This window comes from Pinus tabuliformis, chromosome 1_1 (assembly GCF_031772625.1).
Source record: "Pinus tabuliformis cultivar Carrire ecotype Pingquan chromosome 1_1, CPIR1, whole genome shotgun sequence".
NCBI classification, from domain to species: Eukaryota; Viridiplantae; Streptophyta; class Pinopsida; order Pinales; family Pinaceae; genus Pinus; species Pinus tabuliformis.
The window spans coordinates 436,691,438-436,763,526 of record NC_142297.1 but is presented as its reverse complement, the minus strand read 5'-3'; the positions used below and the strand labels follow the sequence as shown (position 1 = coordinate 436,763,526).

The 72,089-nt window shown below is 39.3% G+C and overlaps 1 non-coding gene and 1 pseudogene across 1 annotated transcript; one reads left to right on the top strand and one right to left on the bottom strand.

Annotated features, from left to right (window-relative positions):
• Positions 1-21,020: 21,020 nt before the first annotated feature.
• On the bottom strand, positions 21,021-21,123 carry LOC149213596 (U6 spliceosomal RNA). The gene has a single exon (XR_016251518.1). It is a non-coding gene; the product is annotated as a U6 spliceosomal RNA (small nuclear RNA).
• A 24,414-nt stretch (positions 21,124-45,537) lies between these two features.
• Positions 45,538-46,404, top strand: LOC149213595 (cation/calcium exchanger 4 pseudogene; annotated as a pseudogene).
• Positions 46,405-72,089: the final 25,685 nt, after the last annotated feature.

Below are 72,089 nucleotides of genomic sequence, written 5' to 3'. Positions count from 1 at the left end.
GAACACAAGATTAAAATGTACCTTGATGTCAAACTAATATGAAAATGGCTTCGACCTGTTCATCCTAAGAAATTCATTGCCATTAAAGCAGAGGTTGAGAAAATTTTGTGTGCTGGCTTCATTTTCCCTGTACCTCTTATTGAATGGGTATCTAACCTTGTTCCAGTTATGAAAAAACAAGGGACAATTCTAGTGTGCGTCGATTATATGGATGTAAATCAAGCATGTCCAAAAGACAATTATCCTACACCCTTTATTGACCATATTATTGATGAATGTGCTGGATGTGAAATCTTTTCATTCATGGATGGATTTTTTGGCTACAATCAAATCAATATCCGCCCACAGGACCAATCTAAAACAACTTTTATATGTCCCTGGGGCACAGTCGCCTATCGAAAGTTACCTTTTGGTTTGAAGAATGCAGGGGCTACATTTCAGAGGGCAATGAATTATGCCTTCCATGACATCAAGCACATTGTTCAACCTTATCTTGATGATTTACCTACTCATTCACGAAAGCGGTCTGATCACCCGCAACATTTGAGAGCAATATTTTTACGGTGTCGACACTACAAGATAAGACTCAATCCACACAAGTGTGTGTTTTGTGTCAGCTCTAGTCAATTTCTTTGATTCGTAGTCTCAAAAGATGGAATTCAACTCCATCCAATCAAGGTTCAGGCAATCCTTGACTTGCCTCCACCTTCAAACTTGTTACAGTTACAGAGACTTCAAGGGAAGGAAAACTTTCTGAGGAGGTTCATTCCAAACTATGCTAAGTTGGCTAAAGGTTTTACAAGTCTTTTGAAGAAAGAGGTACCCTTCCATTGGGATCAGGTTTTGCAAGCTTCCTTTGATGCTCTTAAAGATTTCCTGATAAGAGCATCATTAATGTATGCCCCAAACTATAAAAAAGACTATTACCTGTATCTCGCCCCTGCAGATACAACCATTGGTATGGTTTTAGTCCAAGAAGAATATGGAATTGAATATCCTATTAATTACTTGAGTCGTAATCTCAACGATACAGAATGTAAATATTCCTATGTTGAAAAGTTAGCTTTGGCAGTCGTTCAAGATGTACAAAGATTTCGTCATTATGTCCTCCTTCGTAAAACTACCATTATATTGGATTGCAACCCTATGACATACATTTTGTCATGTCAATTGCTGGGGGGAAAATATTCAAAATGGATAGTAATTTTGCAGGATTTTTATTTAGAATTCGTCAAGTCTAAATCAAAGAAATCTCTTGTCTTCACCGAGTTACTTTGCGATCTTCCCTCATCCTCCAATGATTTAACATTAGAAGCATCAATCTTGGATGAGTCTTTGTTTCTTATTTTTTCAAGTGATCCATGGTATGGAGATATACTGATCTATCTCCAGACCCAAGCTTTTCAGCCTAATACCTCTCACTCTGAACAACAACGTACTCGATACCAAGCTAAAGATTATCTGATCATTGGTGGTACCCTTTACCTTCGTGGTGTCGATACGATTTTATGTAGGTGTCTCACTCATGAGGAAGCTAAAACTGCTTTGAATGAATGTCATTCAAGTGCTTGTGGTGGACATTTATCTGGTTATGCTACCGCATAGAGAATTCTTTGTTCTGGTTACTTCTGGCCAACTATATTCAAATATTGCATTCTGACTATCAGAAGTTGCCATGCTTGCGAAATATTTGACCGAAAAACCAGATTACCGCCTGCACCACTACATCTAGTCATCAATGTTGGCCCATTCACCAAATGGGGCATTGACTCTATGACATGTAACCCCACCTCGATCGGGGCGCATAGGTATATTATAGTCGTCGTTGACTATTTTACCAAATGGGCCGAGGCGATGCCAACATTGAACAACAATGGCGAAACAACTGCTTTATTTTTCTTCAACCATGTGGTTGCCAGGTTTGGTGTACAACAAGCCATAGTTACAGATCATGGATTGCATTTTCACAATCACATGATGGTTGAATTGATTGCCAAGTTAGTGCTATCACATGATAGTTCTACTACATATTACTCGCAAGCTAATGGACAAGTTGAGGCTATCAACAAAGTCCTTAAGCGCATGTTGCAGAGAATGATTGGAGTTCATAGAATAAATTGGCATTTAATCCTGTACTCGGCTTTGTGGGCATATCAAACCTCGGTGAGAAATGCAACTGGATTTACACCCTTTCAATTGGTGTATGGTTTGGAAGTAGTCTTACCAATCCAATGTGAAATCTTGTTTCTCAAACTTGCGATTGACCTGCTACCTAACACTTCTGAAGAAGAAGCACATTTCTTGGAGTTAATCCATCTAGGTAAAATTTGTCATGATGCCGCATTGGCTAACGAAGTGCACAAGAAACATATTAAGGCACAATATGATAAAAATGTCAAGCCTCGTGTCTTCTCAGAAGGTGCCCTGGTCTTGCTTTACGATCAGGAGTTTGATAAACTTGGTGCAAGAAAATTTGAACTGCTTTGGATGGGCCCTTATATTGTTAAATGCGTTTTGACAAAAGGTGCCTATGAGTTAGTGGACTTTGATGGGATTCCGTTGTCACAGCCTCGAAGTGGGTTGTATCTTAAACGTTACTATGCTTAGTTAAGTGTAGTAAAACTCACTGTATATATGCTTTGATTGCATGTATGTGTGTGTCTCTTTTGGAGTTCTTATTTTGGTTAAGTAATCCACTTTGCATTTAGTGTAGATGTCAAACTTTTCGGAACCATTTGTTGGTTAGCTGATGGGGCTATTAGTAGTATGCAGAATTTATCCTCTGTAGCATGGGATATTTTCTCTCCAAGCAGCGAGTTAGTGAGTTTTAGAGGGATATGTATTGGAAATAGACAAACAATTTCGCTGAGTATAGCGCATTGAATGAACTCCTATTTGATGCCATTTCACTTGGCATACGTCGAATCGTCATTAGGTTAGACTCACAACTTATTGTACTATAACTTACAAGTGTTTATACCGTCCGAAGCCCAGCAATTCATTGCATGTTCCTTAGAGTTCATATTTTGGAAAGGTATTTTGAGTTTATTCAATATCATCATATTTCCAGAAATCTAAACACATTAACTGATTCTCTAGAAAATTATGTGTTAAATAGACATTTGCGACATATGTAAAGTAAATATTTTCAATTCACATCATCAATTGAATATGATTGCATCACTTAACCATAATAAAACTCTAAAAGTAAAATAGATGATTGTTTTAAAAGTTTTTACAAATAGTTTGTGTCCAAGACAAAAATTGGTCATCTGACGCAAAAACTCAACATGTATGAAAAAAACATCTAAGTAGACTAGTGTTCCTCATGATAACAGGTCACATCCTATGCTATCATACGTAAGAGTCTCATCCAATGACTTGGCACACCATTGGTGTGGTGCTGCAGTCGCATAGGCAACTCCTCGATCCGGACATCCAGAATACCTAAGGTCAAACCCTCTATGTGATTCTGTAGCTCAGCCAATGTCTTGGCTAAGTCTAAGTCTCAGAGAACTGCTCTCCCAACAGGTCTCTATGCTGGCCCACCTGCCTCTCATTGGTGCCCCACAGGTCGAACATGTCCAACATCTGCATACATTAAAAAATGTTTTGTTTAGTCTTGGAAATAATAAAAAACACAAAAAATGTAGAAACTTTAAAATCAAAAACACTTTGGTTAAACAATTTACCTATAGCACTCCACTATGCTCCAACTGGTAACATCAAATCTGGATCACCACGGAAATCCATTCTTGAATATGGATATGTTGTGAAGGCCATATCCTGTCAGTCAAACCACTCAAAGAATGCAGGGGTAAATGAAATCAATGACTAACTAGCATGTCTAGCCATAAGATCTACCCATCTCTACATCTGTGGATATTTAGGTCTAGGTACTCCCAGTGAAATAAGTTGTGGCTACATGAGTGGAATTCTCTCCAAGGCAAAAGAGACTAGGATCGACCCATAGCTAAATTTTTTTGTGTTTCCATTCTTTACCTTGGTCAGTTGTTTTTTCATGGATGAAAGCACTGCCTTACACCAGTTGAACACTTTTGGCTCTAAACACTCTAAAGCATATTACATATATGATCTGTTTTCCAAGTGTTGTGTTACACTGCCAGCCAGTTTGGCAAGGGTAAAGAGGATCGTCCTCAATGGTAAGTCACTAACATCCTTGATGTTAATATTTCTGTCTCTGCTAGGTTGAGCTCCTTCCCGGCAGAATTGTCGTATATAGCCTCGCACTGATTCACCTCCTCTGGTAAATCCTGATAGTGAGATGGGGGCACCCTGCCTCGACAGTCCAGTCAGAAAGTATATATCATCAATGGTAAAAGGGGTCACTTTTTCCCTGATGTGAAAGGCCTGGTTCGTAGGATCCTAAGAATGAACAAGGAACTGTAAAAGCTCAATTTATTGCAGCATGCTAGATAATCGAAAATACTTGAGTAACCCACAATTCCTTAGGGCCTCAACTGTACCTTCATTATTTAGGGCAATCATATATTGTTCTTCATGCTCTCATTCTGTCCATATAATCACCATTTTGATCCGATGAATGTCTACAATGCAACCATTAGACAAATTAGGATCCATTTTTTGCAAAAAGCTGTGGAAAATTTGGGAGAAAACAGTTGTCTAAATTTGGTTTTTATGCCCAGTGCACCCCTCACTTAGAGACAGTACGTTGCAATGCATACGGCCTTTTGGGTGTGTGCAATGTAGCGCACCTTTCGATACTAAAAGAGTGTGCTGATCCAAAGTTCAAAAAATGAAACCCTAGGGACCTTAAAAACTCAAAATTTTGCTTAAAATTGAAAATAAATGGAATGAAATGAAGGAGAACAGAGATAGCTCCTACCTAGTTCGGATGGCACAAGGAACAATCCACTAAATCCTCTGCAATCAACTAGTGATCTTGGAGGTAAAAAATTTCTCCATAGCACCAAAATCAAAGGCTAAAAGTGAAATCGTAAAAATGAATGGTAAAACTTGTTTTTATGTTTATTTCTTGCACATTGATCGAGTAAACATTATTTTTATTCATTTTTATCCATGAAACAGGTATTTTTAATCTATTTTGATGGTGTTTTGAGTAGGTTTAACAATTGAAATGTAGAATTTCACATGCTCAAATGTAAATTGGATATCTTTGACCACAAAGCACACTTTTATCTCTTTTTCGAGCTTTGTTAAAAATGAAAAAGGAACCCCCTTGGATTCCTCTTTAAGATCTTTTCAAACTCTTTAAATATGAAAAGATTGTCGAGCACTTGTCCATTCCAACTCGTTAAAGGATTGGAAACGATATCTCTCTTGTATTATTTTACGCTTTTTCATACTTGAGGGATTAATCTATGAAAATGAACTTTTGGAGTTTCCTTTTCATCCCTTTTCAAACTCCCTAAACATGAAAAGGACTGAGTTATCTTTGTCGTTAAACTCATTAAAAACATCAAATAGCGACAAAATTTTCCATCTAGACAAGATCGAGTTTCACCTTCGCTAGACTCGTTAAAACACCAAATAGTGATGGATTGCATGAAGGGTGAAATTATACAACAAGCATACGTTATCCTCCTCAAGTTGGATAAAAATAAAGAGGTACTGGCCAACAATGACTGGGGAAAAATGGGAAAAAGCTAAGAAAACTTTATGGTAGCAAGTCGCTCTTGAACATGACACTTTCACCTCATCACCATGACTATGTGGGTTGGGTCATTCAGCTTGATGGTTATCACATCTTTGGTCTATCATACCATCCATTACTTTGTTTTGGGTCAATGGTACTAATTCATCTTAGTGTCAGTGACATGTTCAAGAGAAGTCATTTAGTTCAAACTTCATCCTGTGCAATACCGTAAACCTTTATTTTCATGAGCACCATTCTTGAACCTTGTGCCATCATTCGATTTTTCATCTCCAAAATAATCTACCTCGTTTCGTGTCGTTGATGTGGGATACATCAAAGCCCTTCTGCGATGAGTCACTTCTTGTCGACATTAGCACATCATCCAAGAAGTTGACTTAGAAACACCCCTTCAATACCTTAAGGCTTGCATACATCAATAGCAGGTTTCTTGCTTCCGGCAATAGGTTGACATCACTAGCCTTCGACCAAAAGACTTTGTATGGTGTTCGACATCAAATCATTTATTCACACCATGCAAAATGTACTATAGTACCTTGAGGGTCATTATCATTATCGGTGATTCCTCTCGCGTCTGTTAACGGCTAACATCATTGGCTGGTAATCAGATGATGTCTTCCCATGTTTGACTTCAGAACATCTATTCACATGGTTGGACTTGTACTTGAGTGAAAGATTGAACAAGATTGAAGACCCCAGATCTAGTTTCATCCATCTGGGCTACGATGTTTTCAGGAGTACTAAATCAAATGTACAATGGCCTTACATTCATGGTCATCCATTCATGGGTCTATATCTATAGACGACTATATTTGTACATGTAATGAAAATTTATAAGCTAAGCATGGGTATGCCTTCCCTCAGCAAGTTCATGAGAAAAAATCAAATTATCATGATATATGTATTGTAATTGATGTAGGTCACCTTCTACTTCGGAACCTCCTCTCCACATGTTAAATCATTTCACTTGACATATATATTTACGACTTCATGCTTTAGGGGGAAACTGTTACAGATCCATTTGGACACATCAACCCCAACTTACAGATTAGTATTATTAGGGCTCATCAATCCCTAATTCAGTTGTTACATGCCCTAAAGAAGTCAACCTTTAGAATTCCTAGCTTCCCAAGAAGTTTCATGACTAAAATCATCCAAAAACTGCCTCTAAGAAGATCAGTGTAGGCAGGCCCTCATTAGGGTGCACTGCAATGCAAACTGATGAGCCCCAAAATGGATAATTATATGGGCTCATTCAGCCTCCTAATTCGACTTAATCCACCATTCTCATTAGTTTATTGCATGTTTTTGATTATATTTGTGCTAATAGAGTGAATTGGGTTAGTCATTATGCCAACAAGTCTAATGTGTGCTTTGTGTAGTCTTTTTGGTCAATTTGGAGACAAAATCAAAGGTTTTAATGAGCATTTGGCAGCCAAATTCATGGGAGAACAAGGGAGATGATTTGTAGGAAGGTGTCCCCTTCATTTATGGGCCCTTACCTCAAATTCTCCACCATCAGCTCAGAGTTCAAGGGCCACCAAATCGATTATCACAAGGGCAGCCGAGCAAGGGATAGTAAAGTCGTTGTTAACTGCAAGTTTTGGCAGCCGAGTCCCTAAAGTTTAGGAGGGTTGTTGGGGTCCTCAATTTGTATAAATAAGAGGGCTTAGGGCCTCATTTCAGTTAGTCATTTTGTTGGCAAAAGTTAGCTAGTTTGTAGTTCAATTTTAGTCATTTTTTAGGCAGTAAGTTAGCTCTGCTTTTCAGCACATTTTCAAGTTTTCCTTGTGGACAGTTTTTGGAATGTAACTATTCTTTTGATAAAAAAAGATGAATCCAGCTTTGCACCAGCTCTAATCTCTCTTAGGAGGCTGTAGCTCTTGGGGTTGAGCCCACCTCAAGTGCCCAGTAACTCCTTTGTTTACCTTTATGTGTTTTTGCTGCATTCTTAGAATAAAATATGCTATTTAGATTTAAATCTTGTTTTGTTATTTAGGTTTCTTTTGATGATTAAAAAAGGCTTTTCATGTTTAGATTGATGTGATAGGTTAATAACAGAGAATATTTTCAGAAAAAGGCTATCAAGCACATCTAATCTCACCTCTCCCTGAGTGGGACCATGAGCTGGGACCAAGGTGTCCTTGCTGCCACCAAAAACACTGTCTTTGCTTCACCATGCAATTATTAGTGTTAGATTTTCATTTGCAAAAGTTAGTTACATGTTCAAGTTCATGATTGCTTAGTTGCATAACTATTTCACATGGTTTTATTGCAAATAAACTTCTTTTCATCCTATTTGCTGTTATCTAGGTCAGATTAGGTTAACGTAACTAGGTCTTTGGTTCTCCAAGTCTTCGTTTGTTTAGTTTGGGAAACAACTTGCAGAGCACCTATACTACTTCTCCATCTACCCATACTCCATCAATCACGCTCCATCCTTTGATTTGGATTCTTGCTTCACGTTCACCACATTCACTCACTTTGCCCTAATTTCCATATTTCAGTGCAACATTGCTCTACCCCTCCTTGAACAAATCCAACCATCCTCACCATTCCTCAGTTCCATCCACCAAGTCTTGGACCTCCTCACACCATTATCTAACCTCCATACCCACTAATTCACCTTTCTTCCTCCATCAACCCTCAAAAATCCCCTTTTTGAACATCCTGTAGAAAATTACAGAACATCTTGTAGAAATTCCAGAACATCCTGTAGAACCCTTGCAGACTTCCTGTAGAAGCTCACGAAAGCGGTTTCTTGATAGCCAAACTCTGTGAAACTCTCTGGAAGGGTGCTAGGGCCCCTTAGGCCCTCTCTAAAACTTCCCGACCTCCTGCAAGCATTTCCTTTCGCCAATCCGCCTCTGCATAGTAAAAAACAGTTAAAACTCATGCACAATAATTCTGCCAACTTACTCAAAAATACAAAAAGATGTTTCTTTTCATATTTCACTTCAGAAGTAGCTTAGTCACATGCATTTTACCTTTCTAAGAGTCAATTTAATTCCTTTCTGTAGCTTTCATCATTTTTCTTTGCACCAGTAGAGTTAGTCGGTAAAACTAGGGTTTGCATTTCCTTTCAGCTTTCCAGTTCCTTTCTGCAAGTAGATTAGCCTTCTTTGAGTTAGATTTCGTCCATCAGTTAAAAAGCTTCTTCTGGCAGCTCATAGAAGTTGGCTTAAGCTCCTAGCGGACTTGTGCCAGCTGACCAAGTGACAGCCGCGGCAAGAGCTAGTACTTGTGCATACAGCACCGTCGCTTCCAAGTTTGTTGCGAACTACCGGGTTTATAAAAGTAAAGAAGGGAGCCCTAGGAGTTACAGCATTATTGCTGCGATACTGGAACCCACCATATTTTTGGCGTTGTTGCTGGGGAAGCGCCAAAGTATTGGTGATTGCTGTTTTTCTTCTATTTTCTACTACAACCTTCTGCTAAGTAGTTTATTTCATTTCCATTCTGCAATTTCATTTCCGCAAAAGTAGATTAGGCATTTCCTGCTTTCATTTCATTTCAGCAAGCGTAGATTAGATATTTCCTGCTTTCATAGATTATCATTTCAATTCTGCAAGCGTAGATTAGCATTTCAATTCCGCGATTTCAATTTTTCAAGCGTAGCCTAGCATTTTATTCCTGCAATTTCGTTTCAGCAAAATAGATTTTTCATTTCCTGCTTTCATTTTGAATTCCGCATTTTCATTTCAGCAAGATAGATTTTAGTTAGTTGTAGTTCAATCTATTTCAGTTTTGCAGGTACAAGCAAAAAGAAAAAAAAACAAAAATCAACCAAAAAGATTTCCTTTCCTGCCTTGTAGGAGTAGAGATAAGTCAGAAAAATGTTTGCACAACACCCCCCACTGCTTCACACAGCCAACCTCCTCTCTTCTTTGATGGATGTGACTAAGAAGAACCCTTAGGCGAAAAACAAGACATATTTGAAGAACCTCTAAGGGAGAAGAAGAATAAAACATTCCTCTGGAGCAAATAGCTACAAATAGAAATGTTGGGAGCAGTACCTTGTCCAAAAATGAATTTGCAAATCAGATGGAAGATTTCAAGAGTGAGATGAGGCAGTTTCTTGCCATGCAACTCGATACCTTGCAGATCCAAAGGAAGCAAGAGGAAGCCAAGAGGGCTTTGGACATCTTTTGTCCTAGGTGCACTAGAAAGCATCCTAGGAACGAATGTCCAATGCACTCCCTAGAAGTGTGTTTCATCTGTGAAGAATACCATCCTACGAATCAATGCCCTTCCTTGCCCAAAATTAAAGCTGCATATCAGAGGGCCAAAGGAGCCACTGAACCACTCTATTATATGAATCAAAGGAGGCCACATGGATCCAGATTTTACCAACAAGAATTGCAAGGGACATCCGAGACCTATTATGACCCCTATCAAGCCACTTCCATGCCTTCTTGGGGTCCCCCTGCTCATCCTTCCTGGTCCACACCCTCTCCTTGGTCATATCCTCCGAAATACCATGCTCCTCCAGTTGCTCATTCGTTTCACTCTTATGCTCAGCCACAACCTCAGTGGAATGCACCTCATTAGGGGTGGAGGCCCCAGTACAACTCTCCTCCCACTCATTTGCCTCCACCACTTGCCCAACCACAACCCCATCCACATCCATCTAAAAAATACACCCCCACTCAACTACCCGTACCACCATCTCCAAACCCGCACATTGGAATAGCTCAACCCAATTGCAAAGCTGAGGCACAACATGTCCAAATGACTCCTCTTGAGCTCAATGATCTTCACCATAGCTTAGGAAGAGCTTTGCAAAACAAAGATTATATTGACAACATTGAAGGACCAAAGGCAAAAGAAGATTCAAAAGAGGAGATCAAAGCACCATGGGCTGCACTTGATGAAGAGAAGACATCAGAAGTAGAAATCAAGAAAGCTCCCTCATGGTTACCATCAAAGCCTCCATGTAGTCAAGAGAAAGATCAGCAAAAAGAGGAAGATGATAAGGTCATGGTAGAAGGTGACATGAAGAATGATCGAGATCAGCAAAACGACCAAGGATATCAGAGCTATATTGAGATATGGTTCCAGACGGTCACTAAGTTGCAGCAATACTCTCTTCCTCAGTTATGCTTGATCCCTTCAAAGTCAAATCATTTGGTCTCTGAAATCCGGATAGCTGTCAAACCATGCATTTCAAGCCGCCACATCATTTTGTCTCTAATCTCGATGTGCAGATGGCTCCATTGGAAGTATTCTTATACTTGAAAATGATTTTGTTTTTCAAGTAGGGTAGGGTAGGAAAAAAGAGAAAAAAGAAAAAGAAAAAGAAAATAAAATAATATGAAAATAAAAATCTAAGGTGAAAACCTCCTCGGAGGTGCCTTAGATTGGCTCATTGATTGAAAACCTCCATGAGGCGGTCAATGGGTTGGAAAAAAAAAAGAAGAAAAGAAAAGAAAAAGAGAATAAGATCCTTGGGTGAAAACCTCCCTTAGAGGAGCCCAAGGTAGGAAATTAGGGTGAAAACCTCCATGAGGCACCCTAGTTGTTTCAAAAAAAAAAAGAGAAAAAAAAAAGAAAAAAAAAGGAAAAAGAAAGCAGGACTAATCTCTGTGAAAAATTGTAGGTTGCAGTGAATACTTTGCAGGAAAAGAGGGGCATGCAAAACGAGGACAAGAGTCCATACCAGGCTCCAGGACATCCCTTCAGACACTCCATCCATGGCCACTCGCCTCTCCTAGGATTTGGTGACGTTCAGGTCAAGATTGGGCTTTCTACAGGAAGCTCTGGGCTTTCTACAGGAAGTTCCAGGCGTTTCTACAGGAAGTTCTGAACTTCTACAGGAAACATCCTGTAGAATCTTCAGAAAAACCAAATTCAAAATTTTAAAAGGGAATCTAATGGTTGGAATCTGTTGGTTAGGCCTGCAAGCACCCCTGTTTCTATCCCTCGCCTTTCTCCATCATTTTTTCCACCTCATTGTACTTCTACAGGAAGCTCCTGTAGAAATTAAAGGAAGCTAGAAATGGATTTCAAAAAGGCAGTTTGGCAAACATGATAGCTTCCTAAAGGGTTCATAAGTCCTCCTGCAATCTTCAAACTCCTCCTCCATCATTTCCATGCCTGCATCACAGCCCAAGCTCATTTTTTTACCATGCAAAAACTTGCAGAATGCTTTGAAGCAAAAATACATAGAACAAAATTTGTTTTTTCCCTAGCTTGAAAACCGTGTATCCATTTGCAAAACTGTTACAGGTGGAGTTGTATAGGGATGATGGCAACATGCCCGAGCAATTTCAGCCAATTCTGGTGCACGGTTTCCAAGAAATCAGCCTCCATCACCTTCAGCCATTTTTGCATTTTCTCCATATCCATGCATCCGTTTCAAAACCTATTTCATGAGGAGATGCACATGGGTGATACTAGCCTACCCAAGAAGTTTCAGCCGATTCCGATGCACGGTTTCCGAGAAATTGATCTCTGTAATCTTTAACCATTTTCCATTTTTCTCGAAATTTGTGCATCCATTGATCGCAATTTTGCTACGGGAGGTGCATAATGATGATAGGAACATGCTCAGAAAGTTTCAGATCGATCTGGTCTATTGTTCGGGAGTAATGGTGAAAACAAGTTTCTGTCTTGTGGAAATTCAACATCAGTAGCTTGAGGGTGCAGATCTGAACGTGGAAACAAATTCCTGCAACGTAGATCCGACCAGAGGATACCTGCACAAGAAAAAGGGCCATGAATCAGCAACCAAGCCATGATGCAACCATAGAAACAAATGCAGTAGCAAAAAGCACCTCACAGCAGCCACATTCGACTTCCAAGTACGTGACTAAACTCGTTCCTCTGATTGCATGACTATAATTTGAAAACTGCATGAGCAATGAGATGGTGGTGAATAAAAAATCGGTGGCCAGCTAACTGGCCACCCTCATCCAGTTCAACTGCGCTCGGTGGGTGAATATGACACGTGCGCTCAGCCATCTCATGAGGAAATCGGGAAACCGGTAGTGGTGACTATTTGACCTTCAACGTAATTGATGGAGTGATCACAGGTAGGAAATAGGATGTTTCGTGGCAACACTGCCATATGCATGGGCCAGTGCACATTTTGGCCACTTCACTCCCCCACCACAAATCACGCTGCAATTAAAAATGCTCAGCTGAAACACCACCTGCTGTTCATTGGCACTTGTAACATCCTCAACTGAAGTATGCATCCTCCGCTTCCACAAAATGATTAACCTGTCGTCCTCCACTGAGCTTTTCAGCTTGTTTCAAAATTCTCTCATGTCTCAGGCTCATTCAGAAGCACCGTGACATCCTACAGAAGTTGGCAATGCATTCTACACGAAGAGGCTCTATAGGAAATACAGCATAGCCTTCTGGAGCAGAGAAAATGGATTTTTCTTCGACAAATTTGGAGTCCCAAGAAAGGTAGGATCGAAAACACTCTTCCATGTATGATATACTCCCAAAAGGTGATGAATTGCGCTGTTTTGAATTGGAGGGTTAGAGACAAGTCTGCATGTGGGTAAAAATAGCAGTTTACTTGTGGTTGCATGAAATTTCTTCGTTGGTTCTGTGTCAATATTCTCCTCCATAGTTCCTGTTAAAACATTTTTTCTCTTGTAGACAAGATAAAGCACTGTCAGGGCTAACCTATGTGAAAAAATGTGAATTTTACATGGTTATATGTGCGCTGGGGGGTGGAAATTGAGCTCTACACTCTGTCTAGGGAAACCAAAGCCTTCCTTCTATACACGGACAGTCGAGTTTCTTAAAACCAGGGAACTGGTGCAAAGTTAAAACATAAACACCTGAGGGATGTTGTCTTCAAGTTCGAAGAAGGAAACCATAAAACAGCAAGCCCTTTCTGATCAGAGCACAAACCAGAACAGAGCACTCTCACCATGCCAGGAGGGTTTATCAGAAAGGAACCCTCGGATTCCAGAAAATTGCGTGAAACTCCCGAGGTGGTGAACCTATTCACCCGTGCCAATTGGATGACCTTTTGTGACAGAATTCAAGGTCATGACGATGAGGTAACAGAAGAGTTCTTAATGTCCCTGCAGCCTAAATCAAAGACACTAGCCACTGTGGATTTCAGAGGGTTGACCCTAAAGCTTACCCCACCACTCATTAGAAGAGAAAGCCAGTGGAAAAGAAACACAGGACAGACCGCCACAGAGAGAACAAGAAGAGAAACAAGGAAAAGGCCAAGTTGCAAAGCCTAAAGTTGTGGGAGGAACAATGGCACAAACACCCAGGGAGAAGAGATTGCAGAGCAGGGCAGATAAGACTGAAAAAGTCCAAACAAGTGAGGACACAACCAAGGAAACCACACCAAAATTAAAAGAGAAGACACCCCCAGCCAAGCAGGCCGAAACAGTGAAGCCAGTTTCTACAGGAAGCCAGAAAACAGTCAACACAGGACTTTCTACAGGAAGCATGGAGACAGGGCAACAAAAGGAAAAATCGCCTGAGATTTTAGCCAGGGAGGCAGCAGCTGTGCTGGCCACCCTAAGCACATCTCCAAAGCAAAAAGGGAAGTGAAAGAGGGAGCCTTCCATGTATTTTAAGGCAAGAAGGAGCATGCGAATAAAAATTGGCAGACCCCAGCCACCGTCAAAAGAACCAATCACGATTTTAGACACCCCAGCTACACAAAAGGAGAGGTCTCCCTCAAAGGCATCCATCACCTATGAACGGGGAAGCCCGAAGACATCCACCTGGAGAGAAAGAATGAAAATGTTGGACACAAAGGCCTCTCTACAGGATGCTGAGACAGTTCTACAGGAAGCTGAGAATTATCTAGGAAAAAGAGCACAGGCAGTGAGAAGAAGCAGAGAGAAAAGCATGGTTTCATGATCGAGAAGAGGACGTCACTTCAAAATCTTGGCATGATAGGGAGGAAGAGATAGATTAGTTGCTCATAGGATGAGAAACACTTTCAGTAGGGGGGTGATGATGAGCTCCAAAAATGTATAATTATATGGGCTCATTCAGCCTCCTAATTCGACTTAATCCACCATTCTCATTAGTTTATTGCATGTTTTTTATTATATTTATGCTAATAGAGTGAATTGGGTTAGTCATTATGCCAACAAGTCTAATGTGTGCTTTGTTTAGTCTTTTTGGTCAATTTGGAGACAAAATCAAAGGTTTTAATGAGCACTTGGCAGCCAAATTCGTGGGAGAACAAGGGAGAGGATTTGTAGGAAGGTGTCCCCTTCATTTATGGGCCCTTACCTCGAATTCTCCGCCATCAGCTCGGAGTTCAAGGGCCACCAAATCGATTATCACATGGGCAGCCGAGCAAGGGCTAGTAAAGTTGCTGTTAACTGCAAGTTTTGGTAGCCGAGTCCCTAAAGTTTAGGAGGGCTGTTGGGGTCCTCAATTTGTATAAATAAGAGGGCTTAGGGCCTCATTTCAGTTAGTCATTTTGTTGGCAAAAGTTAGCTAGTTTGTAGTTCGATTTTAGTCATTTTTTAGGCAGTAAGTTAGCTCTGCTTTTCAGCACATTTTCAAGTTTTCCTTGTGGACAGTTTTTGGAATGTAGCTATTCTTTTGATAAAGAAAGATGAATCCAGCTTTGCACCAGCTCTAATCTCTCTTAGGAGGCTGTAGCTCTTGGGGTTGGGCCCATCTCAAGTGCCCAGTAACTCTTTTGTTTACCTTTATGTGTTTTTGCTGCATTCTTAGAATAAAATATGCTATTTAGATTTAAATATTGTTTTGTTATTTAGGTTTCTTTTGATGATTAAAAAAGGCTTTTCATGTTTAGATTGATTTGATAGGTTAATAACAGAGAATATTTTTAGAAAAAGGCTATCAAGCACATCTAATCTCACCTCTCCCTGAGTGGGACCATGAGCTGGGACCAAGGTGTCCTTGTTGCCACCAAAAACACTGTTTTTGCTTCACAATGCAATTATTAGTGTTAGATTTTCATTTGCAGAAGTTAGTTACATGTTCAAGTTCATGATTGCTTAGTTGCATAACTATTTCACATGGTTTCATTGCAAATAAACTTCTCTTCATTCTATTTGCTGTTATCTAGGTTAGATTAGGTTAACGTAACTAGGTCTTTAGTTTTCCAAGTCTTCGTTTGTTCAGTTTGAGAAACAACTTGCAGAGCACTTACACTACTTCTCCATATGCCCATACTCCATCAATCATGCCTGCTCCATCCTCTGATTCAGATTCTTGCTTCATGTTTTCCACATTCACTCACTTTGCCTTAATTTCCATATTTCAGTGCAACATTGCTCTACCCCTCCTTGAACAAATCCAACCATCCTCACCATTCCTCAGCTCAATCCACCAAGTCTTGGACCTCCTCACACCCTTATCTAACCTCCATACCCACTCCACCTTTATTCCTCCATCAACCCTCCAAAATCCCCTTTCTGAACATCCTGTAGAAAATTACAGAACATCCTGTAGAAATTCCAGAACATCCTGTAGAACCCCTGTAGACTTCCTGTAGAAGCTCACGAAAGTGGTTTCTTGATAGCCAAACTCTGTGAAACTCTCTGGAAGGGTGCTAGGGACCCCTTAGGCCCTCTATGAACCTTCCTGACCTCCTGCAAGCATTTCCTTTCACCAATCCACCTCTGCATAGTAAAAAACAGTTAAAACTCATGCACAATAATTCTGCCAACTTACTCAAAAATACAAAAAGATGTTTCTTTTCAGATTTCACTTCAGAAGTAGCTTAGTAACATGCATTTTACCTTTCTAAGAGTCAATTTCATTCCTTTCTGTAGCTTTCATCATTTTTCTTGCACCAGTGGGGTTAGTCGGTAAAGCTAGGGTTTGCTAGGGTTTGCATTTCCTTTCAGCTTTCCAGTTCCTTTCTACAAGTAGATTAGCCTTCTTTGAGTTAGCTTTCGTCCATCAGTTAAAAATCTTCTTTGAAGAGCTCATAGAAGTTGGCTTAAGGTCCTAGCGGACTTGTGCCAGCTCATCAAGTGACAACCGCGACAAGAGCTAGTACTTGTGCATACAGCACAATCGCTTCCAAGTTTGTTACGAACTACCGGGTTGATAAAAGTAAAGAAGGGAGCCCTAGGAGTTGCAGAATTATTACTGCAATACTGGGGCCCACCACAAACCATACACTAATAGGGTGATATGCAGTGCACTCGGTCCCTCTTTGGCCTGCGCTGGGTGAATTTGAGAAAATTTCCATGAGGGTTTGAAAGATTCCTTATCCATTGGATGCCTCTAGAAGTTTCTCAAACGTATCTTCTCCTTTGAGCTCATATTTGGATGAGGAAGGGAGTTAAGGAGCATCAATCCCTTACCCCTTCCTCCATGGAACTAAATTCTAATTTTGGGAGGGCATTCATTATCACCATTTATGGCATAATTTCCTTCATTCACCTATAAAAACACCACTCATTCAAGTGATCAGGGGTTGGAAATTATTGAATTATAAGGAGATGTTGTTAGTGCGAGACTTGAGTTGATTAAGTATTGTAATGATGTCAAAATTTCTTGCTTGTTATGATGATAGGATAGGATTGAACTGGAGGAGTGATGCTGAATCGAGTAATGGGTTTTAACTCTTCTTTTTACTAATAAAGTGTTCAAAGCTTTTTGCATATGTTTGTGTTATTCATTTATGCTTTCATATGTGTATCATGTACTTGATTCCATTCTATGTTTAACCAATAGATCATTATCATATGCTTTGATCGGTTTTGTCTGCTATCTATGTGTAGGTACTCTTCAAGCAGATTAAGTATGGAGAGGACTGACAAAATTGGTCAACAGAGATAAGGAGCAAGCGAAAGCTACAGGTAGGCTTCTTTGACTCTTATTTAATCTATTGGTCATAGGAAAAGTAGAGAATACTTTGCACTGTTGTTCTAGACTTAGCTACTAGTCTAGGGGTTTAAGCATTTATCCGTAGACACTAAAACTTCCCAAAACACCATTAGGGGATGTAAGGAAATTGTAAATGATAAAGAATGAAAATTTTGATAGTAATATTGATTTCAATATACCATAACATAACATTGTCATCTTCTTCATCATAACAGATTTATTATAATATTTTATTTCCATTAATTTTTATTTAAAATAAATGATTGTTGAGAGTTCTTTTATAGTACAATATTGAAAAGATGTTGTAATACTACATTAGATGAAATATTAAATCAAATAATAATAAAACATAATATCAACTCATTAAAAAAAGTAACAAAAAATAAAAATAATAAATTGATTCGATTCGATTCAAATTGTTTTATTATAATTTTATTTGTATTGCACCAAGAGGTGTTTTACAACTCAATATAAGGGAGATTGTAGGTATTAAACATTAGATGTTAGATGTATGTAAGTATGTCAACTTTTTTTAAATGTTGGCTCTATAACACATTACATATGATGAAGATACACATAACGAAATATATATAGATAAAAAAAATAGTTTAAATTTTGTTTTTTAATTAAAATATTCTTGATCTATCCTTGTTGGGGGTGACTGACTTGAGAAGCACACCATATCAGGGTATTTCAAGCTCTCCCATGCAGTCGTAATGAGGATAGTAAATGACAAGTACAAGAGGCCCGGTGGCGTGTAGGAGAAATTTATAGAGATTGCGTCGCTTCTTATTGTTGTGGAAATGGCTGTGGTGAGCAGAAGCGTCATTTGAGAGATCAAAAGTAGGAGGTTGAAAGGTAACACCTACTTGTTTCATTCAGAGAGCCTCTTTGGATAGTCAAGTTGGGGTATAGAAGCTGTTAAAGGGTGGCATTCAGAGGAAGCATTGCAAACAAGAGTCGAACAAGTAGTTATATGGGATCCTAGGTTAGTGCTTGAGTGAGGATTGACTCTGCCTGGATGTCTCATAGTGGCCCTTTGTTGAACTATGGCAACAAGAATATTCCAATTTAATTTTTCCTTGAATTAAATTGTGAATTAAAACCGAATTTAGTCTTAATACCTACTTGGAAATAATTAATTAATTAATTTTAAATAAATTAGTTGGAGAAATTCAAGTTAGAAGTCTTTCTCAAGTCATGCAAGAGTTATCCCTTAAATTAAGGAGATAAGATTGAGTTATATTTGAGTTGTAATTAGTTAACTCAGTTTACTGAGTTAAGTCCAGTTAAATTAGTTCCAAACTGTTTGAGGAACTAATAGTGAGTTAACAGTTAATTGATGCATTAATGCACTCAACTAATGCTACTCTAGTTAACTGAAAATTCCCTTATCAGAAAGTCATGCATGTCTATTTTGAGAAAGACCCAGTTGAGATTAATGTTCAAGGACAGTGTACTATCAATTGCATGTGTTTTCTCATGGAGAAAACTCATGCATCCAGTCAAGGATAAATCCTTGAGGATTGCGCAGTTTTGGAAGAGAGATCATCAACTTGGTAACATGGAATCATCCACAAGGAAATAGGAGCTTGGAGGGTAGAGAGGAAGGTTGGAGAGAAACCAAGACTTCCTGTGAGCATTTGTGAGGATTTTACTGAGAGCTAGCTAGCTGTGAGAGCTAAGGTTTTATATAATTCCTATGTATTTCCACCATGTATGCTAATACTATAGTGTGGGGTTTTTAGTTGAGGCTTTCCCCAAAGAATTTTCATGTGTATTGTACCATTGATTCTTCTTCTTCAAGTTATATTATTCAGCTTGATCTTTAAGCTTCTGCAAATTGATAGTAGAAGTAGGTTATATTATTATGCTTTGATTTATATTGCATTATTGGGTTAACCTACACAAATTTACCACACCCTCGACTCATCTAACAGGTTTCTAGACTTGTGACCCAAAATTTTCATTGCAAAGGTAACTAATGAAGTAATTCATTCATTCATGTCCCTATTAGTGTTTCATGTCAATGCTTTACTTGTGCAGCTTTGGAAGCAATGTGAGCAACAAGTTTTGAACTTGTGGTTCGCTGGTGGGTGGTCTAGGCATGAGGGAACCCTATTGATTTCTAAGGAAATATGTTGTAGTGGGGGGAATTTATCTCAACCTAGCATGTTTGGAATTTGGGGGCTTGTTAGGCACCAAACAGTTCATGGTAACATTGTGTGTTTGGGTGGGGTTGGGAAACAATGGCCCAAGCTAATGATGGTCCTTCACTTAAAAGTATTATTACACCATGTTTGATTGATATTATATGTTGTCAATTTTGTCATTACTGATATTTCTGGGCTTATCTCACCTCTTGGGGAGAGCTTTATTTTGTGCCAGGGTTGGGGCCTATGTCGTACAATGTGCCTCTGCATAAGGTGGTCCACTAGTGGGGTAAACCCCTTGTTGTGAGGCCTTGTTGGGGATTCCATCAGCTGTAGGAGGAGCCAATGATATGCAAGCATCGGCGTGCTTGATAGGGTGGAGGCTTCATGGCAAGCATGGTGCTCAAGCTAATAGGGCAGTGGAGCTAAATGAGGATGATGTAGAAGGTGTGGATATGGGAGGTGAGATAGCACATGCCTAGACCCAGTCTTCAGGTTGTGTAAAACAACCTCCCTCACTTGGAACAATAGCTAATAATATATGGGAGATTTAGGCCAACCTAGAGATTATCCACCAATAGATGTATGATGACTAAAATGAGATTGTAACCTACATCAACAATGTTTAATATATCAAGGGAGAAATTCTGGAGTAGTTGGCTTCTATGCGATGCAGCCAATGCCACAACAATGAGTGTATGGATGAGATTGAGGTGCGTCTAGCACACATTGACGGCCATGTCCATAAAAGTCATGACCCTACAACGACTTCGATGGGTCAAGCTCTAAATCTCCCTCCCTAATATGCAAAATACATAATGCTTTCTAGTTCTATATGTGTTTTGGTTAATCTGGCCATTTTGTTCTTGGGATATATGTAAGAAATGGAAACATTGTTTATGTTTTTGTCTGGCTTTACTTGCTAACAAATCTGGTTTATTTACATGGCTGACAAAAAAAAAAATTCTCGATCTAATTTAACATACATAACATTTATTATAATTTATAATTTATAACCATAGCTCAGGTTTAAAGAACTCTAAGTTTGGTTTAAAACACCTATGCAGGGATAATAATTTATTTATTAATATATTATGTTAGATTTTATACTTACGTTTAAAATAATTTAGTATACATAACATTTTTTAATATGATTTAAATTTATTGGTTGCAGTTAAAGAACCATAACGTAGGTTTAAGGCACAAGACATTGGAGAATATATTTCTTAATATAATATTTTATAATTAACATTATTTTATAACTTATACCTACATTTACAATAATTTAATATGATATGTATATATCGGGGTTAAAGCATCATAAATTAGGTTTAAAGCTCCAAGTACCTAATAATATATTTCTTAATATAATATCTTAAAATTTACAACTATCTTATGGTTAATCTCTTCTCTCGATTTGTGCATGCCATCCTTGTGCAGGGGTCATGCTAATCTTCTTTGTATCATTCCAATTTTATTCGATGTCTCCGAAGAGACTCTTACAATTAAGAATCTCATTTAACATATAAAACATTTATTATAGTATATAATTTATACATATAAGTCAGGTTTAAAGCACTATAAATTAGGTTTAAAGCATTAGCATAGGAAAAGGAAAAAACAATAATGTAGTCAAGCTTGAAAGGATACAAATAATGCATAGAGTTTACAGGTTATTACAAGGAAAGGATTGCACAGACAAAATTTCAGTACAAAGTTTGCAAGTTGTTAGGAGAATAGGATTGTGTAGACAAAAGGTTAGTAGCACTCAACCATTTTTTTATTTACCATGTTTATACTCCTCTTTTAAACTTCTTCCCCCACATCTTTGGGCATATTTGGAATAGGATATAGGGTTCAGCGTTGGGCATATTTGTGGCATGGTTTTTTAGGTTTAGTTTGTGTGTGTATTTTTTCATTTTACCAAAAAATAAAATAGACTGACTTCAATAATGCATCATAATTAATGGCTATTTTCTTTTTTTTTACTATAGGTTGAGGTTCATAATCAAGTTTTGAATCAATGATTACATTGTTTGCATTCAAAGTGATAACAATTAACTCTATAGTGTTACCTATATATGAAGAATGTTAACAATATGTGAAGAAAATTCAAGGTTAAACATTTTTTTATTTTATATGCTCTTGTAATGACTTAGTTTTTTTGGTTGCACCACAACTTACAAAAAAATTATAAATACAAAATTCAAAAGTGAGAAAAATTTGTGACCAACTAATGTGGTTCATGATCAAGACAAAGTGAGAAAAATATTTTTTAATTATTACTGTAAATACGATTTTATAATATTGTTTTTTTTAGGTTATTAATGTATTCAAATAATTTTATATATGTTGATAGAGGCATTAAAATTTAAAATATACTCTTTACCACATTCTTTTATTTTTTCACCATGTTTATTGTGACACCCTCCTCCCACATCTACCCAAGTAACCAACCAATCGAGGTAAACATGTGACAAGAGGCTACTATGATATGATTCAACCTCATAGGTGACCTTACAAAAAAATAATCGATAAATAGGTGACCAACCAATGGCCTTTCACCTTCCTTTTCTCCTAATTTCCTTTATTTTGATAAATAAATGCCAATTAATGTATCTTTTCCTTTCCAAATCCTTTGTCATTGCATTTTCCATTTTCCTTTAGCCATAATAACTTAAATGAACATCCACACTAGGATGTTTTGCCCACCATTCAGCTTGGAATACGTCTCCCATCACCGTGGCCTTATATATTTTTACATGGAATGTATCACTACGGTTGTTATAGAACCCTCCCCTTTGGTGGAACACCATCCTCGTTGTTCAATGACACCTATAACCAGCAAGACCCTTGACAACAAAACATACTGCCCATGGAACTTTATAACATAGCTTGTTGCAGTATTTACAATGACCATCTACTAAAACATGACAAATATATCGTTTAATGGAGCTTTATAACGCAACTCATTACGATATTTTCAATAATAACCACATATACACACATACACATTCACTTCACCTTGAAAATAATCATACTTTCTATGGATCTTTATAAATCCAGCTCGATACAGTATTTACAATACTACATGCGCATATACACATATGAACATTTTCTTAACCAACAAATAAAAGGATACGCTTCCCGCATTCGAAACAAGGGAATCTAGAGGCTCACAACTCCACCCTCAAAGTAATATTAGGATTCAAATCCTTCTTAGTAAGTCGAGAATCCACTGCAAGGTCAAATATGCATCCAAAGTCCACTTATCCTCTCAGGGAATAGTTACCATCTCATTGTTCCAGAGCACACTCCCTATGTGCATTTCATTCCATATGCAATGCTAATTACCAAAACTAATATATCCCTAACCTTCCCTTCTCTCCTACATAATCCCTCAGGAAATCTGGTCACCCCCTTTCGTGCAATCACTCATCTTCCAAGTTTCCCAGCACCTCCTATCCCGGGCAATCCATCCCTTGGAAAGGATTACTTACATTGGAAGATCAAAATCTAAGGCATATATCTGCATCTAAACCATCATACTAGTCATAGCATGCTCATGTAAATCAATGGACACTATTGGTAACAGTGTCCCATAATGGCCCTGCTCCTGAATACTTTACCAACATATTGGTGCATGTTCCAATTCCTTTTGTCGTTGATGCTAATGCTTGCAACCGATTTCAACCACCTAACTGGGAATTTCATACTTTCCTGTACCAAGCAAATAACTCCCATTAGATTCGAAATAAATCGAAATACACTCAAATTATACCTCATTGGTGGCCCATCAGCAAGGTACACTTTGCAATTCTATTCGTTTCCTATCACAACAACTCAAACTAGCATCTTTCACCAAATCATCATGTAGAAACATATTGCATCAGGTTAGCTCAAAACACAACCATCATAAATCACATGTAACCATCATAAACCATAATCATAGATCACATGTAATCATCATAGACTAGAACCATAAATCACATGCATAATAAAACTAAAATAAAATATTGATACTTATCCTCTAATCAATCTTTAGCTTCTACCTCTGTCCTTATTCCATATGCACTCTAGATCGGTTACCACACCCAAAAAACCAGTGCCTTCCCCTAAACCATGTGCACATACCCATAGTGTGCATCACACACATACAACCACACATGACATACAACACCATGCAATACATTCTCCTACACCTAACATAGAACACAACACATACATCAATACCTAATGTACAATGCCACACAATACATGTCCCTACACCTGGAGTACAACACAACACAATAAATGTACTACACATAGTTCAGCACACGAGTACACAATAAGTCACGATACCACAACTACACAATGCACATACATAATCCCACATGCTTGCAACACAACATGTACACAATACCACATGTACACTAGTACCATATGTAGATCATGTGCACAGTACCACTTGTACACAACATCACCTGCACAACGTGTACAAAACATCACATGTACATGGAACCACTTGCACAATGCGTACACAATGTCACATGTACATCGCACCATCTGTACAACGTGTACACAATACCATATATACATAGTACCACATGCATGAAATGTACACAACACCACATGTACACAACATCACATGCACACCATGTACACAACACCACCTACACACAACACCACTTGTACAACATGTGCACAACACCACATGTACAAACATGCACACATCACCATATGTACATAGCATTACATATACAACATGTACATAGTATTTCATATATAACATGTACATAGCATCATATGTACACAACATTGCATATCCAACATGTGCACAACACCATATTCACACAATGTCGCATATCCATTATTTGCACAATACAATATGTACACAACACCACATATCTAGCATGTATATAGCACTATCTATACCCATCACTGCATGTGCAATATTCACACAACACTATATGTATCGCCCTATACATCACATTGCATAAACAACATCTACACACACTATATTTACACAATACCACATGCACACAACATCATAGATGCAACATGTACAATATATACACAATAGTAGTACCACACATCCAAAACCACACTATCTCTACCAGGAAACCTTGATTCTAGTGTCTCTTCGCCATCCATGGTTATCCTAGCATGCCATGTACCACACTGCTTTCATTTCACCGATACATCCCTTAGTATAGCATGTACATAACATAAACATAGGCATAATACAAGAATATAATATCAATTCATATCCACATGATACTAACCTCATATATTTGTCATGACTACTCTTCCCACTTGATTCCTCATAACCAAGAACCTCTTCATGCCATTCACCTGCATAGGCAATCATTTATCCACAAGAATGATCCTTGGTGACCCTCTCAGACAAGGACATAGATACATAGACATATACATATATATAAACATTAGCATAAACAATCATGATCCATGATAACCCTGTAATACATGACATACATACATACATGTATACATATATAGACATCAACATAATCATGTTCATAACATAATTACCAGATATCATAAGGTCAGGGTTAAGAGAACACCCTTTATGCGTGCAACACATGCACAACATCGGGAACAACAATTCCCAACATATCTAAGGCATATAATGCCTCCAATCCATTCACCTTACCTTTCTTGATTACCTTTCCTATGGTTGTCCTGCTATTGTCCATTTACACTAATGGACCCAACCATTCCAATTGGTTGTCATACTATTGCCTTCAACTACCCTTATACATGTATCGAGCTTCATCCAGGTCTTACATCACTTGTTGGGTACCACACAAATCTCCCCAAACTACATTAACTTTCCTCTTTCCTAAAACAATTCCCAAGACTCAAAACATAAAAGTCAAGACAAGAAACAAACAAGAAGAAAATCATGGAAAACCAACAACAATATGACACCACAACCCAAGTGACATGGCCATGCACAAGACGTAAAAAAAACCACAATCAAGCACATCAAATCACCAAAATACTAAAAACACATGACTGATAGCGAATGCCATGACTCAATCCCCATGGTTCCCAATGCTTCCAAGGGAAAGCTCAACCTGAGCCTTCTTCAGGATTTCATGGCAACGTTTTTCCATGAAATCCCTTGTGCCATACCACCATCAACACATAGCTATTAGTGCATAAATAAACATAAAAATACACTATTTAACTTACCTTTATGTGGCAAGCACGTTTCTTGCCACTGAACACATCCACACCATCTCTTAAGGGACTCCAATTCCGTTGACATATCCACATGTAACTAGAGACTAGTTCACATACCCATCAAAAACTTTTTCATGAATATAGCACATATCCACATAATTTTAGACAAGATTAAGGTTAAGAAGACTTCTTGTATGCAAAGAACTCATTCGTTTGGAATTATGGTTTCCAAACATAGCCAAAGGAATTCTTGCCCAATTCATTTCTTTTACCTTTTTACCTTGTTGCAATCAAGGCTTACTATGTATTGTCACATCACCCAAATGTTAGTTATATAAACATATCAATTTTTACCTTGTCATGCTAATACCAAACATGTTTTCCTATAACTGTTTACACATGTCAATCACATGTTCCAAAGATCAATGCAATATATCTATTACTTGGAAATCAATCTTCACCAAGACTTAGAATCGTCTCATATTCCATAGTTATCTCATATTCATTGGACATAATGCTACAACTATCACCTACTTACACTCAAATACATATCCACTATCTCAACACATTTGTGTTAGTATGACCATCTTAAAACAATATCATTTCTTCATGCAATCTTACAGACACATACTCATATCATGAAATTAATCTAACATTCAAACAAACTATAGATGTACCATGTTAGATAAATCAACTAGATGACACGATAAACATCAAACACTCAAACACCAAATATACGACATAATCAAATAGTCAAGCACCAAATATATGACATAAGAAAACTCATTCCTTAATGTATCTTAGGGGAGGCTATCTTGTCCACACAATCAAGCTAGATTAGCACAATATAAATTCAGAACATATCATCTCAACCATAACTAAGGTCATGATATCCTTGATAGTAATTAGCTAACATATTCACATCATAAACTCATAAACAATTATCATTCATGCATAACAATCACATATGCACCATCAGTCTAGATTAGTATGACATAATATCACAATGTATTAACTCATACAAGAATGTCATAATCCTAACCATTTGCATAGACAAATCCAAATTAGCATGATACATATAGCATCACGATCTTAATGTAATAACCCTAATCATCAAGTTACTGTCATATAAAAACAACAAGTTATATATCATACTCATCAACAACATATAACCTAATCATAAAGCTAACTATAATATAACAACAACAAATTATATATCATGCTCATCAACAACATATAAACTAATAATCAAGCTAACTATCATATAATAACAACAAGTTAACCTATAACATACTCAACAACAACATATAATATATAACATAACCATAATAGGTTAACCTATAACATACTCATCAAGTTACCTAACATAAAACACCAATAGCAATGCATACAACCATAGGTTATTATCATTCATGACTATCTAACACATGTGCATATCACTACAGTAATCAACTATCATCTATCATGTATGCAACCATAACATTAATAAACATGTACATAGACCTAATGTATATAACCCTAATGCATATAACAATCCATTAACTAACATACCTACATGCCAAACATACAATACCTGTATGATGATCTGCCCTTACCTTGAAGTCCATTGTTGTAACTTCATATTAATGATCTGCATCTTCTACTCTATCTCAGCCAACACATTAGCATCATAACATACCAATATCATCATGATGACCTAATTGCATACAATGACCTTATGCACAACAACCTTCACCATGATAATGTAGAGATAACATGTAAACACCGACATGCATAAAAATGCATATATAACCATACACTCATGACGATACATCCCATAACAAAACCATCAACCTTCACATGGCGACATCAGTACAAAAATTATCAACACCATGCAAATGCAACAAGCACAAGGACTAAAATCATAAGGAATACAAATGAAACCAGTATGAATGGATGACCAACACACCACCCATCCAGGTTGAGGGGTGAACCATGCTCTGATACCACTCTGTAACACCTTCCTCCCACATCTACCCAAGTAATTGGCCAAATGAGGTAAACATGTGACAATAGGCTACTATGATATGATTCAACCTCCTAGGTGACCTTAAGCACATGGAATCGATGGAAACACATCAAACATACCTTCCACATCAACAACAACACTCCTAGGATCCATATGAACCACTCAAGTATCATGCCCCTGGGTTCCACTGAGTTTTTTAACCACTTGACCTCTGGATGCTCCCATACTATGGGCATGCTAGGGTCGAGAGAGCTCTAGACGCTCCCACAAGCCTTCATGCTTGTGTCCAAGGACTATTTTTAGTAGGCTTGTGCCAGAGTCCATGAGATTTAAGGCACTTTTCGAGCCCAAAATTCCGACCACTGCCCAAAACTTGTTGTAACTTCTCGAATCCATTAAACACATGATGACAAGAATAATAAACGAAAAATAACTCCAGGACTAGGCCTCACCATTCCCAGATGGGAATGACATTCTATCAAACACTTGGCATCAATGCAATCTACAGGAGTAAACAACAAATTTGAGCATAGGGGTCTCATACTTATCTAAGAATCTATTCAAATTACACATAAGAAGATAGAAATCTAGGGCTTTTAGAGGCTAAACGTACACAATGCCACAATCTTTACAGATTTTCGTGATATTTTTAAGACTGGAAAATAGGATAGAACATTAGGGATTTCACTAAGCCAAGAAAGCTAATGCCACATTCTTTACAAATTTACTTTAGAGTTCTAAGACTGAACATTTTTAATGTTCAGGTGGTTCTTGGATATCTTCAGGCAGTTTCTATTTGTATGGAATCAAGAATTTGATACCTCAACATGAAACACTATGCTCCGATAGGTTTTCCCTTTCATCTAGTCTTTGTGCAATGGAATACGATCTTTAATGCTCTTTAGTGTCTGAAGAAGTCAAAACTAATGCATCAGGAAGCAGAGGCTATAAGAACGATTAGTAATGGAGGGAAACATTATCCTTCACAATATAGTACATTTTTGCAATTTTGGCCAGAATAGGCCGTCCAAGCACGCCATTAGAGATTTCATAAAGAAGCTCTTTGTTTTATTTAGCGCCAGTTGAAGTGGATAACTTTTTCCACATTCAGGGGTTACCTCTGTCCGATATAGAAGGAGGTCTTGTAACCTGCCATGAACTGCCTGTTTCTCTCTTTGAAATTTGCATGGAAAATCAGTGATGGGTCGAAAGTTTGGTGCAAAATGATACTTGCCGTAGAGCCAACAAAGTTCCAAAATTAGATCCAACTTCACCAATTAAAAACTGTAAACAGCCTGGAATCCTATCTTTAGGACAAGATTGTCTGAAACACCTCGAAAACTCAGGTATGTTACTACTATGCTTCCTTTCTATAGCCTGGAATTATTTCTTTTATTGTTGTAATATCCGTGATATAGTCTTGTTTCAAGCATTTGAAAGATAAACAGTGCGCAAAATTGCGCATCCAATCTCTGTCGGTAAGTACGAAAGGAGATGAAGTTGAATTAACAAAAAAGGAACAATTTTATAAAGGTACGATGGCTCCACAAAGTCGTTTGAAGTTTTCAACGTCAAAATTGAATGAATTTTTTAAATATTCAATTGTTAAAGGTCAAAAGAAGATCAAAAAAGGAAAGTTTTCATTCTTATTTTAAAAAAGGGGCTTTTTGAAATGTTTTTAGAAAGGATATTTTAAGGAGTTAAAAAAAATTAAAACATTTTTTTAAAGGTCTTTTAAATATAAGGAATTTTGTTTTAAAAGGATTCAAGGAATTTGTTAAAAGGCTCATGTAATTTGAAATTTGATGGTATCATTTGAAAGGGGATTATGTAATTTTAAAGAAATGGCTTATGTTATCTATCTTTTAATGTCTCATAGAGCTCATCTAAATTCCTTTAAAAACAAAGGGGTGTTGATGTTGGGTGTAAGAATTGTAATATTGTTTTTTTTTAGAAATAAAAACAAGCAATATAGGAGGGGTTTGTGAAATCATTTCTTCTATAGAGAATTTGTAGGCTGACTTGATTTTTCATCCAGTTGATTATGAGACTTTGTACTCAAGGTCGTAAGAAAAAAAATCCAATACTTTTTAGTTAGTCAAGCATAAGTTCCCGAAAGTTATATAGTAATTGTTATTGGATAAGTAATTATCTCACCACCTACTTCACATAGATGCTCAGCCAGAGTTGGATATCCCACTCTCTGTTTTAGATTTCTTTGTTTAATTTGGCAGTCACAATTTCGTTTTTAGTTTGTACTATTTTCCCTCAAGTGGTATCAGGGCCGGCCCTGGGCCTACTACCTCGCAGGAGGGCCTAGGGACGAGAGTAGAGAAATAATTTAAGTGGTTTCTTTGTCCATCGACTGATTAGAGTTGGAGCTGCCATGTTATGGAAAGAAATTATATAAGTTGATATTGTCGCCCATATTCGCTCATTTGAAGAGCTTATGAGGTTGAGTTGCATGGAGTTTAAGAACCATGCATGAATGAGCTTTGTGTTATTCGTTGTGTAAAAGGAGATGTAGAACCCATGAGCTTTGGGTGTAAAAGCTGATGTGCTGTGTGTAAATCACTGAGTGAGTAGTGTGAAGATTGATTTTTGAGATCTGTCTAAGGATATGAGAGTCATCACCAATTTGTTTTCCTGGAAAATTGTTGTGTGCAGCTGCTGAAGAAAGGACAAAACTCAACAAATCTTCGACTATGTTTTATTTTTTACATTGTTTTCTTTCAGCCATAATGAGGTCTAGACTATGACCCGATGTTTTGTTAGAGTTTCTGTTTTGAATAAGGGAGCTCACAATTTGCTCATGAATTCCATGGTTTGTTCAAAAAAAATTACCTGGAGAAATAGTAAATGCATCCATGTGAGCGTGGAAGATTGTTTATGAGATCCATCTTTGATCATGTCCTCTTAAGGCAACGATTTTTGTTTGGATTCTTGGCATAGTGAGGCCCACGTTATCTTTTGCCTCATCGTCATTTAGCTTGAAGTAATTTGTGAAGTACTTATCACTCTATTGGCATTGCAATTCTTGTTGAGAATTTGGAATATCGATAGAAGGAGACGCACAAACTTTACTAGAGTCATTGTTGTCCATGAATTGAGGGAACCTGTAAGTTATTTGGTCTGGATAGTTTAGCAGGCCGAAGCCCTGATCAATCGTTTCGACATCAAGAACCAGCAGCGTGAGCCAACAATATTCTTCCATGTATGAGCGATGCCCTTCAAAAGGGTGAAAGCACTGAGTTTAATGACGTACATGTATGTAAGATTCCATGGAACATATTCCATGTGGAACAGTTAGCATTCGAGCAGTTAGAAAGGAGAAAATTTCATGTGGTGTGGTAAGAATGGAATCGTTTACATGTTTTTAAACCTACGCGTTGAGTGGAGCCTACAATGTGAGGCTATATTTAATATGGTTGAAATGACAGAAATCGATATGTTTGTTTTATTCTTTGAATTCATCCTTTAAAATAAAGTGGCTTACATAAAATTTGATACATGGATTTGAGACATTGAAGAGGAGGGGCTTTGAAGTAAATTAAAGAGTTCATGAAAGCACCATTAGTGTGCATAATTTTAAAGAAGATGAGGTAAAGTAGATAGTTACATCTTGGGATGAAATTTAAATGAGCTTATATATTTGGATATATAATTGAACTTTGTATTTCTTGTATCTTACTTGACATTATTGTAATAAGGCATTGTGTTGTAAAGGGTAGATGATTGGTAGTATCTGACACCCTAAAGTTGATTTCTTAGGTGTGTTGTAAGCCTTGTTGAGTAAGATAGGCAGTGTTTATCCATCTTAGGAAGAGAGAGGATGTGATATCAAGTTGTGGAATTGACCACTAGATAGATGCAGAAGGTGTACTTGTATCTATGCTTGATTTGTAATTGTTGAGTTAGAAATGTAGTGTTTATCCCTCTTTAGTAGAGAGAGGATGTGACACCAAGTTGTGGAATTAACCACTAGGTAGACACGAGGGTGGTAAGTGTACTCATATCTAATATTGATGTGTAATTGAGGAAGTTAAAATGTGAGATGGAACCTGAATTTAAGGAATCAAGTCAGGAAGAGTTTAACATGATTGATGAACCATGTCGGTGAAAAGGATTCCTAGAGAACTGTTAAGTACAACGAATTGTACCCATGTACCTCGGCAGATGGATTTATTTTTATATGGACTATTGGCTTGTATGGGCATGACCCAGGTTCATAAGTGATTTAGCCAAGCAAAGCCCGGTACTATTGGCCCTTTTGGCAATAGTCCGTGGACCGCGGACTGAGGTCTCACCCGAAGTAGTATGGGAGGGTGCTAGAACTAGGTTTTCGCAGTCTGGGAATGTCTGATGAGCTTTTTGGAGATACGTGGTTTGACCCTGCATGCACGTCGCTGCGCGCACTTGTTATTCCTTCGCAACTTGTGATGTTGCTTTCGTGCAACCTTACTCGGGGCGCAACCCATATAATACCCAAGTCCCGTGTTATTTAATCTGTTATTACCATATTACTTAACTTGTGGATGTGAGATTAATGAGTGTTACAGCATATTCAGCGATCATAACAATGCCTGCAATAAAGAAACCAATATGAATGTAAACAAGAAAATGCACCACAAATACACATAAACATGAATCAACTTCTCTTTATTAATCTTCGATCCAGATTACAGACTCGACACCGCCTTGCGCACTCAGCTGTAGGGGTCCACGCACTCAGCTGCAGACTCTACTATGCCTCTGCACACTCAGATGCAGAGCCCCTTCCTACCATTATGACCTAATACACTTAGACTCTTCTTCTATGCTTAAACCATTCCTATTCTTCTCTCCACTTCACTATCTTTACACTTAGAGCCTCACTCTATTTATACAATCCCATGGTCCACGGACCATGGGTAGGCCGACATGACTTTACATTACATTATAATATTTTAGGGTGAACAACCCTATGACTCATCCTATACATCGTACTCCGTGCCCGCAATTCATGGAGTCTTACAAACCTTTGACCAAAACTTGGGCTCTGAGCCCCAAAACCTGTTGTGGGGGGATTCCATACCCAACAGCCCCCCAACACAATCATCGTGACTCGTCCTAAGTCACTCTGCTGGTGTAGTGATCTTGGCATGGAGCCCCTCCAACTGATCTCGTACTGCTCAGAGGTCCGCGGCACACTGTTCTGCAGTTTGTTGGACCTGTTGCATGCGCTCTTCTGATGCTTCTTTGTGAGGGTCAGCTACCTGCCTTAGCGCATAGAGTCCCTGCATCTGTGCAAGCTTGCCCTCAATATTTGCCATAATGGTGAAGGCCTCATCAATCCATGGCTAGATGCGCGCTTTGAGGAGTGCCTCTTCTATCTTACGGCATCCACCTGCTCTTTCAAGGCCCTTGCTTGCTGTATCTTTGCTAGCCGTTGGGTGAGGACGACTGTCTACGCAGTTCCCCTTACATTGTCATACTGCTCCTGTAGTTCACGTGCCTCTGTTTCCAGGTGCTGTATGTTGGGGTCCTCTTGCAAGGATGTGAGGACATCAAAGGCTTGGTTCATCATACCAGTACAATGCTGCACTTTCTGCCCAATTTCTTCCAATCCTATTTGAATAGCACTCACGTACTGCTCTCTAACTTCCGGAGGAGTGGAAGGCTATGCCTTTAGCCGCAACTCAGCAATCTGGAGGTTCAGCTCCAGTTGCACTCGCATTGTTCCTCGCGCACGCTTCAGACTCCACTTGCCAGATAGTGGATCCGCATCTCTATTGGTAGGTCTGCGGCGATGGAAAACTCTGGAACTCGCCAGTATGCTTCATCAAGTATTTGCAAGATCTGTTGGTTCTCTGTCACTAGTTCATCACGTTGCAGGCTGAGTTGTTCGATGTTGATCTTCTGCTCACTCATTACCTGGATCGTGTTGCCCTCCCTGGTGCAGAGCTCTGTTGTTATGCCATCCTATAGTTGATACAATGTGTCTCGTGGAAGGGCAGCCAAATTAAGGCCCATTCCCTTGATCCTGCTTATCGTAGATCTGTCATCTTCGTTCTCCACTGTTAACACTCCTTTCGGTAGCACTATGGTGTTGGCCATCTTTGTGCATAGCAGCTGCTCTGCTGCTGATGTACCTATTGCGTCATAGGTGGCTATAGTTCCTTCCTGTGGGGGCCGCACCTGAAGTTCCTGCAGTTATGCCCTTAGGGCCCCTAACACAATCTGCTGCTCCGACATGGCTTCCTAGAGCACTTCCTTAGTGACCTCGCGAACTGTGTCGCCGATGTCGTAGAGGTCGCCTTCTGTCAACGTGATCGGGTCAAAGGTCAATTTGGAGGCCTTAACCTTTTTCCGTGGACCTGATCTCTTTGTGACACGTAGCCTTTTCAGTTGGGTAGACATTGTATCGACATCCGCACCCTCTTCTGCAATGGTTGTGTCCTCTCCCTCCTGTCCTATAGACAAGTCTTGGCCTTCCTCTTGCTGCATTGTGGTGGCCCCTGTTGCCTACATTGTTGCTGCTTTTTCCGTGGCCTTTTCCTGCTCTATGGCTGCCTTCGCTGCCTCGCGGATAGCCCTTACCTCTGCAGCCACTTGTTCGTTGCACCTTTATTGGGCCAACTGCATGATACATAACTTGGTTGCATCCTTCTGCTTTTGTGCTGTTGTTGTATCCATCTCCGCCAGATCCGGGGCACGCCACTCGGGGGGCCATGATTCTAGCATTGAAAAGATCACATCATCAATAGCAATGAATGGGAGCTTGGTCCATTGCTGCGTCGGGTCCTTATGCGCCTTGATGTACACATTATGCATGTTCGCCTTGAAGTCTACAAAGCTCCACAAACTGCTGTACAATATGGGGGACAGGCGCGGCCATCTGTTGATATACATCTGGATGCTCGCCTCCATGAGCACCTAGAAGATCTTAGTCTCGTGAATCCACTTGGTGTCCTTGGTGGCCTAGAGCAACACGTACTTTGTGGCCTCTAGTAAGTCCTGTTCAATAGTAGGGAACTGACTGTCCTCGGGCAGTTCCCCTATTACCAGTAAAATAGACAAGAGAGACCACACATAGTGGAAGTTCTTGCCCTGCTCCTGGGCTTCCTTGCAGTTAGTCATCTCGCAAAGTAACTCGGCCCAATTGAATTGGACCCCCTCCGTGCATTGTTCTGCCAATGCAACTACCAGCACTAGTACCTCATCTCCGTGGCATTTTCTCATTACCTTCCCAGCCAAGAGTTGGGTGGCTATGCACACCCCTTTATATTTAATGTTGCTGATTGCATAACCTATCTTTTTATTCTCCAGTTTGTATTTTTTCTTCATGGCCTCTGCGAGCACCAAATCTCCACTTTTTTCGGCTATTGCCGAGGGGTCCTTTCCCTTACAGGGAAGCCGGGAAATCCTATGGATGAGATCCGCCATGATGGGAATAGGCTCCTCCAGCCATAAGTAGCCATCATGCACCAGGCAAAGTAACTGCTTGATGACGAAGATTATGATAGGCACGCGGTGAAAGTGTGGAATCCATAGTAGATGAAGTAATCCGGCCTTCTCCACACCACGCAGCCATTTCCACAGCTCTAGTGTTGTGACTGACCCCTCCGTGCTTTGCTTCATGAGGCTCTCTATCTCCAAGTGTGGGAACTTCTCGCTGTCCGCGAGGTCCCAATCTTCAAACTTCATTGTGGGTATGCGACCCAGGTGTGAGCCCTCAAACACAATTCCATCAAGGAGGAGCGGGGTCTGAAGTGCGCTCTTAGTGGCATCCAGGTCCTTTGGTATCTTGGTTTTCCCTTTCCGCGGAGGGATGTACTCGGGAAATTTTGCTGTAGAGCGCACCGGTTGGATGTCTTCTTCCATGTCTTTGGCTGCCTCTATCTCATCGACGAGAGTCTGTAGGTCCTCTTCTTCGTCATCTGTCTCAATGGTGACAACCTTGCCCTTTTCTTCCATTGAGAGTTTACTGAACTGCAGAATCCGCAGGGACATGTGGACTGGTCCCACTGCCTTCTTATCCTTCTTAGGCCTCGACATCCGAGGCGATTTTTGGATTCCCGGTGCATCCCAATCATCTTCGGGAATGTCCTGCATCGTGGGGTTCTACGCGGCTTCGTTGGTGGTACTTTCTACAAAACCCACACCTCTCCTGGTAGTCGTCATCCTGTTTGAATTGTCTGTGGTTGTTCGCGAACTTCGGGGCTCAAATATTGCTTGGTGCTCAACACTCTGTGCTCTACGTAACTGCTCAAATCTCAAATGAACAAGTGTTGTCTCGTGGCTAGCCCCTGGAGTTTTATAGCGCCTTTTGAATTTGAATTCGACCGTTCCCCCCAATTCTAAGTCATTAATGCTTTCTTGGCGGCAGATTGTCCCAAATCTTGCCCTTAATTCATGTCTTAAATGCTCGTCGCCCACTCCCTTTTGCCTTAAATCGGACATCCCGTCATGAACAGTGACACTAATGGTCACTTCCCAGCCTATCCGTGCAGTAGCGCAACGCCCCATGCGTAGGCACGAACCTTGGGACCTGCTGATTCTGCGCGCACTTCCCTTATTGTGCAGTTCCCAAACAGACTCCTTTAGAGTCTTGCACACTCTTTCAACTGCTTAGAGCACTAAGACAGTGCCTCCTACGGCTAGTCAAGTGGTTGTGCCACCTGTGCGAGACTTCAACTCGCCTTTTAGTGTAGTCCATGGAAACTACTCAATTGCCTTCACGACATCCGACGCCGCACGTTCTACTGTATGTAGTGCACTCCCCTGGTTACTGCGTTCTGTGAGGTGCGATCGTAGCCATGGCAGCAGAGTCATAAATTCTCACCAACACTCTTCTAATGCAGTGGTATGCTCATCCGTATTTGGCCTTTTCATCCTTGGTTTCTCGACAAGACATTCTTGCGTGATCTCATTTTCCAACCTCGTGATCTCAACATCTATCAAAATTCTTTTCTTCCTCAATCGTATCCGGTCTTTTTTGAGTTCGTGAAGTCTAAAGTTCCATTGCTGAATGGCTTTCTGAATCTTTATATATTCAGCCTCGCGTAGCTGTGTGATTTCTTCGTCCTGGTTATTACGCACCATCACAACTGCAGGAGCCATCACGTGCGGATTCCTTTTTGTACTCTCTTCAGAAATCACGGTTTCTACTCTGTTTCATACCTTTGGAATCATTTTTGCACTCACGGTTTTGCACAGGATCCTATAGGCCCAATGAACAGTTGGCACGCACAAGTCCCAATCAGTTCATCTCACCTGGTGAACCTTGTTCAGTACTCTGCACACCCTATCAAATGCTTCATCATGGATAATTGGTAGCGCACGTCGCCTTTCCTGCGGCTACAGTTTGTTCCAATTCTCTATTCTGGGGGTGGTGTGTGCTTGTACGGGTTGTACAACATATGTTTGTACCCATCGAGAAATGTGGGCGCGCAATTTTTTCCTCCGCTGCTGACTGGATTTCGTTCGAATTTGGGGTTTTCCAAAACGTAGGTGCATCATCCTTCTGCATCCGTGCCAGTCCTCAAAATTTCCTTGATGCGTACCCACCACCGTGTAGGTGTTGCGCGGAGTGCCCACTTCAACGCATCGAACTGCTGCTGTTCTGGAACTGTGCTTTCAAATTTGCTCAGAAATTCATCCACCACTGATAATCCATCATATATAGACAAATCCCTTGCCTCTGTTGTCATGCAACATAGTGATCTAACCATCATGTTGCAATTAAGCGTTGTTACTTCGTGTAGCTAATTCTGCCATCGCTCTACTTCTTCGTCTGAATCTAAAGTGCAGGAGCTTTCGCGCTCCCATGAAATTCTTCCATCTGCAGTCGGATTCACCCAATCCTGTTCTCACGCAGTTATCTTGTAAATACAATCGAAATCGTCATCACTATCATCGTCGCACACCAGTTCAATGTATCGCGCTCCTTCGGCTGGATCCAGCAGTTTTACTACACGTAGTGACTTTTTCTCAAATATCATTTTGTGCTTCTTCAGATTTATGACTCAGTTCATATCGGTGGCCCAGTCTATTCCTAGTAGCGCAGGATAAGGATTACTGTCATCGACACTCTCTATCACTTCAAAATATGCCTGCGCTCTTGCACCTTCAATATCTACTGTTACCCCTTGCAATCTTCCCATGGGAAAAAATTTCTATTGGTTCGCCATTCGTAACTAAATAGGGGACCATTGTAACGCGGGTCTGCCCATGCGTTTCCATGTTTTTTTTGGTAGTACGTTTGCATCCGAACCTATATCTAGGATTACCTGATCCATTTCATAGTCGCCGATTTGCACAATCAACCTCATTTCCCTTCTAGTGCGCAATGCATGCTTTCCCAGTTTCTAGACCATGCGTGGTTCTCCTGACCGCGCGCATCTAGTGATAAGTTCTTGTAGTCCTTTGAATACCTTGCTATCACGCAACAGTTTCATGCATGCCTCCAGAAAGGTAGTGAGAATTGAAGGATCCACTCCTGGTTCTAGTTGATCCTTACTACCTGAAATGGAGGCCTTCGTGAATCTCTTCTTAGCTTCCATGAATGTCTCCTTTACACGTTCTAAATCAAAATTAGGTTCCTTTGTAGGGGCCTTGCGAACCCACACACTTTCTTCTGGCTGCTTCCCTTTATCATCGCACGTGGTCATATTTCTCCTAAGCATCATGTTTACATTTAGGTCTTCTTCGCGTGGCTTAGACCTCATCATTTGTAAATTCTGAGTCGGAGGGGGCTGGAGTACCCCTTTTTCACACATCCTCGCTATCAGCAAAGGGCTATATTCTGCCTCATGATCAAACTGAGTACAATACAAACATGATATCCTTGTTGGGTTGGTACAATCGCAGGCATAGTGGCTTGGCCCCCCGCAATTGTAACAAATTAGTTGTTCACGACCCCTTCCTGGTCCCATTCAGCCTCGACCTCGACGGCGCCCCTGAAATCTAGTGCACGCCATCCCTGCATTTGGATCAAGGGCTTATGTTTCGGTTTGCACCCTGTAGGTAGGAGTCTGATCCATCATTAGTTCGTAGCTTCGGCAAGTGCATTCATCATGGCCTACCGACCTGCAGAAATTATAAAACAATTGTTGGGATGTTTGCATATACTTCTGCAACAGATGAAAATTATCCGTAGTATGTTTTCCTCCTATCTGATAGATCATGCACCATAATGCAAGTGCCACGATCGGCCCTACTTATGCCTCTGGTCTCAACGACATCGACCCTCCTCCTACCAAGTAGTTTCCGAACACTAGACAGTGATCCTTGTCGTGCCCTTGGCCTTTGCATTTTATGCACCATACTTCTTTGCGCGCCTCGGGACGAGGTGTCCTGTCCTATTTTAAACTCTACATTTCCAGACATAAATTCTGTAGTTGTGCATGGATTTGTTGGACTCCCAACCTAGGGTCTTGTATAGGGGTCTCATGTAATCTCATTGCCATCTCCAACGCTTCGACCTGGGTAGAAATTTTTTGCTTTGACAACGCCGTCCTTAAGTGCGGTGTGAGAGATGCTAAAAACCATGTGCGATGTTGTCCATCCATCAACTTCATATTGGCTTCGCGAATCTTACTCTTTAGCCTTTGGTCAAGATCTCAGGGGGTCTCGCCCGGGAGCATCGCGATCTCCTTAAACCCGATGATTGATTGTGTTTTTGACTTTGGCCTACTAAATTCCCTGTTCAGTGCAGCCTGGATCTCTACAATTCTTGTGTTTGGGTGGTTGTTAGAATGCTTGATATACCATGTTAATGCACAATCCTGCAGCGTGCTCACTAGTGTAACCTTCTTAATATTTTCATCCACGACGCCTTGTGCTTCCCATACTGCTCTTACCATGAACCAAAATTGGTCCGGATCTTCATTCCCCACTCTGAATACCGGTAGTTTGATCGCACTTTCCATATTGAACTGTGGTGGTGGCGGAGGTGGAGTGGTTGGAGATGGAGGTGAGGAGGGTGAAACGGGTGGTGGTGTGGGTGGAGGTGGTAACCGTGGAATTTGCTGCCTTATAAAATTGACCGTGCTTCTCGGAGAAACCTTCGTGAGCTCTTGCTCGCTCTCCCGCGAGGGTGAAATTAATGGATTGGTTTCTAATCCTTCACTACTTCCACTTCTATAGATCTTCCCGCTCCGCGTAGTCCCAAACATTAATTTATTCGCATAACCCACTTTTCACACAATAGCATTTTAATCCAAGTGTTCAAAGATTTAATATACTTACCTCACGGTCCCTTGATGAAACGTCGCTCCACCTCATTGTAGTTGACGATCGTGTCTACCACAAACTCAATGATAGATACTCCTGTGATCTGGCCGAGCCAATGGTCTATAGCTCACACAATCTTATCTTCTGACGCTTCTATCCTACGCACTAATTCTCAAGTCCACACTATTGGTTTGTCAAGCCTACACCTTCCTTGGTTGTCTGCTAACTTCGTGATCCACTCATACAACTCAGAAGGAAAGGATGTAAATAAAATTTCGTGGATTTCCATATGCAAGTAGCATTCCAACCACTGTTCCTTAGATACTCATGGAGTTATGTTTTCCTGCGTCGCGAACTCATGAATCTTCTTGTCCAACCACTCTTCAATTTCTTTCTTTGTTGGGTTCCAGTGGCACGACATCAGACATCCCTTATGTAGATCCCAGTCCTAGCAACGGAACCATTTGTTGGCTTGTATGGGCTTGACCCAGGTTCAGAAGTGATTTAGCCAAGAAAATCCCGGTACTACTAGCCCTTTCGGCAACCGTCCACGGAGCACGGACTGAGGTCTCACCCGAAGTAGTATGGGAGGGTGCTAGAACCAAGTTTTCGCACCCTGGGAATGTCTGACGAGCTTTTGGAGATACGCGGTTTGAGCCTACGCGCACTTGTTATTCCTTTACAACCTATGATGTTGCTTCCGCGTAGCCCTACTTGGGGCGCAACCCGTATAATACCCAAGTTCTGTGTTATTTAATCTGTTATTACCCAATTACTTAACTTGTGGATGTAAGATTAATGATTGTTACAGCATATTCAACAATCATAACAGTGCACGTGATAAACAAACCAATATAAATGTAAAGAAGACAATGCACCACAAATACACAGAAATAGGAATCAACTTCTCTTTATTAATCTTCGATCCAGATTACAGACTCGACACTGCCCTGCGCACTCAACTGCAGGGGTCCGCGCACTCAGCTGCGGACTCTACTAGGCCTCTGCACACTCAGCTGCAGAGCCTCTTCCTACCACTACGACCCAATACACTTAGACTCTTCTTCTATGCTTGAACCATTCCTATTCTTCTCTCCAATTCACTATATTTACACTTAGAGCCTCGCTCTATTTATACAATCCCATGGTTTGCAGACCATGGGTAGGCCGACATGAATTTACATTACATTACAATATTTTAGGGTGAACAACCCTATGACTCATCCCATACTTCGTGCTCCACACCCACAATTCGCGGAGGCTTACAAAACCTTTAACCAAAACTTGGGCTCTGAGCGCCAAAACTTGCTGTGGGGGGATTCCATGCCCAACATGGACATCAATAATCAATTATATATAGGTACAAGAGAGAGAAGAAGAATGCCTATTGTGATGAAAGTCCAAAGAGAAGATAATAACAACTAAAGACAATGTTTCTAGAGTTCTACAGATTACAAGATCAATTTGTATACATATTTAGAAAATCCTCAACAATTTTTTTTGGTGAGATAATTAAGGGGGGGAATGCTGGATATGTAATTATCTCACCACCTATTCATCACCGCCACACTGCCTTAGTCTTCACCCTTCACCGCCTCCGTCGTCACCATCTCAACACACCAAAGTTCGAAGGGCCAAAACCATCTAGCCTCATCAATACTCGAAGAGGCAAATTTAATTTATGCAACTGACTCAGATTTGTACAAATATAGATGCTCAACCAGAGTTTGTGTTATAGCTCCAAATATCACCCTTGGTATTTGTGATGCTTGGTTTATGGCCTAGGGCAACCCCTCCTTCTAGACTTGGTCCAAATATTTTAAAAATAGTGTTTTACTCCCTGTACGCTACTTTTCTCTGTGTTAAAAGCGTGTACACGTGGGTCAGTGTATACGCAACCCGCGTATATGTGTTAAAACACTTAAAAAAATTAAATTTCCTTAACTATGGGCGGAGATCACGGGGTTTACCTGTTGATTACCTATTAGTGCCATGGCCCAACTGTTCCCAACTTTTTCCCAAATAAAAAACTAATTTGGGGGAAGTATAAAAAGACTTCAATGGGAAGGACTTAAGGAGGAAGAAAAGGATAGAATTACTATACTGAGATTATCCCCTGATCAAGTCTGAAGAATCCATGTGCTTCAAGAACTTCCCCAAGTTCAAGAAACGCTTGTTTCCTTGAGTTTTGATGTGCTCTCACATGCTTGGAGATATCATGGTATTAGTTACGGAAGGAGGCTGTTGAGGACTGGGACTGGACGGACCTAGAGGACGGTTCCGCTTGGAGCCGGAAGAGGAAGACTCAGGTGAAATATTTCCATGTTTTATTATAGTTTTCTACAATAAAAAGAAACGCTGTCTTGTTCCCGATATCGACTTTGTTTATGCATCAGATGTTATTGTTATGGTTTATATATGAATGACTATTTCAATGTATAAATAACCATCTACTATATGATATAAAGTTGATTTCACTACAATGCTTTATCTATATGCTGCTATGTGTATTCGAATTGGTTGATTTGCAGGTTCAAAGATCATTAGGAGTTGTAGAGGATTTGAACCCTAGCTGGAACTACCCAAACGAAGGACATTCGAGTATGTTCATCCTTGCATAGTTAGTTTGTTTAAGCATGTTTCCTGAGTTGAATGCTTGTTTCTTGTTGTAGATTACTCCTGCTCTATTAGAGTCCTGACCTAAAGCCCTAGGGGACTTATTCCCTCAACAGTTTGATATCCCACTCTATGTTTTAGATTTCTTTGTTTAATTTAGCAATCGCAGTTCCATTTTTGGTTTGTATTGTTTTCCTTCAACTGTCTCTATCCAATTGCCCACTGTGCAGGTAGGCATATCACTGATTTTGGCAAGCCTTGGCATTTTCCTCTCTACCTGAATAAGGAAGAAAAGTACAGATGAATAATTGTCAGTATTATCCCTGGTTGAACAGGACAGGTAAAAACCACTATTTCCTTAAATTAGTTTCATCGTTTACCCCTATAATAAGTTATTGTGTCAGGTTTCTGAACTCTTCCTTGACACACATGAAATTCAGATGCAGTTTCTGCAATGGAATTGAAAATTTGTAAGAATTTATTGCACAAGAACATTCTTACAGTCCTTTCTTCTCAATTCTTCTCAATGCAAAGCAGATGCTGCAATGAGAATTTTTTCCAACCATCCAAAATAGTAAATATGTAGCTACTCCTTCCTTAGTCTTGTAGCTATTGCAGTATGATTAACGGATCAAAGATTTAACTGTGTCCTTAACATTAGCATTGAGATGATACACAGTAAAGCCTGCCATAGTCATTCTATCTCTCCATTTTCCTGTAACTTCATACCTCTCAATCATTTCTTTTCTCTCACAAGAAATTATGTTCACTGTGTCTCAGGCAAGGCATTGTTTTCCAACGTTCATACAATCTCTACTATCCCTTTCAAGTGTAGCATCTAGAGAATCAAACACTGATGAGTAATAGTTTAATGCTTCCATCAACCAGGGGAAGAAAGGTGTAGTATTAGTGTTAACCTCTTGTTCTACTACTGTGACTACTTTAGGGTTGAGAGACTTCAGTATCCTCAGAAGCCGGTCACGTGGGTTCTTTCTAGACACACTTTGATCGGGCATGTGATGCAGTTGGAATGCAAAATTGAATACTAAAACCTCATTTGGATTTATCTTAAGCATCCATGGTTGGACATTTGATTCCACATCCATATAGTGTCTTATCTTTATGTTGGGATCTGATTCCACATTAAGACTCTCCTTCTAATTATGTGTGTGTGAACGAAGTGGTTTATAAGGCATTACATGTGCCCAAAAGTTTTCCAATCTGGAAGTTCTTGGTATGATGCGATGGCATCCTCTTGCACTCTATTATTAACATCATTAATGGTTTTAGTGTTATGCCTTGTAAGCCCTCTTTGGTTTGTGCTTGTTATCTATGGTGTCCATGATAATTACTGTTCTTAGGTCTTACTCTTAGTCATTGTCTTAGGCAAATTTTATTTATTAAGTTCTGCTAATTTGGAAGTTCTCAGTATGATGTGATGGCATCCTTCTCCACTCTATTATTAACATCATCAATGATTTTAGTGTTATGCCTTGTAGGCCCTCTTTGGTTTGTGCTTGTTATTTATGGTGTCCATGATAATTACGATGAAGACATTTTTCACTGTGGGGTTAGGGTGAGAAGACATTGTTCACGCCAACCAATGGCTGGTGTTTATTTTTGTCGTCCTTCGACTAATAAAAAATAGCCATGTGGCATATGGACAGTGAAAACTATTGTCTCTATTGGCCGTTGACTAAGCGATAGATGAGGGAAATCGTGTTCCCTCTCTCTTCACTAGTAAGAAAGGCTCAAGATTCAAGGTCCATGCCGAATGTTGATATTATAGGTAGCCATTACTTTTATGAAGTCTAGGCTTCATCTTCCATGGCTATGATGGCTATTGTAGAAGATTGTGATAATTTGACAAAGATCTTCATCTGCATCGTTTTCAAGATTTGGTACAAGGGTGTTTGATTTGCGAAGTGTTTGACTTACGAAAACTGTCTCCGTCTTTGACATTTGCAGACTAAATGGAAAGGGTGACCGAATTTCGCGCCATCACCGCAACGTGGTTTTTTTGGCATTCTTTATCAGATTCCCTGTTTATTATTAAACATGTGAGAGCCATTTTTTGGCAGACAATAAATGGGGAAAGAGGTCTTCATGAACTTTCCAATGACAATATTTGATGCACAACCCACTAAATCAATGATTGCAAGTCAAATTCAGGTACCCTTTTGATTGTTTTTTCCATTTCAACTATGCCCATGATCATAATGTTGCACCTATATGCATTTTCTATCTAGAAAAAATATATGTTATCCTTTTAAATAATGGTTGTTACGGGTTGGGAGCATAGAAATTCCCAAATATTTTGCCTTCGAAGGTTGAATTACTCATCGCGCTTGTGGAAAATATGGAAAATCGATGACCCAAATTGTATTAGTAGAGTTGAGAAAATATAATTTGGTTTTTTGAGTGAAAATTATGGCAAAACCAGGTTTGGGAAAACTAAGAAAACACTTTTGCATACTATAAAATCTAGGGTTTTTTGTTCTGTTGTTTTCCTTTCTGACCGCAAAAAACCTTGTGAAATCCCCTCTTTTCCTTTGTGGGGATTCTTCAAAAGCCTCTTTTAGATGGAAGTCGAAGAGATTTGAATCCAAGAGTGGCCCAAAAGCATCACAAAAATGGATATTTAATAGAGATAATTCAGTTTTGGATATAGACCGCAACAGGTCAAAAATTCTTATTCAAAACCCATCATAACCAAGCCTTAATTTTTAAGGAATTTTGGCTAAAATCCCAACGGATAAGCAACAACACCCTGTAACAGAAAACTCGTCAAACACAAGCCTTGTGCTACCAAAATGGTTTGGAAATTATATAGAATGTTTAGTCTGATTCTCTATGTGCAGGATTGAAATAACACACAGAATATGGAAGCCCACAAGCATTGCACATCCGAGGGAGTTTTTTATTACATATCATTTTTCTATTGCACATGTGACAAATGGCCCATCTTTGGCTGTCATCTTAGCTCTCTAGCTCATTGTGTTATTCTAATGTTGGGTAACACTGTGACAAATTACTTTTGTTGTTCTTTAGAGAAATTGTCCAAGCTTTTGAAGCTACCACCAACAGTGGCCAAAGTGACTCTTCTTCCTATTGGAAATGGAGCACCTCATCTGTTTGCAAGTATTTCTACTTTCATGGGGACTGATGCTAGTGAGGTGGGACTCAATACTATTTTAGGAGGAGAAATTTTTATTACCTGTGTAGTGATTGAATTGGTTTCTCTATTCATTGCGCGTTCACATGCATAGATTGATCACCAAAGCTTTATACGGGAAATTTGTTTCTTCCTATTGACCCTTGCTTCGCTTTCTTTGATTTTGTTCATTGGAAATATTAATTTGTGGGGAGCACTAGCTTTTATTTCAATATACATCCTATATGCATTCACTCTCGTAGCAAATCAGTTTATGAGGAAACAAACCTGAAACTTAAAGTGGGATTCAATGACATCCATGCAGTCTTTCTCTGGAAGTATTATTCCTCTCAATTGTGAATATGAAGATGATTCCATGTATAGTCCTTTGTTGGATTTAGAGTCAACTACAGCATTGGTTGCTGGTCATGGACACTTGGATACTTCATTGCCTCAATGGATGTGGGCATCAAATGTAACTATTTTCTCAAACCAGGGTTTGTCAAAGACAATATAAGAGACTAGGCCCCTGTGGGAATGGAGTGAGGACAGTGAAAATTATCAAAGAAGGTGTTCTTTATTTGGCTTTCTATAATGTATATAGTGAAAAATTATAAAATACTGAAGGCCAAAACATTTAATTTGGTACAAATTTCAAATAATCCAAGGAAAAATTTATTCCTCTTTCCTTCCTTCTACCATTTAGTTTCATCATCTTTCCCAAATATTTGCCTAGGTTCAGGTTAGAATAACATCAAGTTAATTTTGGATTAGGATGGAGTTTGCCTTGACCAGTTAAGACCCCAACACGAATTTACTCAACCCTTAACATTGATGTTTTTCGACTGGTTATTATAGATATTTCACCATAAATATAGAGTTTGTACACAAAATAGAACAAAATATAGATATCATCTAGGGCATAATATGTTTACTCCATCACTAACATATTAGATAAATCATAATACTTAGAATCTTCTCACAGATCTAACCATTATTTTTTGTAGTCTATTTCTCATAACCTAACATATACATACCATCTCCATTTTGTTCTCACATCATCTCTTTATCACATAAACGAATTCAACTCTTCATGGTACAAACCCATTCGTCTTATATATGTTTACTTAATCCATAATTTACAATAGTTAATTATTGATGATACTGACACAAGCATATCACACCTCAATCCACTCACCCAACTCGTAATCAAAACTTTATAAGCTTTGTTAAGCCACTGACCTAAGATTCTAAGTCAAACTTTATGCTTACATTGAGATAGTACAATACAATGTCAATCTACATCTCCACAGTTAAATCTATAGTTAATCCAATCAACATAAAACACTCCAGCTCCATGAGTTTTCAATTTACTTGTTTGATGAAAACCTATGTTAATAATAGATTATAATATGTACTTGTATAATGTCATCCTATATTGGCATTAGTCACTCTGACCTGCATGTAGTCGTCACTCTCTTATAATATGTCCTTATCTATCTCAATCCTAGTTCAATCCTCCTTGCGCGCAGTTTATGATTGCATATTGACCAACCAGTCAAAAATTCAAGATTTTCCAGGTTCAAATATACAACTAAAAAGTTAAAAATTTGCAAAAAAAAAAAAACTCTTAGGTATAATTACACAATTTTATGCCTAGATAGGTTAGAATTTGGCCTTATTCCAAAGCTTTTATTCACTCTCAGAGAATTTCTATAGCCAAGTTTCCATGGCTATAAGTTTATACATCTTTAAGGAAATTCCTTCATCAATTTTGTTCGCAATGGCAAGTTGATCATTATTCATCCCCTGAGCACTTACTTGGCATATTGCATCCATAACATCTAGGAAGCCTTGTTTGAAATAAAATCTCAAAGTCCCTCAAGCATTACCTGATGACAATAGCTACTATGGAATAAAACCTAGAAAATCCTACTTGTTTCTCCTCTACAACCACTTCTATCTTATTATACTTTATTTGTGTAAGCTCCTCGTTATTCTACTCCTTTTGCAAGGAAACCTTGTGCTCATATTCAAAGTTAAAATCTTTAAAATGCCCTATCCTTTTCAATGATGCCATTGGTTAATTGAACACCCATTTCTCTCCCACTTAAACAATTATCCACTCTTCCTTAATTAGTGTTTCACTTTCATGGTAAGTCCAACAAAATCCATGTAATAAGAAGCTAATCCCCAAAAACAAGTTCAGTTCATCCAATCAATCAAGTGAGTTAGTTATTTGTCAAACTCAAGATCATGTACACACAGGGATTAATGACCTCTTCAACTTGGGAATATATTTGTGTTTCTACATTTTTCATCTTTCGAAAACCATCAACTATTAATTCTCTATACTCTCTTGAAAATAGTTCTTTTACGAGTTTGATATTTTATTTGTTTTCTTAAGTAGCCTTTCCCCATGCTCAATGATTAGTCAATGCACTTCTCTTTGTTGTCTAACTTTCGTCACACTATTACTTCTTTGGTCACTCAATTCCCCAGTAGCTTCATTTCCAGACATGTACAAGCCAAGTGGAAAATATTTCTTTGGCTCAAATATGCCAATAATTTCTTTGGAGAGATGCCTCGGGGTTCCAATATAACTGCATGCTTATAGGTACCTACATTTTCACCATATTTTTACTATTATTTTTAACTTCTTCTCCCATATATTTGGGCATATTTGGAATAGGATTTAGGGTTATCTTTTGAGCATGTTTGTGGAATTATTTTTTGTGTTTAGTTTGTATATGTTGTTTCACGTTACCCAAAAGTAAAATATATCCACTTCAATAATGCATCATGAACAATCACTATTTGTTTTTTCTGGACCACATATTTAGGCTCATAATTGGGTTTTGAATCAATGATTACTATGTTTGCATTGTTGGAATAAGGAATTACTGAGAGGGGCTGGGGTGAATCAGTAATTAGTGAGGTTTGTTTTTGGATCTTAATCTCAATCCAGACCACATATTTAAGCTCATAATTAGATTTTGAGAGAATGATTACAATGTTTGCATTGTTGGAATAAGGAATTACTGAGAGGGGCACGGATGGATCAGTAATTAGTGAGGTTTATTTTTGGATCTTAAGCTCAATCCTTGATTTCCTATCACTCTTGGCAATTATTTATGTGAGAATTCTCAATACAATACATAGGAAACAATGCAAACAAAACCGTTCACATGAAAACAAAATCCATCAATTGAGCAGCATGCACTTATTGACACAAGTATTTTTACATGGAAACCCAAAGGGAGTAAACCACAAATCTATTTGTTATTATGATGTAATTTAAGATCCTACTTAATTACATCAAGTTGTTTGTGATAACCCACTCAGAGGAGGCCCAAACCCCCTTTAAGATAACAAGTCACTACTTGCTAAGAGGCACCAACCTCTTATGAATGGAGGCCACCACCTTCTCTACCCACATGTTTTTCTTGTCATATAATTTTCAAATTGAGAAAACAAAGGCCCATATAAATGCACAAAAAATATAAAACTTGATCAGTTGTTCCACACAACACCTTCCTCTCTACTCTACAATCCTTCTTTTTGTTGAAAAATGTGTAACTAGGTTCAGTCTTCATAAGTATGAAACCTATTATTGTAAATAAAAAATGAAAAGGAAATTATTATTATTATTGGAGGATGGGTTTCATGCTCAAGTTCTTTTATTTTATAGGTGAAGCACCCATTGAGTGCTTCTAGGGTTTGTCTTAGGTATAAGAGTCATTATCATACATGGAAGGCAAATGGTCACATTGTAAATTGTAAAGGAAAATTTATTTTGTCTTGAAAGTGTCAAAATACTTCCAAGATCAAGTCAGCCTAAGGAGCTATCAACTTGACCGACATGAAGAGCGACGTCCATCCTTGAAGAAGCCTATATATAAGAGGAACTCGTCCTCATTTTGGATCACTCACTCACTCTCTTGATATGCAAAGAAGAAGAAGAAGGAGAAGTGGAAGAAGGATGTGTGAAGAAGAGTAAGTCAAAGAAGTCAAAGTGTTTTGTTTTGGGTCTTATCTATCTTTCTGGGAAGATTGAAGTTAGGGATTCTGCATTGGGATCTTCTAGGGTTCGATTTTTGAAGCAGAAGACAAGGGAAGGCAAGAGGAGGTCTCTTAGGGAATCTTACTAGCCCTAGGACTCAAGTTAAGGCAATAAAAGTCAAGAGTAAGGCTATTATAGGGAGATCGAACTCTCCAAGAGAAGCAACAACAATTGTAGTAGTTACTGGGGAGTAGAATTTCAGATCTAATGGGAGGTCGAAGATATTGCAGTAGAAGGTTGTGGTAAACTTGATCTTGGAGGGTATTTTTTTGAGTCTCTAGGTCATGGTATTCTTCAATTGAAAGATCTAAAATATAAGAAGAGATTTACGGGTTTTCCCCTCAAGAGGAGGGGTTTTGGCCCTGGCTTGTAGCCTATATACTGTGTCATTGTTCTTATTGTTCTGGTAGCTATTTGATGTATTTCACATTGGAATAATAACAAGAAAATATAATAAGTAAAAGGTAGCACAAACAATTATCAAGTTAAGAGATTAACATATTCATTTCCCTATTAAATTCTCAACACTTTGCACTACACACTTTACTGCTCAATCAACTATAGCCTCAGTCCTCAATCGCTCTGTATAAATATCAACTCTTGGCCACCATTACCCTTCTACTCACACTTGGTTACCTATGTCCCCTCACACTCTTCACTTTGCATAGAATAATTCTCTCCTAAAGACTCAATGTTTTCTAAGCCTTTTTTTTCACCACAAACATAGTGCACAACACTCCCTGTTAGCTCATAAACCATTGCATTCAACACATACTGGGGCACACTATTTGTCAATTAAAATCTTGTTTATGGGACTGGTTCAATCAACCTCTAGCACATGTATAGTCTCCATTCTGTTGACACATTTGAATACTTAGCCTCTGCAGCAGAATTAATTATGTGATTGAACTTCATAGTGTTCTTCCATTCTGCGAATTAACTCTCAACCAAACTGTGTATGGGCAGAATTATCACTCTTCTCTGTACAACTACTCGACCACTGTAACTCTTATTAATTCAAGGAATGGGCACCTGAGCATTCCTTTAATTTGATTCTTCATTTAGTGCAAGGAAGACTAGGGATGGCAAAATCTGCTTGAACCAAGCCATTTAATTTAATTCCGTAATTTGTGGTCCTTTTGACCCATAAGAGCAAGTGTAGTAACCAAAACCTTTAATCTTCTATGAGATCCTTTTTACCTTAAGCCCTAGGGGATTACCTTTATCTGCGTCCTTGGTCACAAACCACACACAAAACTACATCTGGGTCTCTTTGAGCTATAACCCTCGAGGGCTTAAACACCACACATTCACCTTTCGCTCCCATGGTCACACTGTAACACAAATGCTTATCTCAAGCTTAACCTAAACCTTCCTGTATTGATGTTTTTTCATCAAAATAGGCGTAAAGGGCCATGAATTTCTAACATGTGAAACCTTCGCAAAATAAGCTCTTAGGTGTGCCTTCCGTCATTTGACAAAATTGTCAAATGCCAGAAAAAATCTATCTCTTGGATTTTTTATTCCAACCACATCTCTAGTGCACCTTTGTTTTATTTCAAGGTAAGTCGTACATGCTTACATGTCCAGTAGGGTCACCCTTACTATTCGTTCATTGGCCTATGGTTATGCCCATACATGTCGATGTGTCCCGACACTATCACCCCAATACTTTCTCCCTTTCCCCTTTTTATTTCCTCTAGGGTCATGCCTCAGGGATGATGTGTCTCGTGGGTTCACCCAGAGCCTTTTTCATTGGCCTTATGCTCGGTTCCATTGGATTGGTGCCAATTCAACCTGCTACTTCTACCTGTGAACTTTAATAGACCTCTGGGATAAAGCCTCAGGGATGACATCATGCTTATATCATTAGCCCCATGTGGTGCCTTTTGAGTGGTGACATGTGTCAGTTGGATTTAGCCCATTAGGCCACCCAAAAACACCTAATATTCCTACCACATGTCACCTTTATTGAAATCATGTTGAAGTCATCACTCATCATTACAATTAGGGAAAATTTAGGGGCAAAATTTCACAAATGGGCTATCTTTTGGACATTTTCTGAAAAACATATTCACCAATTTGGTTAAAAATTCACCTATTTTTTACATATATATTATTAAATGGATGATGTTCGCCAAAAATTTACCAATTTTAATAGTAAATTACATGTATTTTATTGAATATTTACCCACATTCTACATATGAATTTTCAAACCTGAATAGTCACCTACAATACTATATATAGGAAAATGTTTAAATCCTTAAAAAATACAATGATTGTAATGCTTCCACGTACCTTCCATGAGGAGTGAGAAAAAGGGTCCCAGGCCTTGTGTTTTTCTACCAATTCCTTTTTTAAAATTTCAAAGGAAAAACCACTCGATTCAAGATTTTGAGCCTTCAACGCTCTCCATTGCTACACTACTACCACTTTTCCTGACTGTTCACCATCCTGAGTCTTCAATTATTGCACGTTATGAAGTTTCCGAGGTACACCCACATGGATGAAATCATCCCTAGCTTGCGTCATTCCTATGGTTCCCTTTTCTCACAACCATGAACCTTCCAAGGAAGAGTCTGCTGGGACGAGTTGTGCAATGGGTTTGCCTCTGGGCTAATAAAAAGTATTTGCGCTACTCTTTTGTGTGCCCATGTTTTCTCGGTCTTCTCCTTTAGTTTCTTTGCTACCTGTTCCGCTTTGATTGGAATTTCGTCAAACAAAACTTGCTCCAAAGTGTCCTCCACCATCATTTAGCTCCGCAACTTTGACTTAGGGGCACCTAACTTTGATTAAAAATAAATTGTGACCTAGCAGGCTTTTTGGGGACTTCATCATACCGTTGGAAAGATATTTCCAAGAACAATCTAAATATGCCATTTCCTATAGCATCTTAGCTTATCTCTCGAGGAAGAAATGCCTTCAAAACCTGGGACTCCTAACCATCATAGTCATAATATTATGGCTTCTCCAATAAGTCTTCTACTATGATGATTCTCTAAAAAATACTACAACAACCATGGGAGTCCCTGTGAGCTTGAGACACCATGCATTTGTCTCCCTTTCTCATTTGACGTCAATGCCAACACTATGCTAAAAAATATCACCCTTTGGCATTAACGGAAACAAACCAAACTCCCTGTGAAACCAAGCATGGTTTTTCTCTATACTCCTCCTGACTTCTTCTCCCCCTTTGACATCAATGGAAAATGATGTATCCAATGGAAGAATCTCCCCTTGACATTTTTCAACCTCCTCTTCAAATGATCCATTAGGTTGAGTAGCTTCCAAGGCATATTAAATTCGAGCCTTTTTGGTGGAGGAACAACAACTCATATTTGTTTCTAGAGATACTCAAAGGATTCTCGTGCCAGTGGCTTAGTGAATATTTTTGCAAGCTACTCATTAGTGGTCACATATTCAAGTCAAAAAAAGTTAGCGACAACTTGTTCTCTTAGGAAATGAAACTTGATGGGAATGTGCTTGGTCTTTGAGTGCATGACAACATTTTTAGAAACACTGATAACACTAGTATTGTCACACATTATTGGAATTGAATTAGTCAAGTTTACCTTGATGTCCTTTAAGGTATACTTCATCCACAAAATTTGTGTGCAACATGCGGCAACAATAATTTATTTTGCTTCAGCTATTGATAATGAGATTGAGTCTTGTTTTTTACTGACCCAAGGCACTAAACTATCTCCTAGTAAGAATGTTACTCCAGAGGTGATTTTCCTGTCATCAAGATTGTCTGCCCAATTAGCATTAGTATAAGCCTTTAACTTGAAATCTCTTCTTTTAGCATAACATATACCATAGTCTGTTGTGCCTTGTAAGTACTTGAAAATTATTTTACAACAATGATATGGATTTCACGGGGAAATGCTTGAAATCTAGCAGACAAACCTACTGCTTGCATGATTTTTGGTCTTCAGGTTGCGAGGTACAACAGGTTTCCAATCATTGATCTATAGACTGTCTGATTTACTGGAGGTGTCTCATATTCTTTACATAACTTATAGCCAGTAACCATGTGGGTACTAAATGACTTGTATTCTTCCAATTCATATTTATTTATTGTTTCTCTCAAATACTTGTATTAGGAGATGAATATGTCATCGTTTGATTGAGAATTATGTAACCCCATAAAGAAGGATAGCTCTCCTATCATTGAAATCTTGAATTCTTTTTGCATATAGTTTTCAAATTGGTGTCCCAACTACTCCAAGTCACTTCCAAAGATTATGTCATCTACATAAACCACCACACTCAACAAGTGATCATCTTCATATTTTATATATAGATTGCTATTTGTAGTGCCTCTTTTGAAGCCTTGTTGTTGGAGGTATTTATCTAACCAGGAATACGAAGCTCTAGGAGCTTTCTTGAGCCCATATAGAGCCTTTTTCAGTTTACAGACATAATCTTCTTTCTCTGAGAACATGAATCCTTATGGCTGCCTGATGTATACTTCTTCTACCATATCTCCATTGAGAAAGGTTGATTTTAGATTCATTTGATATACCTTGATGTTCTTATGACTAGAAAAGACAAGAAACATTATGATGAATACTAATATTGCTACAGGTTTATTTAAAATATATCCCTTCTATTTGAGCATACCCTTTATAGACTAGTAGATATTTGTTCCTTATCAATTGGCCTTTCTCATTTAACTTTCTTTTGAAGACCCATTTAATTCCTATAGCATTTGTTAGGGTATGACCCTAACCCCTTTATTTATGTAATAGGTTCGAGTTATAGTTATAGTTAGTTAAAGAGTCAATAAAGCTTGTATTAATAATTGTAAGTGGTTGACCCGCATTTAAGAAAGGGTCCATAGTTAGTTGCAAATGGGCCATGGTATTAGATAGATGGTATTGAGAGAACCATGGTACTGACCCATGGTATTGCATGTATGAATCCTATATAAAGGATAGAGACCCCCCATTGAGGAGTGTCATGTCTTATTTTGTAATCAAGCTCTGCTCTGCTGGAGGTTTCCCCCTCGAATATGCAAGTGAACATTGCTTTCATCTCTGAATAATAAAATACTTGTTGTTTTTCTCATTTTATTCTGTGTTCTGGGTTGTATTTCCTCGTATATTTGGCATCTTGGCATCTTCTCACAGGTCAAAAGCACAGCAAGTGGTATCAAAGCGCTTTCCAAGGCCAGTGGTATCTCCATTTTTGGCAGAAATTTTTTTAGGCTAGAGACGTGTTCTGACGTCTTTATACCACAGGATCTGTCGTTGAGCACATAAACCTTCAGATTTGGGGAGGCATGCACGCAGGAAATACAAGAGGTGGTCACGCTTGTTGGAATCCCTTGTAACCCCTATGGGTAACCTTTCAAGTCGTAGCACATTAGACAGAATCGTGCATGGACTGTCTTCCATGTACTCTCTAGGTATATCGGAAGCCCCCTAGGCTCACCTGAAACCTCGCCTTAGATAAACCGTTGGCCGTCGTGCTGCTATAGTACACTAAGAATAGCACTCGGGGAGATTACTCATGCGTATGATAGGGTAGTCGGGTAGTACAACTAAGGGTACAGTTGATCCTCCTTAGTTAGTGCTCTGAAGGATTGGGTCGAGTACTATTGTTGGACCCTTATGTATATTGTGATCTGTAGCACCTGACACTCCTTGAGACCATAGTTCCCTTGACTCTCTGAAGATCGCCCATTATCTTCTTTGCCAGATCAGATCTAGTAGTTGGGGTTCTGTCACCACCACAACAATCAGATCCACCAGTTGAGGTTCTACCGCCACAATTTCATTCAAATCTAACAGTTGGGGTTCTATCACCGCCGCAGTCCAACTCACATTCAGCAGTTGGGGGTTTCGCAGGAAGATCTGACCATTTGTGCAGTGAGGCTAGTGGCTCCTATAACCTAGGGCAATTCTCGTAGGACATTGGGCAGGATTAAGTTTTCTAGAAATTGGCCACTGCAGTATTGATAAGAGGGGAGTAAAACTCCATTTAGAGTAAAAAGAGACTTAGCCCATAGGAATCAAGACAACGAGCTGATCGCCATGGTACCATTCACTTGTTAGCTTCAATTTTCAGGTTGTCCCAATTTTTTTTAAAGTGACAACAAGTGGCCAACATCTGTGTATGGTAAAAACCAGAGCTAAGGCCATGACTAATGAGAAGATCGAGAGCCTTGAAAAAGATTTGGCTTCTTTCAAGAACATAGTGGATCAGATGCAAAAATTCATGGACACATTCAAAAGGAGAAAGTTAGGGTTGCATTCAGAGGCACATGGTATTAATGAATACTTTGAAGGAGAATCTAGCCATCATATTCACTTCCATGGAAATCACCAACATTCCCACCCTCAACCAACCAAGCTGGACATGTATAAATTTGATGGCTCTAATCCGGCAGTATGGGTAGCACAAATGGACCAATTTTTCATTCTGAATGATATCCTAGATGATGAAACTAAACTATGTGTGGGAGCCCTGTACTTGGACCAAGAGAGATGGCAATGGTGGCAATGGCATCGTAAATGCTATCCCAGGAAAATTACTTGGCAGATGTTCTCAAAATCCATTTGTGACCACTTTAACAGTGAATCTATTTTTTTGGGTCGTCTTACTAAGCTCCGACAGACAGGCACAGTAAAAGACTACATTTCAGCCTTTGAGACATTAGCCATCCGCACAGAAGGTCTAGGAGATGAATTCTATTTGGAATATTTTATAAGTGGTCTCAAAGAAGCCATCCAAGCCCATGTCTGGACGCACCACCCACCTACATGGATGGACGATTTCACAAAGGCTATTGAAGTGGAACGTGCTTTAGTTTCCCTGTCACCTCGTCCAAATTTCATAGCCAAGGGATGCCCCACCCAGGCTCAGGGAACTACCCAAACTCTTAAGGTTCGAAAGGTGTCCCCAACAGAAATGGTTGAAAGAAGAAAACAAGGATTGTGCTACTACTGTGATGAAAAATACTCCCTGGGGCATAAATGCAAGGGACCCAAATTATTTCAAATTGATGTTACTGATCACAACTCATTTGAGGAAGCCCCACCCCTTGAGGGACCAAAGGAAGACATTGAGGACACCCAGCAAGACAATGAGTCCCCAACTACTCTAGAAGAACCAGTTATCTCGCTACATGCTTTGGCAAGCATTTCTGCACCCCAAACTCTCAAAAGCGGAGGTTTTATTAAACATCGCCCTATAGTAGTATTGATTGATAGTGGCAGCACTCATAACTTTATCCATCAAAGAGTCGTCAAAGCTGTTCATTGTTTTTTTAGGGTAGTCTCTAATTTCCAAGTCCAGATTGCTGATGGGGAGACAATGAAATGTGAATACCGTTGCGAAAATATCAAACTTTAGATGGGAGACTACCACCTAAAGACCCACATGTTTGCAATCAACATGGGTGTTTGTGACATTGTCTTGGGTGTTGAATGGCTTCACACACTAGGCCCAATCACAATGGATTTCCAGGAGTTATATATGATTTTTAAGCAGAATGACCACATGCATACCCTCCACGGACTCCAAGCAGGTGCTCCTTCTATCATCAGCTCGCATCGAATGGAAAAGTTGTTGAAAAAGGGCCATCATGGAGTTATTGCCCAATTTAATGCCATCCAAGCCATCGAGCCCACTACTCTTCATATTCATCCTGAGATGCAACAGGTCTTAAACCACCACCAACAGGTCTTTGACAAACCTAAAGAGCTTCCACCCTCTAGAGGGGAACATGATCATAGCATCACTTTGGTCCCAGGGGCACAACCACCGAATGTGCACCCATATAGATATCCTTTTGCCCAAAAGAATGAAATTGAAAAAATCATCAAGGAACTCCTGGAAGTCGGTGTCATTCGTCCTAGCATCAGTCCTTATTTATCACTAGTGGTCATGGTGCTCAAGAAAGATGGGGAATGGAGCATGTGTCCAAACTTCAGGGCCCTTAACAAGCTCACAGTCAAAGACAAATTCCCTATCCTGGTTGTTGGTGATTTGCTGGATGAACTACATGGTGCTCAATTCTTTACTAAGCTAGATCTTCGCTCAGGCTATCACCAAATATGCATGAAATAAGTAGACATTCCCAAGACTGCTTTCCAAACTCATAAAGGCCATTATGGATTCTTGGTCATGCCATTTGGTCTCTGTAATGCCCCATCCACTTTTCAAAGCCTCATGAATCACCTGCTCAAACCATATTTCAGAAAATTTGTCCTCATTTTCTTTGATGACATTCTCATCTACAACCTCACCTCGGAAAAAATTGTTCAGCATGTAGACCTGCTCTTGCAACTGCTCCGGAAGCATACATTAGTTTTCAAATTGTCCAAGTGCTCTTTTGGCATGGAAGAAGTTGAGTATTTGGGCCACACTGTGGATCGTGAAGGTGTCTAGGTGGATCCCAAAAAGATATAGGCAATGCAGGATTGTCCCCAACCAAAAACCTTGAAGAGTTTGAGGGGATTCTTGGGTCCCATAGGTTACTATCACAAATTTGTCAACAATTATGGGTGCATTTCTAGACCCCTCACTAACCTTCTTAAGAAAAATTCATTCCTCTCGACTGATGAAGCACAATAGGCATTTATGGCTCTCGAATAGGCCATTTATTCCACTCCCATATTGGCACTACCCGACTTCATCAAATCTTTTGTGATTGAATGTGATGCTTCAGGTACTGGTATTGGTGTTGTCTTAATGTAGGAAGGTCGACCCTTGGATTTCACCAGCCAACAACTAAGTGGGAAACATTTGGGACAATCTACCTATGAGAAGGAGATGATTGCCATCTTACATGTAGTAGATACCTGACGACCATACTTATTGGGGCGATGTTTCCAAATCTGCACAAACTATCAAAGCCTCAAATATATTTTGGAGCAACGTCTATCCTTGCCCCAGCAAAATAAATGGCTGGCCAAAATGATGGGATATGATTATGAGATAATTTACAAGAAAGGGAGCGAAAATGTAGTAGCGTATGATTTATCACGCAAATTTGAGGATGAAAGCACCCTGCTATCAATCTCTCTTTCCATACCAGATTGGATTGAAGAAGCCTTCAAGGAGTGGTTTTCACATCCCTCTCTCTCCCAAATCAATAATAACTTGAGAGCAGATCTTATTTCCACAATGGGCTACTCTTGGAAGGATGATATTCTTCGCTACAAGGATAGAGTAGTGATATCATCGACATCGACCCTCAAAATGCGCATTTTTGCAGAGTTGCACCCATCTCCCACTACAGGTCGTGTAGGATTTTAGAAGACTTATGCTCGCACTCATCGTTCTTTCTTTTGGACAGACATGAAAAATGACATTCTTACTTTTGTAGTTGAATGTGATGTGTGTCAACGCCACAAAGGAGAAACAGTCAAGTCCCCAGGCACCTTACAACCATTGCCCATCCCTGCCTCAATCTGGACGAATGTTTCTATGGATTTCATTACTGGTCTTCCGAAGTCAGGCAACAAGTCAGTCATCATGGTGGTTGTGGATAGACTTTCTAAATATGCTCATTTTTGCGCCCTACCCCACCCATTTACCCCCACTTTGGTGGCTCAATATTTCATGGACTAGATCTTCAAACTGCATGGCATGCCCACTTCCATTGTGTCTGATCATGACCTAACCTTCACCAGTAACTTTTGGCAAGAACTTTTCAAGCTACAAGGCACCCAACTCCAACTAAGTACTTCCTATCATCCCCAAACTGATGGTCAAAATCAAGCAGTCAACAAATGTTTAGAGTCCTACCTAAGGTGCTTCACTTCAAAAAAGCAACATTAATGGGTACAGTGGTTATCTCTGTTATGAAACCAGCTCACAAAAAACTAGAAAAGATAGATCAACGCCTTAGAAATAAGCCTCTTCGAGGAGGCAACCTCCTTTACATTACACAAATGAACAATTCTTAGATGATACAAATGACAAGACCTCCTTTCTATATATAGGAGTCTAAGGGGTCATAATATAATCAGAGCTGACATAACAATAATAACAATAGTGGGCTTCTATGGGGCACAATAATAACAATATGGGGACTACATGGGCACAACAATAAAATAAGGGGGTTGTACTAATAACAATAAGGGGTTACACTAGTAGTATAAGGGTCTAACATGCCCCTCTCCTTCAAAAAGTGTTGTCCTCAATGCTTGAGTAGTTCTTGATGCTTTTGTATAAAATTCTTGTCCTCCCATGTGAAATATTTAGTAGGTAAGTTCTTCCACATGGTGAGATACTCTGAAATTGATCAATTTCATAGCTGTCGGGTTCTTGTTTCTCTGACTACTCCAGGTTCCAATATGTTTTTTCCTTCCTCTTCAAGTTCTGGCAATATTGTTGAGGGTTCACGGGAGCGTTTGCAGGCTAGGGTAAGCAGACGACGCAGCACTCCAGAGCTGCAGGCGGGAATCGTGGGGCAGAAGTCGAAGAGAGACTCGGCAGGTGGATTGAGCAAGGTAAGCTCGAAGCATAAACGAATTTAAGTAATAAATCTTCAACAGAGAAACGAGGTTAAACATCAAAAGCATTTGAGCTGAGTAGGAAATGGAAAATCGGTAGGGGAGGGGAGATATCCCCTCCTATAAAAATGTTGTAGCAGGAGAAACCAGTGCGAGGGGAATGCAGCGTAATCAGAAGGAAAACTTCGCACCTGTGATGGGTAACCTATGGCAAAAGAGGATGGGTGGGAAATGACTTCCAAGGGCACAAAATCAACCTAGATATGTCATTCCCTGCAACAAACTTGAGGAATATAACTGCTACATGAAGGACCATGCAAGTTTGTAGGGTATTGGCCAACTGAGAAAGAATTGTACAAGTGGATTTATCAAAGGTGGAGACCTAAAGGACATAAAGATCTGAAACTGGGAGCAAAAGGGTTTTTTACAGCCATCTTCACGAATCTGGAGGACAAGGAAAGGGTTTTTGAGGAAGGACCATATTTTATGAACAATGCGGGTCTGTTTATGAAATATTGGAAGAACGATATAACCCTGAAAGAGAAAGAATGCTAGCCGCCCCAATCTGGGTTAGATTGTTTGGTTTACCAGTGGAATTTTGGGATCCGGAAATACTAGAGGGGATTGGGAAAACAATCGGGGGTTTTGTCAAAATAGCAGAAGCAACAAAGCGAGGCAAATATACATCATATGCAAGACTCTGTGTATACATGAATATAGCAGAACCCCTTCCAGAATATATTGAGCTAGAATATCATGATGAAATCTGGCAACAACCAATAGACTATGAACATATTCCGTTCAGGTGCCGAAAGTGTCATGAGTACGGCCATCTATATAGACAATGTCCGTTGAACAAGGAGGAGGGGTTAAATAGAAATCAAGAGGAGTACCAAAGAGAATCAGGAAAAATGGAGGAGGCAGATAGGGACTTTAAACAGGTCACAAGGAGGAAGAAACAAGGTAAAGAGGGCTCCAAAACTCAGACACAAGAAAAACACCTTAACACAGTGAATCAAAACAAGTTTAAAATCCTCCAAGACGAAAACGAGGATTATGAAGTGAACCTGGAGGATGATGAAGATCTTGGGAACACGCCAATGGAAATAGTTAAAGAAAATAAGGGAAAAGAAACAGAAACGAGGAAAGCAGCTGAAGAACGGGCTGTGGAAAAGTCAGAAACAGTAACAAACCAAACCCAGATGGAAGTGGAAAGCCAGATGGAAAATGAGGTGGAGGAGGAAAAAATCATGAAACAGTTAATTCAGGAATGGAAAAACCTGGATAGCAGATTCATACCAGAGAAATAGAAACAACTATACAAAGAAGCATTTCAAAAATACAAGGAAAGAAAAGGGGAGAATTTGGAGAAATAGATAACCATAGTAAGTGAACAGGAGAATGGGCAGATTGGAATGGACGGCTCTGGCAAAAATAGCAGGAAAGGAGGACGGAAGACGTTGAGTGAAGCCATTCAGACTGTGGGAGAAACGATGATAAACTCAGGTAAGGTGATACCTCTGTCAGAGGTATTCTTCCCCTCCTATCAAAAGTTTTAAATGATTATCATCAGCTGGAATATTAGGGGTCTGAATAGTAAAGGTAAACAGAGGTACATGAAAGAGAAATTGAAAAAGGATAAGCCGAGTATTATGATTCTTCAGGAAACGAAAATTTCAGTGCAGCAGTTGGAAGAAATAATCAATAAAAATAAGCTTCAATATGAAGTTATGGGGCAAGATGATATTGGATCTGCGGGAGGAATTGCAATTTTGTGGAACCTGAACGACATCATCCTAGAAGGCTGGACCAGTATGACCAGAATCCTTACAGGCATCGGTAGAATAGTAGGAACGAAAGAAAAGGTAGTCATCTCAGGGGTTTACGGCCCACATTCCCCAGGAGAAAAATAAAGCTTTATAAAAAACATGAAAGCTATCCGTAGAATTTATCCAGAGGCTGCATGGATTATAGGAGGCGATTTTAATTTAATCCGATCCCTAGAGGAGAAAAAAGGAGGGATAAGAAAGTCAGATCAATACATGGATATGTTCAATGATATGATAGATGATTTAAGACTTGTAGACATTCAAACTATCAATGGAATCTGCACCAGGAACAATAGGAGGGGAGGCAAGAATCAGATAGCATCGAGACTTGATCGCTTCCTAGTATCAGAAGCTATTATGAACAAGGATGTCTTCGTTGAAGCGAAGATCATGCCATCTCTTGGATCTGACCATTGGCCTATCAGACTAGAGGTGGATATTAAAAGGAATCGTGGAAGGAGACCCTTCAGATTTGAAACCTTTTGGTTAAGGGACCCGGGATTCATTAAGAAAATGGAAGAATGGTGGACGCAAAGTACAGTTCAGGGTAAAGGAAAGATGCATACATTCCAACCGAAACTTAAAGAGTTGAAAGGGAGAATCAGGAAATGGAATAAGGAGGAATTCGGTAACATTATGGAAGACAAACAAAAACTAGAGGGAGAAATGGAATCACTGCAACAAAAGATAATAACAGAAGGCAGGTCAGAAGAGAGCATTAGAGAAGAAGGGATAATTCTTGGAAAAATAGAGGAAAGGCGAAAGCAAGAAGAAATTCTATGGAGGCAAAAGTCAAGAATAAAATGGTTAAGGGAAGGGGAAAGGAACACAAAATTCTTTCATCGGGCAATGATTCAACACAGACAAAGAAATAGGATATTATCTATCAAAGACCAGAATGGCGAAAGAGTAGTGGAGCAAGAAAGAATCGAGCAAGTGCTGGTGGAACATCACAAAGATATCCTAGCAGAGCCTCTAGTTGACAGATCAAAAGCAATAAAGGAAATATGCTCGGCCATTCTAAGATTAGTTACATAAGACCAAATTAAGGCTCTGATGAGAGCAACTAACTTAGAGGAGATAGAAGAAGTAGTAAAATCCATGAAAAAAGGTACTGCTCCAGGTCCAGATGGCTTCACGATTGAATTCTACCAAGCGGGATGGCATTTTCTGGGAAGAGAAATCCTAGAATTAGTAGAAGAATCTCGGATGAACCAGAAGGTATGGCCTGCCATTAACTCTACCTTCTATGCTCTGATTCCTAAGAATGATAATTTAGAAGATGCCAATGGTTTTAGACCCATAGCATTGTGTAATGTTATTTACAAGATAATAACAACCTTGATCGCCAAAAGACTGAAACCCTTGCTGGACAAGTTAATATCTGCTGAACAAACGGGTTTTGTAGAAGGTAGACATATCCTAGATGGCCTTGTAGTAACACAAGAGGTGATCCACTCATTAAAGATGAAAAAACAAAAAGGCATGATGATTAAATTAGATCTGTCGAAAGCTTATGATAGACTGAATTGGAAATATTTGGAAGAAGTCCTGGAAAGTTTTGGCTTCAGCAAGAGATGGGTAAAGTGGATTCATAGTCTAATCTCAACTCTGAACTTCTCCATACTTGTTAATGGAACCCCCTCAAAAACTTTTAATGCGTCCAGAGGAATTAGACAAGGAGACCCATTATCTCTGTTTCTTTTCATATTGGCAGCAGAAGGCCTTGGTAGATATATTAAAAAAGAACGGGCAGCGAACAAAATTAAGGGTTTACAGCTATGGGGTAATAATCTGCCCTTAACCCATCAGCAATTCGTTGACGATATTATGATATTTGGGGAACCAACTCTAAAAGAAGTGAGACAGCTGAAAAGGATTCTGGACTTATTTGCTAAAGCTTCTGCACTGGAAATTAATAGAGACAAATCCTATGTTTTTATATTTAATACTATGGATCAGATTAAAACTCATCTTACAAGACTGATGGGCTTTAAGCGAGGAGAGATGCCTATGAAATACCTGGGGAATTTATTGGACTTCACATCCAAAAAATTGAAAAACTGGCAAGGAGTCTTGGACAAATTGAGAAACAGAGTGTCGAACTGGGCTTTTAGAACTTTAAACATGGCAGGGAGGGTAGTGCTGGCGAAATCAGTCCTCCAAGCTATTCCCATATATCCTCTGTCGATAATGGCGGCCCCTTTGGGAGTCTGTTCAAAGATTAGAGAGATCATGACAAAGTTTATCTAGGGAGGGGCGAATCAATAGAAGAAATGGGCCCTAGTCTCTTGGAAACACCTAACAGAGAGGAAGGAAAAAGGAGGATTGGGTTTACGCGACCCAGAAAAACTCAACAAAGTGTTAGGAGCGAAGCTCTGGTGGCGATGGTTAAGAAAGGGTAATGACCTATGGAAAGCCATTTGGAGACTCAAATACAATATGCCAGACACTATAGTTGACATTCTAAATCAGAGAGAAACCCCCAAGGGTTCAACAATCTGGGATCTAGCTCGACAGAACAAAGATATAGTAGAAAACCATACATTCTGGGAAATTCGAGGCGGAGAGGAAGCCAACTTCTGGGATGATACATGGTAGCAGAAGGAAAAAATGAGCAAAATCCAGACGGTCCAACAGCTTCAGGAAAGAATAGAGGGAAATCGAAAATGTGTCAAAGACTATTGGAAAGATAATGAATTGGACGGAATCTGGAGAAAATGGGTAGAACCAATTGAATGGGATGGTGAGATAAATCAAGGGCAACAAGAATCTTATATGAAAGAGGTGGATTCCAGGAAAATTAGAGCTCATACAGGAAGGGACATTCTTAGATGGGGGAACTCCATGAAAGGATCTTTCACCGTCAAAGAGGCATACTACTTGGCGGACACACAGGCTATAAACGAAGAGACTCTCGAATGGAAGATTATTTGGGGAAGAAACTGGTGGCCGAAAGTATCCCTATTCATATGGCTTGCAGCTAAGAACAAGATCCTAACTTGGGACAGAATTCGAAAAAAAGGTTTCAGTGGACCCTCAAGATGCTGTCTCTGTAAAAACGAAGAGGAAACCCGAAACCACCTCTTAATTAATTGTTCGTTCACTAAGAATTTATGGGTTGATACAAGAAAGATATTTGGTAAACCTGAGATAACTCCCAGAGACATTAACACAATAATTTTCCAATGGAATAAAGAAAAATTCCAATGTAAGGTTATTAGTAGAGCTTGGGATCTTATTGCAGGCTTCGTGCTATGGATGATATGGAAAGAAAGGAACCGCCGAATTTTCCCGGACAAAATAAAGGATCCAAGAACTATATGGAGACGAGCGATCAATCTAATGAGGGAAACAATCTTGGTGGAGAAATGGGACGTGGAGGACTGGAAGGCTAATCAAACTGAGGAGATGATCCTGAACAGTTTAAACTTAAAATATGAGATGGTGTATCATAAACAGGTCATCAGGCATAGTGAGCGAATTCAAAATTCAGATAAATTTATTTATCCCAGAGATAACTTCATCAAATTAAACTTCGATGGAGCATCGAAAGGGAATCCGGACAATGCTGGTTTCGGAGGCATCTTTTGTGATAGTCAGAAGCAGGTAAGGTGGATTTACGCTGAATGGGGCGGGGAAATGACGAACAATGAGGCTGAATTCTGGGCGATCCACCAGGGGCTGCGAATTGCAATCCGAAATGGTTATACAAACTTGGAAATAGTTGGTGATTCCCAGATTGCGATCGAAATATTGAAGAAACTTAGCAATGGAAGAGATTGGGAAAGAATTACAAGCAGCTGGAGAATTGTTGGAATTGTCCAAGAGATAGTGGATCTGTTAAAAAGGATAGAATACAAATTAGTTAATCATGTAAGGAGGAATGGAAACCGCGCGGCCGACTTCCTGGCGAACTGGGGTTGTAAAGGACGAGGCAACACTGTAGACTGCCAATGGAAAGCGGTGTATGCAAGCAGAGATTGGGTAGACTTGGCAAAGATTATAAATGAAGATCATGATCAGGCAACGAGCGAGAACGCCAGGATTAATGAGCTGGAGAGGTGAGCGAGACTGGAGATCTCGGTTAATGAATGCAGGTCAGTTTGGACAGAGGATTGATATGATGGTAATGCATAATGCAGTACACCGGCGGCGTGCGTGGAAGGCATCTCAGGATCACCCCCACCGTGAAATAATTAATGTGCGCGATCGGAGAGGATGGTGGAGCGGTATGTCAGAACTTCAGACAGTAAATGACAAACAAGGAATGATGGCCAGAAGAGGCATCATCCCGGATAATAAACGGCGGCAATGTAGCGCCGATATAGTGGCATGATGCGGGGGCGGAAAGATTATAAGTACCCAGACGGGTAAGGGAAGGCAGCAGACTAGTTTCTCCCCAATTCAGCGAGCAGAGGTCAGAAAAGCAGTGAGACAGCGAGACAGGAGAGTTTTTAGCCGGCACCAGAGCATTCCCCGTGGCATAATTGGAGATAGCATGGAAACCAGGATGAAGTCCAGGGTGGTAGAGGAGTTGAATATGGCAGCTAACAAGAGCAGGGACAGGAAAGGCAAGGTTGTTGCGAAAGAGGAGCTCCCAGCCGAAATTTTTGAGATTGCGGACGAGTCTGAGGAGGAAGAACCCCGCCGCGAAGCCAACAGAAAGTTAAACGCACAGGGCAGATCAGCAGATGGTAGGAATCAGCAGTCGAAAGAGGATCAGCCAGCACCGCAGATGGAGCGCGTAAGAAGATACAGCATGAGAAGAAGTGGTAGGGGAGCGGGAAGTAGGGTGGATACGCGCGGCAAGAGAGGTCGGGGGCAGAGCAAAAATGAAGGCGAAAATGGCGAGAACACCAAACAGGAAGCGGGACCAGCCAAACAAACGAGGAGGTCAATGAAACAGAAAATTCACGAGGCTGAGAGGGCTTATCAGCAGAACACAAATCCAGAGGTTAGAAGAATTATGCAGCATTTGGAGGAGGAGTCTCTTCAGGGCCAATTTGATGAAGAAATGGAGGACTGGGAATTCTTATTGCATGACCCAGGCAACACCAGGGGCAAAATGTCTCTGTTCAAGCAATCTCTTCACATTTACTGGGTAATGAAAAGGTTATTGGCAAAAGCATTAGAGCAAGTTGCTACTGAGATGGTGGAAATAGCGCAGGGCAGCCCTGAATTGCGTAGGGAACTAAGGTTCATACACATTGCTCTAGAGAGGCAAGAGAAGAAATTGGATGAATTACAGTAGCTTTTGAAGGGAGAACATCAGGGAGCAGTCGGAGGAGCAAACCAGCAACCGGCAACTAAAGATGCCTGAGAAAAGATATGTATAGGAAAGTTCATAGTCTAGTTAATTACAGTTTTTTGCATGGTTTAGATAAGGGAATATGTTTCATGCAGACCAGTAGGATTAGGAGTTCTCAGGACTGTTTAGTCTATCTTGCAAGGATAATCAGACTTTGGGCTTTCTATTTTTGGTCGGCCATTAAAAACTTTAGATGGCTTAATTACTCGGTTTCCCCATGAGGGCGAGTTAATTTGCTTTTGATACTATGTTCTGTTTTATTTTCTATTCAGTAATAGAAAGAGTACCACCTCAGCTTACAAAAAAAAAAGTTCTGGAAATATTGTTTGAATTGGGATATTTTGAAACTTTTGAATGAGTGGCCACACTTCTTTGTCCTTCTTCCATTCATCCCTTGCTTCGTTTATCTAATCTGGTTGGATAATAGAAACAACAAAAAACAATGCTTCTACATCCTCATCCTTTCTTGAGAGTGCATCTGCAACAAAAATTTTATTCTCTTTTCTGTAGATGATGTCAAAGTCATAACTCAACATATCTGTGACCCATTTTTTATGTTCTTCTAAACATAATATTTGTTCTAAAAAGAATTTAAGACTACCATGATCCATTTTTACCTTGAAGTGTCTTCCCATTCGGTAAGGTCGCCATTTCTTAAGTGCATGTAATATTGCCAACATTTCCTTCTCATAAATAGCTTGCTTGAGATGTGGCCGTAAAAATACCCAATCACCTACATCAAAACTTTTTTCACTTCAATGTTGATCTACATGTTGTTTCATTCGATTCTGCACCAAAGTGGCGTAATCCTTTAAAAGTTTAAGAAATTGTTGTTGATGCTCAATGTGATCTTTCACTGCTTGAACCTTTTTCTTCTTGATATGTCCTTCTATCTTGAGAGTTTGAGGAGTGGTAATTTCTTCCAATGCTTTACAAGATATGGTCAGATTCATTTCTTGATGCTTGATGTGATCTTTCACTTCTTGAACATTTTTCTTCTTGATATGTCCTTCTATCTTGATAGTTTGAGGAGTGGTAATTCCGGCCAATGCATTACAAGATATGGTTGGATTCATTTCTTCTTTCTTGATGTGATCTTTCACTTCTTGAACCTTTTTCTTCTTGATATGTCCTTCTATCTTGAGAGTTTGAGGAGTGGTAATTCTTACCAATGCTTTACAAGATATGGTCGGATTCATTTCTTCTTTCTCTGGGGTTGGGTCCTAGCGTATATCCTCTTCTTCTGATGTTTCTTGATCCTTTTCTTCATCCTCTTCATACTCTATGTAAAATAATTTCTTCTCAGCACACTTATGACCTTTAGTGCATTTTCTATCACAATTGTAACAAAGCCCATTTTCTATTTTTTCTTCCAATTGTTGTGGTGTAAACCTTGTAGGTTGTGGAAGGATAGGAGAAGAAACACTTCCATAATTATAGTCGTGAGTGGTGGGATTCCTTGTTTCCATAATTTCACTTTCAATTTTTCTTTCCCACTTGAATTCCTTCTCCAATGAATCAGGTTCCCAAAGACGAACCTCATGTTGAATGTTATCCTTTAAAGTACCTATGAAGACATCAATCCTTTGCTTCTCTGGAATATCATTTACCATTATATTCAATTTTTGAAAGTCCTCAATGTGCTCTTCCATTGAACACTTTTGCTTGAGATTTATCAATTGGCTAAAGAAGGCGTTTCGCTTTGTATCCTCATAATGTGCTATCATTTCCTTCGTGAAAATTGACCACGTAACAAGTGGTTTACGAGAACAAAGCCCTTTATACCATAAAAGTTGATCCAGTTCTAAATATGAAGATGCAATACGTACCTTTTTTAACAGTTGCACCTCATGTAGATCAAAATATTGCTCCATCTGTAGTATCCAATTTACTGGATCCTTTCCATCAAACTTCCTCATATCATCTGTTCTTGATTTCAGGAGCTCGATCTTGAAATGACTGTAACTCTGTACTTTAAAATCACAAAGTTTTGAAATTGTCTCCTGCATTAGCCCTCTAAGTCCTCTTTCTAAGCCCGCTAGTATGATCAGAATTGGATTCTCCAAGAAAGAGTTATGCACAATCTCCCAAGATGACCTGATTATATACTTTTTTAGAAGAGTGAACTTGTATGAAGTGCCACATGTCACTGTTTCAACCTTTGGATCTGAAAGCTATGCACATAAAGCTACAATCCGTCCTCTTTCTATAACTTCTTACGAAATTTCAATTTGTTGCTCAGAGAGAATGTTATGATGATTTTCCCAAGGTCACCTGCTTAGTATGTAATTCAGGAGTCTACAAAAACCCTAACTTCCTCAGATCATATATCCGAAATTATAGCGAGAGAAGATCTGAAATTTAGACCCAAGATTCAGAATGATTTCTTCACAAATGGGTTTTTTGTTTTAGCTTTAGAAACATCGCAAAAACAAAGTTATAGAGAAAATATCACGATGGCCTATTTGGAGCAGTGAATCCCTAGAATCCAAAGCTCTGATACCAGATGTTATGAAACCAGCTCACAAAAAGATAGAAAAGATAGATCAACGCCTTAGAAATAAGCCTCTTCGAGGGGGCAACCTCTTTTATATTACACAAATGAACAATTCTTAGATGATACAAATGACAAGACCTCCTTTCTATATATAGGAGTCTAAGGGGTCATAATATAATCAGAGCCGACATAACAATAATAATGTGAGGGCACAATAATAACAATAGTGAGCTTCTATGGGGCATAATAATAACAATATGGGGACTACATGGGCACAACAATAAAATAAGGGGGTTGTACTAATAACAATAAGGGGTTACACTAGTAGTATATGGGCCTAACAACCTCTAGCTCAGGGAAAATTTTAAGAGCCCCCCCTAAATTTATAAATATAATAAATGGGCGAATCTCCATGGTATATAGGAAAAATGGAAGGCGATTTTATCAATAATATAATATGTATATATAATTTTTTAGCGAATCTCTCACCAGGCATGGCGAATATTTTACTCAATTATAAAATCTTGTAAGATCTTGGCAAGTCTTTCACTAAATAATAAAACTTTGTAAAGTCCTAGTGAATCTTAGCATAGGCTACATGCTGGTTTAATTCCCCCATTTAAATATGCTACATTCCAGGTGAATACCATGGGTCAATACCATGTGCCATTTTTATTTTTATTAATTCTAATATTAGGGTTAATAATGGTTTTTTTGCATGGTATTAATAACAATCTAGTCCATGGTATTTGTCCCATAGTATTTTGGCCATAGGTTTCACCTAAATATAACCCATTTTTTGAGTGTTCGTAAATATAAGGTGACTTATGGAGTAAATCTAAAAAAAATGTTTTATTTGTTTACCATAACTCTCGTTTATTTATATTTTTATTAATTTACCATACCTCTTTTACAATTATGGTATTTGGCCCATAGGATTCACTTAAATAAAACCTCTTTCTTGAGCCTTCATAAATAGAACGAGGGTTATGGACTAAATATAAAAAGAGGTTTTATATATTTACGATACGTCTAGTTTATTTATATTTTTATTTATTTACCATACCTTTTGAGTAAGTATAAAAAGAGGTTTTATTTATTTACCATACCTCCACTTTACTTATATTTTTATTTGTTTACACCCTTACATGTATATAAGGTGACTTATGGAGTAAATATAAAAAATGTTTTATTTATTTACCATACCCCTCATTTATTTATATTTCTATTAATTTACCATACCTCTTTTATAAATATGGTATTTGGCCCATAGGATTCACTTAAATAAAACCTATTCTTGAAAATGGGCGAATGGATTCACTTAAATAAAACCTATTCTTGAAAATGGGCGAATGGATTCACTTAAATAAAACCTATTCTTGAAAATGGGCGAATGGAAGGTTGTAAGTCCTAATTTCAAGGGCTAAATTTACCTTTTTACCCTCTCCCTTAAAATAAGGTGGCCTATTTGAGGTGATTTGTAAAGATGCACTATGATACAAAATATTCGCCCACTAAAAATTTAAAACCCCTTATTTTCGCCAAAGGGCGAACATTCGCCCCTAAAATTATCCTTGCTCTAGCTGAATGGTGGTATAATACTAACTATCATGCAGCCAACAAGATGACTCCATATGAAGCAGTGAATGGTCAACTCCCAACTTCACTTACTTCTTACATCCCTGGACGCACTAAGGTGCATGCAGTAGATCAACTCCTACAGAATCGTGCAACCATGCTAGCTCGTCTCAAAGATAATCTCCATTAAGCTTAGAATCGCGTGAAGCAACAAGCAAACCAACATCGTTCACAGCGCACATTTCAAGAAGGGGATCAGGTATTCCTGAGGCTGCAACCATACAAGAAAACATCATTGAAAGACAAGGGTTGTCAGAAATTAGCTCCAAAATTCTACGGGCCTTATCAAATACTTTAGCACATTGGAGCAGCAACCTACAAGCTAGCCTTGCCACCAACTTCAAAAATCCATCCCGTCTTCCATGTATCATGCCTCAAGAAAGTGGTGGGGAACAATTGCATAATTCAAACCAGTCTACCTAAATTGGATGAATAAGGTTCACTCTCGCTCCATGCTGAATAGGTCCTT